General features: G+C 41.2%; 1 protein-coding gene across 1 annotated transcript; it reads right to left on the bottom strand.

Moving 5' to 3' along the window:
- Positions 1-16087: 16087 nt before the first annotated feature.
- Positions 16088-20014, bottom strand: LOC135489379 (uncharacterized). Its single transcript, XM_064774718.1, has 5 exons — positions 18415-20014; positions 17980-18205; positions 17367-17562; positions 16455-16923; positions 16088-16098 (listed from the first exon to the last, which is right to left on the bottom strand). Exons 1-5 carry the CDS (start codon positions 18431-18433, stop codon positions 16088-16090), a joined length of 921 nt encoding a protein of 306 aa, XP_064630788.1. The 5' UTR covers positions 18434-20014.
- Between the last annotated feature and the right edge of the window lie 52075 nt (positions 20015-72089).

The following is a 72089-nucleotide window of genomic DNA, read 5'->3' as shown; positions in this document are numbered from 1 at the left end:
GGAATTTGAAGCAGTTGAAAACTTGTCAACCTCAAATGACGTGTACATGAAGGAAAATTCATCTGTATTTGAAAAAGGTCTGTATCTCTCTATTTTAGGCCTATTAGACTTAAGTTCAATGCGCCAGCCTACAATGTATTCAATTGCCTGAAAGCTGACATGCATGCATAAAAACCGCAAGTGGCAAATTTTGAAAACACTTTCACAAGGTAGTCTTCAAATTTTGTTTGTAGACCCCTACATGAAATATTAGGCGGCTCTTCAGTAGTTGTTGAAAAAAAAGAAGTCAATTTGGCTGTGGCGTACTTTTCATGGTCACAGACTGACAGAGTTCACCGCAAGTTACAGGTTTTGTCATTATTTGTCCTATAGTCCCTAAAATCTGTATGTAGACATCTTATTAATATTAGGTATCTGTACATGTTGATTTAATAAGGTCAGTGTGGCCTGCTTTTCATTGTCAGAGCGGTCAAATGACATAAATGGCCTTTTAGTGTTGGGCATGTTAAATGATAATAATATTAATAATAATAATGTGAGGGCTTATAGTGCCTTTTTGCATTTAAGCGTCAAGTCACTTCACATGTAATGTGAGGGCCATTTCATTTCATTTTTTCTAAAGAACTTCACGTTACATTTAAAATTTTACAGCAAAACAGGACCTTGAAGATCTTTTGGCTGAAATTGGTGTGGATGAGGAAGAAAGTCCTGCTCCATCTAAGCATTTTCTCTCTCATTCCGAGAGGAAAAAGAGGACCGAGGAAGATTGGACGGAAATGCGGCCACTGTTACTGTCTGAGATCTTTTCAAGGACCGGATCTTTGCATGGTCAGCCCTGCCAGTACTGTGAAGGTGAAGAGGTTGGAAAGGCTGTGATTGGGTAACTATGTTTTTGAAGCTATTGTAGGTATTGGTATTGTGCTTTGGTACAAAGAGAGGTAATAAGCTACATGTAGGCCCTACTGTCAGTACATGTATGTATGTTAGGTTTAGTCATCAATAAGATATAAATTTCTCTTATTTCAGGTGCAATGAGTGCAATACATCTTTCTGTCAGAACTGTGACATCAAGCTTCATGAGCAGATGAGGTTCTCCTGGCACAATCGTAGGCGGTATGACCAGGGATATCCTCAGCCGATAGAACCCTGTTCTATTTTGGAGTTAATGCCATCTGGTGAATACAGTCTGGTAGAAATTCAAGGTAAATGTTGTTTAACGCCTATGACATGACATTAATTTTGTTTAGCATATGTCATGAATTGACTGTCCCTATGACATGAAAGCTTTCGTCATCATGGTGTGTTAGCTTGTGTCATCACGTTTAATACAGTAGGCCTACATGTCTTAATTTATAATCCATAGCAAAAGCCATTTGAGTGTGGCGAAGATTAATAATAAACAGTGATTGAGCAAGTTCTGATATTGGATGTTGTATGATCTTTGAGGAGTATTATACTTCAGATATACAGCAGAAAGTTCATGAAAATGAGTTTTTCTTCTTCTCAATCAAAGTAGGGGAACAGAGCCTTAAAATCTTGCCAAATAATGGTAATTTTTTATTGATTTAATAACTTAATATCCGTCCCTCATAATTTCAGAGCGTTATATTGAAATGGAAATTCCTAGACAATGTGACCGCTGCCAAAGTGATACCATGACGGTTATATCACTATGAAAGGTAATGCTCAGTTAATATTACTATCGTGTCAAAGATAAGTTTAATACAGGTTGCGGTAAAAGGTTTGATATCAAATTTAATATTTCATCTATATGTTTTCAACATGCTCAATACAAGTTGGTGATTTTACCCTTACTCTTTTTATTGTTTTGTTTAGGGCGAGTCAACATGTTTGTCCCAAAGTTTATGTGTAGTAGATGTCTCACCCATGAAACAGTGACTTTCCAGGATATTATTCGAAATGGCTTTATGCCTGGTTCCTGCCAGGTTTCTTCAGGTACGTGTAGGGGCCTAATGGCACAGTGGCATTGTGGACAATTTGGTTGTGGCGGTGAACGCTGTTTGCTTTTAAAGTCTGTGTTTGTATTGTGGATAGCGTAGATTGGTAGTGAGTGGTTGACTCGTGTCAATATATATACCCACAAGCATGCGAGTCTAACCTTGTGTAACCCCGACACAGAGTCTATAATTGTAAATAGAGTGATGGTATCATCTTACTTTACAAATGTTAGTTTTATTGTAAAAAATATTGTCGGCTGCAGGTTTTTCCTTTGCCTGAGCACTCATGACATTATAGGGAATCCAGTCATTGCTATTTTCTATGTCTTCCAGGAACGTATATCTTCCACCCGGAAGTTCTCCAGACCTGCTACTTCTTGAAAATGGAAAGTCCGCTGTTGTCCAGACGATCATTTGTTTCAAGTTTAGATCAGCTATCTTTACTGAACGGATGTGTCTTTCAAAAACAATTCAGCAGTTGTACTTCGTATCTATTAATGTCTATGAAATACCCCCCCCCCCTTTTTAACCGATAAAACGGCGCAGGAAATGGCTAAAACATTGTACTAGGTTGACATCAGAACCCAGAAGGATACAAGTTCCCTTCTCAAGTGAAATACAAGTATGATTTCCTTGATTATCATGGTAATCTCTCATTCAAATATTTAATTTCTTCCTAGAATGGTTCTTGGTTCTTCCACCCCTCCACCCCCTGTACGCATTTTGTACACATTTCATAGACCCCCCCTCCCCCCCCCCTCAGTCTTGCATCTAGCAAAGAAGAGATAGTAAGAGTTTCACATAAAACAATACAGGGGAGGATGGTTTCAGTACCCTGAAATACAATTAATGAATTTTGAGCCAGAAGACATGCATTTCGTATCCCCATTTCCAGAAGTTCCAGCTGGTAGGTCTCGGCCTCTGACAGCTGGTCCTGGTTTGATAATCAACTTTGTTATTTTTGTAGCATAAGTCAAAACTTTATTTTACAGAAAAGTTCTGTCTCGCCGCATTCATTCAAGGCAGCTTACAATGAATGGCTCTATTGTCAACATGCTGTTCAACAATTCACCGGCGATGACCCGATGAAATGCCCTGGATGTCATCTTCACACCCACTCGGTCCACCTTGATGGAAACAAGAAATTGTATCGATTCAGAGGTCACAATCAGTAAGTTGATCTAGACAGACACTGTCGTTACTGTTGATTGCAGCATGAATTTTCATTTGAATAAGTTAGTGAAAGGTGGAGATGCAAAAGAAAGGTGAATGTTTGGTTTTGACTGTAAACCAGGAAATTTTCGCGGCGTTAAATTTTTTGCGAATGCCAAATGATGATGGATACATTCGCGCCATTTTTTTTTCGCGAGTCAGGGCAGTTATTAAAAATATAGATAATTGCCTATTTCACTGATTTTGGATTAGTGCTGTCCTATCAGCTTTGGAGTGCACATGGGTCTCCCACAAGCTAATGGCAAAAACAATTCAAGAGTTGTTAAATTTGTGTTTGTATGCAGTTATGATGTGCTAATTGATTAGTGCATGTACATGTATATATATATATATATATATATATATATGTATCTAAAGAGCAAGAGATATCCGCAACAGAAGATTATCGCCAATGCGAATGCGAATGTCGCAAAACTATCCTGCACGTGAAATTTTCCTCCTTTACAGTACCTACATTGTAATATCAATACAATTCTATCATGTTTTAGGACCTTAAATGAAAATCATTTTGGAGATGTCTTCATCGCCAATGATGATGATGTGGATGTATTTGTGAAGAAAGTACAGAGCACAACAGCGCAGGTACTGTTGGCTTGTTAAGCAGCATCCAAATTGACTCCCTCGGCAATCCATGGCGATCCTTTTACTACTCTCTTCATGTACTGCCACACTTCCTTTTGCCGATTTGCCAATCAGAGCCCTAGCATCTGATAGTGAATGGTCCTTAGTACTATGAAAAAAGGTCCAGGTCAAATTTTCATTTCATCTTAAATATATATATTTTTCTTACAGTCGGTGGTGGCATCATGTGGGGAAACCCACTGGAAAGCTGCTCGATCATCGAGCAAGCGACAAAAATCGCTGCTCGAAACAGGTCTTGAAGTTGGATGCTGCCGCCATGGTGTCCTCCTGAAAGCACTCAACATGTTCCGCGGCGAGATATTTGCATATCCCCTGTATCTTCACTTGAAGTTACACTCAAGTACAGAACTTGAGTTTTTGTGCCAAGACGTGATATGCAAATACTGGCCGTGGATGAAAAACATCATTGCCAACTTTCCGGAGGAGTCTGCCCTGCAGAGTTTGTTGGCGACGAAACCCTTCCTGAGTGTTTTTCATGCGAAGGCTCATGATTGGACCTGCCAGGTATTATAATCTCAAATGTATCTACGTTTATATAAAATGTTGACAAGTTATATTGTGCTTTTTTTGGCTATGCTGGGTGCAATCTCAACGTTGTCGTCATTCTAATTCTAAAAGTGATCACTGATGAGGGCAGTTGTTCGTATAATGTTACCATTATTACTTTAAAAAATGATATACTATGATTGCAGGTTTTAGCCGGTTGCGGGTCGCCTCTACAAAAGACCTGTTTACCTGTAATATTAATAAGCCTATGTATGTGCAGTTACATGCCTACATGTGGCACCAGCTAAAACCCAATGCTCAATGCATGTACTGTGCCCAAAAAAACATCTTATAATCTACATCTGCTATTTAAGGTTGTTTGGGGAGGAAGATGGCAAGATGGCTCTGCATCTCAGGCTGGGGAGGAAATGGAGCAAGCCAACAGCTACTTGTCTCGTGCAGCCCTTACTACAAAAACAATGGACAAGGCAGGTGAGTATTAGATAAGATCCCATTCCTATTCCTATAAATATTTAGTTAAGAGCTTGTTTTGAGGTGAACCTAAATAATTTTTTATCTGCTTCAGGTAGGGAGGAGCAGCTTACAGCTCATGCTCTCTATTGGAATCGAAAGAAGATCGCATCATTCCACAGGTTTCTCTGCCTCCGTTATAAGAAGGTATGTACAAGCAAATTGCCAACTTGACTGTTGCTTATTATAATATGATTTTGAAGTTCCGAATACCAGTCAGTGAGTGCTCTGGGTGGCCAAAGTGTAACTGATATCCAAAGTGACCCAGTTGCTGGCAGATTATAGCCTCGGTTTGGTATACCTGGTTAGCATAAACTTGGCTGCCCACTGACATAGATTCATGCATAATATGTCCTAGTTTACCTATATTGGGAATGTAAACAATAATAGTGCCATGCATGGAAAGTGGAGTTTGTCCATCTGAAATGTGCATTGAATTCACTATTGCAGTACAATAAATAAAATCACCCTCCCAACATCCCTAATCCATTGAATCAAGAATATCCAAATATCCAAACAATTATTTCATTCCATATTCCTTTTTTGGTCGAAAAATATAAATCAAAGTAAGGGTCACTGAATGAATATAGGCCTACACATGTGAAACATTAATAATCCAAAAGAAGTAAGAATATAATCCACCAAAGGAACAACAAAATAAGTTTAACCTGTTCAGAAGAACTGGAACCAGGAAAGATGTAACAAAATTGACAAGGCAGGAAGCACTTGATCTTCACCACCACGTGTTTCATCATGGTTACTAGGCCAATATGCTAATGAGCGGCTGATAATGAGCTGGACAAGCAACATCAAAAATGTGATAGCCACTTCGTTGATGACCAGAAAGGGTGTAAATTGTACTCATTCACTACAGTAAGACATGGTCAACACCATGGAATTGACCTTCTGCACTTGAAGTATCAGAAACAAAATCTATCCCTATTACAAGATCAAAGGAATATGCCGCCTTGCAAACAAGCAGCCTGCTGAGTTTGAGAGATTATAGCAGACAAGTGTATAAACAAATTAACCCAAATGTGTGTAATTAATCAAGCAGAAAGGTCCCTGTACCAGGCTGTATCATGATACCATACACAAGTTGACCACCAAGAATGTTATTGACAGTTTAGTTGAGGGGGAGGGGGCTGTGCTGGGTGGACTCCAGCCATTCATAAGCCTCATACATCAAGGGGTGTGCATATTCATTGAGAAAAGTGGTTGAATTCCACAGCCAAGATGTCAATCAAAGGTCTCCCATCAATGGTCTCTTGTTTTAGACATAGAAACTTTTTCTATCCCAATTAGAAGTTGGGGGTGGGGTGTGTGTTGGACAGTACTCACAATGAAATGCATTTTATGCTCTCAAAAGTGCTTAAATGGAATACATGTTGCATTAGGATTGTAGTGTGGTATGTATCTAACAATATTAAGCATGTTTATTGAGGTAAAAAAAGATTTGGGCTGTGTCAGAGTCATTTCAAATAATGACACCAGCTATCAAAGCACTATCTGAGATCATAGTGCATTGAAACTGGAATGCACTAGATAGTACACAAACTAGGTCAATCCAGAACGAGGCTGACTTTGGCCTATTTTGTATAAGTTTTGACCCAGGTTGTACACTGAGTGTTAATGTGATTGCTAATATGACTGTATCCAAAATACTCACAGGCAGCGTAAATTTGGTTGGACAAAATTCTTGGATCTTCTCCCCAAGGATGGGCATTCATATTTATATTGCATTTCTAGCTAGGTGTTCCTTTCGTCCTATAGTATATGTATGGGCAGTGAAGCAAAACTTGTAGAATTACGCTCATTTTATTTCCGACATGTATTTTCAGAGCCATAAGAAAATTCAAGAGTTCGAGGAGGCATTAGTTAAGACCCTTGCTAAGGAGGGTGTTGAGGGTGATGTGAATTTCAAAAGTTGGAAGTTGGAAGTCCAGGAGTTTGCTGAAGGTTCGTCCATATTTACTGTATTTTACACCTATTACTTAAGGTGATAGCTGATATTATCTTTACCTTCCCCTTCTCCTTCCATTACTTGGACGCAGTCATTTTTGACCATTATGCCAAAGGAGGGCAGAATCCACTCAAGCTCCTCCCTGGAATCGAACCCGTGCCATGTTGCGCATGCTAGCCAGCAGTGTTAACCATTCGGCTATGAAACTCCTACCATGGCGAATCGGTGTCTTCATATTTACACCCTTGTTTGATTGATATTCAAAACCTATTCAACTTAGTTTTTATCAATTCATTCATTGTTTTTGATTGCAGAAGTCAAAAAGAAGAAGAGGAAGAAGCCTATCGATTCAAGTGTTGAGTAAGTTTCGCATAGCCCTCTTCGGCCGACAAAGGTCGCCTGAGGCTAAATGTGACCGCACAAGTCGAATATGGTATCAAGTCGTATTGGAAAGCATTGAGAAAAAGCAATATAATTAATAATAAAGAAATGTGTTAAAATGCCGTTAACTTTGTAACCAAATACGATACTAAGGAATGTGAAGAGGCGTCTAACTGAAGTTGGCAAAAACAAATTAACACCCGATTCGACGTGCAGGGTTATGAAAAGTACCGAAAAAATATATAGGGAATCCAGTTGAGCGCAAACTTGAATGCAAAAAAACATCATTTTTTGGCGCTAAAACAATCCAATCATCATGATTTTACCGAACTAGTACAAAAAAACCACTTTTTTTAGATTAAGTAAAAGGCAAAAAAATATTGGGACGGAGACAAATACCAGGGCTAAAAAAATTAATTTGTAATGGCCTTCCTTATGCCTATCACATTTTCCCTCAAATTGGTATTTCAGCGAAACCATATTGGAGTCACTTCAGCATGAGCTTGAAGTTCTCTGCAGCAGTGTCAGAGATTTGAAAAATGATATCCGAAAAAGTGGTGGTAAGTCAATTGTTGATGTTTAAGCAATCAGGCATGTAGCCTCTAGAATGGCAATTTTAAGTTTGACCCTTTCCAGCAGTTCAGCGTAACAGGGTATATCCATTCTCAGATAATTCCTGAAGGCGTCCTCATCTTCTTCCTTGAGTTCCTGCACAAGACTGTGGTATTCTCCTAATGAATACCTCCTCGACATCCAGGGCTTCGCCCAGTAAACCCTGGTGTCCCATCTACGTCTGTCTCTCCTCTTTTTCTGTATCATTGCAATGAGTAACAAGGCAAGAGCCTTCTTCTTCCTTTGACTGTCAGCCATGTTTGTTTTCATCTGAAAATTCCCTCCAAAATGTTTCCCTCCAGTGACGTCACAGACAGGTACAGGTAGCTAAAACTGTCTGGGCCTGACATTGGTGTGAACGCACAGTTGTTGAGGCCAGCAAGAGTGACTTCCCAGGTGACCCTATATCCGTTTTTGATCTTGGTGAGCAATAGACGGTAGTCTGTCCTCGGCTTAAGAAACCAAAAGTCTCAGGTCCTCTGACCTGTATTCCAACTTTCTCTTTTTTTAAATGCTGGCTGCGGTTTGTGAAAATAATTGTTCAATATACCGGTCATTGACTTTTATTTCAGTTTTTTTCAAAGTGAACGAATCCAGTATCACTAACGCAATGTACTCTAGTGTACACTCTGTATTATACTGTGGGATGTTTTACATATTGTTATGTCAATTTTCTATGAGTAATTTTTTGTCAAGGTTGTTGTCTTCATATTGGAAAATTTTAAAGGTCAGCTCTAAATTAATTCCTTGGTCAAGTTATTAAAATCAATGACGTAATTGGAGAGTTGAACTAGGCAGCTCAGCGGCCGTTGAAAAACTTGTATTGTGCTATCTTGATGTCGTGTCGTGCTGGTTTTGATGGTGTTAACACCCAATTATTTGTATCGCTTTACGCCACGGGGCATCGTGTGAATAACTTACTTAGCGATCGTCACTTCGCCGTACAAAAGTGTTTTATTGATTGATTTATCAAATAGTTAAGATCGCACGAAAAATAGTTATGCGTGAGTCTTAAGATTACTATGTCTTAAGATTACTATTACTATGTAATGTATAAATGTATACATTTGTCGCGTGTTGAAGTCTATGGACTGGACAAGTTGGAAATTTGGAAAGTCAGGGCAGGATCTGGGGAATTGGCAACACCTGTAATCGTCCCACTTTCGTCTAGCAAAGAAAAGATGGCAGCACTGGACAGATGATAAAACTAACAGTATCGTATTCATCGTAAGTAAATCTACAGTCTTTATGATCTGGCAGAATCGAACGCCACTATATGTTCCACTGTTCCGACTTCATGATCACGACATCGAACAATGGAATAGGGGTTTGAATCAGCGTTTCGGGGAATCCGGAACTCCTTATTGAATGCACGCCCCTCCCCCCCCCCCCCCCCACTTAAAAAGTTGCCCTACTCGCCCACAGGACAACTGCCCCCATCAATTGCCCCTACAAGGACTAATGACTCCCCCCTCCCTCGACAATTGCTCCGGAGGACAAACTGCCAACTAGGAAAGGAAGTTGAATCTATTGGGGCTCCATAGACCAAGGCACCTTGTTTACAACTATGTTGGTGACTAACGTTACATTGGCCCTACTGATTCCTACACGTAGTACTAGAACAACCAGTAAATAGGGAAAGGGTTATATAGTTTCAGACCCGTAAGTTTATGTTAGGGTCAGGTTTGGTCTAAGTTTGGGTTAGGGTTTGGGGAAGTCATGTTAGGGTAATGTCAGTGTAAGATCAGGGTTAGGGCTAGGGGTGGGATCAGGGCAAGGATTGCTTTTTTCGCTGTCAACAACTCAAACAGATGTTCCTCATTCCAGATGAAACAATACCGAAAGAAATGTCAGATGTGTGCATTTAAGCAAATGTTTTGCACATAGCAGCAAATTTTCATATACTGATTGGCACGATCACTAAACCATGACAATGATGTTCCTCATTCCAGATGAAACAATACCGAAAGAAATGTCAGATGTGTGCATTTAAGCAAATGTTTTGCACATAGCAGCAAATTTTCATATACTGATTGGCACGATCACTAAACCATGACAATGATGTTCCTCATTCCAGATGAAACAACACCAAAAGAAATGTCAGATGTGTGCATTTAAGCAAATGTTTTGCACATAGCAGCAAATTTTTATATCCTGATTGGCACGATCACTAAACCATGACAATGACGCAGCAATTGATCAATTCGATATTCCAAGCCACATTCCAATTGAGACAGCACTATCTTTCTATACAGGATGTATTTAAAAAACTACATTTTGAAAAAAACAACCAGTTCCATCCATCCATCTAAAAATGAAAATCTATGTGCAGTGTCTCGAATCGTTTGGATACAACAAGCCAATGCATAGCTTACTTCATGTCTATAGTCACTGAGTATGGAAATTCTGAAGAAATCCGATCATAAGCAACAATGGTCCGCAGTATGATTCATATGCGTCTGGCAGGTTTCGCAAACAGGATGGTACAAAATAACAGCCCATGTAGCCTTACAAAATTATTGCTCAACCCCTTGTCAAGCTCAATACCCTCACCCGCACAGTTGCTTCTGAACAGGAATATCAGAACCCGGTTGTCAAATGTGACAAAGTTCCTCAAGAGTCAATCCACTGACAATGATATAGCCAAAGACAAATTCTTGCTCAGGCGAAATAATCAGAAGAAATTTTTTTTTCGATAACAGGGCTCAGCCCGAATTACTGCCACTCCAACCAGGTCAGAATATACAACTGTGCAACGGCAAACAGAAACGCTGGAATCCAGGTACCGTAGTTAAAAACGCCAAATTTCCAAGGTTGTATATTGTCTGTAATGTATATGTAATGTAATGTATGCATTTATATAGCGCACGTTCCAGGTCGTAATGATCTGCTCACATGCGCTTTACATCATTGACCCATATGCCCGGGTGAAAAGCACAGTCTTCAGTTGTCTCCTAAAAATGGGAAGAGATTTCGCCTCCCTTACCTCGAGGGACCGAGCATTCCACAAACTGGATCCTCTGACGGTGAAAGTCCTGCCACCATAGGTGCCCAGCCGGAAACTGGGAGTTTGCAGGAGACCAAGGCACCCTGATCTCAGACTCCGACCAGGGACATATGCCGGCAGGAGATCCACCAGGTAGCTTGGTGCTGTACCATGTCTACATTTGTACGCCAGTACCAGGACCTTAAAATCAGTACGGTACTTGACTGGAAGCCAATGAAGACATTTGAGGACTGGTGTGATGTGCTCCCGGCGAGGGGTTCTGGTAATCAACCTGGCTGCTCGGTTCTGGACCATCTGCAGCTTGTCGATGGGTTTAGCATCTACGCCAGCAAGCAGACTATTGCAGTAGTCCAGTCGCGAAACAACCAGGGACTGAACCAGTGACCTAGTCGCATGTTGGGTGAGCCGCTTTCGCACCAAACCAATGTTTCTCAAATGAAATGATGTCGACCTCACAAGACTATATACCTGAGGAGCCATGGAAAAAGTGTGGTCAAAAAGGACCCCAAGATTTCTAACAGGACCCCTCGAGATATTGACATCAACCCCAGACACTGACATACACTTGACATCAAGCTATTGTCAAAACAGAGGGTGACTCAGATGTCATACAGACCATGTGGGATATACAGAATCCAGTTGTAGGGACAAATCCAGGGTTTCTGCCAGGATAAAATTTGAGGGGGAGCAAAATATTTTTTTTTTCTAAACTTTTTTTTTTCTTAAAAAGGGTATATGACCCCTCCTGAGACGTTTTTTGGCCCTAAAACCGCTACAACTGGCTCCCAAATGCTCTTATTTTACATACCAAATCATGAAAATTACTCATTTGACAGTAAAACAAACTTTAGAGCTCAAAATTAAGGAGGGGATATCCCCCTTCGAAATATTTTAGGGGGGATGAATCCTCCACCCCCCCCCCCCTGGCGGAAACCCTGAAATCAGAATAATACTAGTACACGGTCTTACACTAGATCTGGCAGAGCTGCAAAAACGCCCAGGAGACTTATTTAGGAGATGTAGTGAGAAATTAGTGTGTCATTGTCATGCAGCGATCAATGTGAACTATGTACCCCTCTGTTCAGGTGATCGACCCTTTATCACCATGGTTTTCTTCTTAAACAACATAGTTTTCTTCAAGAAAACCTAGTTTTTTTCAATGAAGCTAAGTTTTTTAAGAAGAAAACATGGTTTTCTTGAAGAAAACTATGTTTTATTGAAGAAAACCAGGTTTTTTTCCATGAAACTAGGTTTTTTAAAAAATAACTTATTCTTTTTGCATAAAGTGTAGGTTCCATGATTTCTCTTCAAAACCAAGTTTCGAAAAAAGAAAAAACTATGTTTTTATCCAGCCATTTGACTCATAATTAAAACAACCATGTTTTTATCATAAAAACCTGGTTTTCTTCCAAAAGAACCTAGTTTCGTTGAAGAAAACAAAGAAAACCATGTTTTTTAACAAGAAAACGTAGTTTCGAAAGAAGAAAACCTGGTTTCGAAACAACCCAGTCTTTTTACCCCGTCCCCTCAGCACGCGCGTGACCTTTGGGGCGAGATTGGCGATCCACCGTAGTTTACCCGGGTTGTGCGGCCTTTGGTACGTCTGTTCCTTTCCTTCATCGACGAGCTCACTGCGCATGCAGAGTAAGCGTAAATCCGTAGCCCGGGTTGCTAACCCGGGTAAGCAAAATCCAACCTCTCCCCTGCCATGCTCAGGCCAAACAGGGACGAGGTAAAAAGACTAGGTTATGAAAAATAACCTGGTCTTTTTCATTAAAAACTTGGTTTTGAAAAAGAATTGCATATAACGTAGTTTTCTTCAAGAAAACCATGTTTTCTTCCATGAAACTAGGTTTTCTTCGAAGAAGCATAGGTTGATTTAAAAAACCAAGTTATCTTGTTAAAAAACCAGGTTTTTTAAAAGAAAACTATGTGTTTTTAAATCAACCTATGCTTCTTCAAAGAAAACCTAGTTTCGTGAAAGAAAACATGGTTTTCTTGAAGAAAACTATGTTTTTTAAGAAGAAAACCAGGTTTTCTTTAATAAAACTAGGTTTTCTTAATTATTGGACGAACGGCTTGCCATAAGCTCCAACTGTGTGGTACAGGGTTTGGTTCCAGATCACTCCAGCAATTATGATAAAAGACCGTAAATTTCCAAGTCAACACATGCCAATTCCTTTTTCCTATTTGGAACTTATGAAGAAATGGTGCCTTTAGTACCAAGGCACCAGCCTTCAAAAGGGCTGCTTATACAGTGGCTGAAAATCAGAAGTATTTTCCTCCCAATTGATGGGCCAATTTTTCCCAACTTATGAGTATTTCTTCCAAACTGTATTAACCCTTTGCCTACGTAATGCGCACCCCGTATGCACTAATTTGCTATCCCAGGACAAGTCACGCGTACTGGATACGCCTTTAAAAAAATTTCGTTTTAAATGAACGCATCGTACTGCCATCTGCTAACAACTTTCGTATTTACTCTAATGATTCATGCTACCAGTACAAACATTCGGCGGCCATTAGAACTACACAATGGCGAGTACTCACAACGTTTCTCACAGGTAAATACAATCAGTGCTCTCGTGTCCCGGGTGGGTAGTGGCTCAGTAGGCAAAGGGTTAAAGTAATCTGTACTTTTCTCCTTAATGATTTTTAAGAATGACTGTTCTCAGACATTGAAATAGCAATGTTTATCAGCTTTTATGAGTAGGTCTTAGGGGTGTGTGTGAGGGGGTGTTCCAATTCCCTTACATGTAAGGTGCTATTTAAGGAATATTCTTAAATGACAACGAAGAGCTGAAAACCTGCCTCTATATGACTATGGTTCCCGAGGGAAAACAGAGCAATATCCACAAACATTCAAATGTCAAGTTTTTGACTTCAAGAAGTCAAACCTCTAGGCAACCTGCAGGTAGTCTGGGGCGCCCGTCCTGGCCTGGCCTAAACCTGACCTTGAGAGGTGCACTGGTTCAGAGGCTACCAGTAGAAACCTGTCTGACCTGTTGGCAACCTGAAGGTAGCATGACCGAACCTGCACGTTACTAAGATCTGGGGTGTTTCAAGATCAGTGGCGCTTTTTTTAAAAAAAAACGTAACGGGGGTCTAGCTCAGATATTTGTGCATGCAGAGATGATCTTTTCAGCTTTTCACCTTTCCTAGGGGTTATATTTGATGCCCCCGCACTGAAAATTGTGCTAAGATCGGCCAATTTTTTTCTACAGCTCAATTTGTGTCCCGTACATAACCCATTTTGACCATTTTTGTGTCATCCTGGAGAAAATGTTAAAGTTTGAGAGCTTTGGTATAAAACATGTGACCAGATAGAGAGTTAGGATTGGCGTTTTCTCATCCAGACTTGACTGAATTTGATACCCAGGAATTTCTGTGATAACTTGTGTACTATTTTTCAACTTATGATTTTTTTATTGAAGGGGTATCTTCGTAACACCCTTACCTGTTTTTAACTGACTTCAAAAACACCTCAGGATACACCTTCCCAAGTGTTTCTATGACAGAGATTTCCTTTATTGTAATAAGAAATGACCATGACTATGTGCTGCAACTGCTCTGATTTTCAAGAGATGAGTAAAATTTTTATATCATGACTTTTAACAAGAGGCCCAAGGGCCTGGCGCTCAGCTGAAATACATGGGTTAATGCAGGGGTACATGTTTATTGATATTTCATTCAACCATGAGAATGCGGCCTCTTGAGGTCTACAGCCAATGGCTTAAAATGGCAATTGGCAAAGTTGGTGTTAGTGTTAATTTTGGGAAAGTGTTGTAGTTCTTGAGCAGCCCTGAGAATGCATCATTTCCACAAACAAGGCTGTCTACCCTAAGATTACGCCTAATGTTCGTGTTGATCATAGCGTCATTCTGAAATATTGTCTTGTTGCTACATATAAGCCCCAAAATTTTTACAAAATTAACACCAAGACCAACTTTGAAGTCACGCAATGTGTCATAAATGGCTCCAGACTGATTTCACTGTCACAAGCCACACTCGCCAGACACTTTCCTTTATAGACACCTTTGCAAACACCATCATATCCAGCAAATACATTGTTTGGGGTTCTAACATTACCATGTACTAGTAATGTGACTAACATTACTACGTACTAGTAATGTGAACTGATTGGGGGTTGCAGAGAGGGCTTGTTTTGGTTTTTGTTACAATATTGAAACTGTTGATAGGTTCTTAAGCGCTGTTAAGAGGTTTGAATGAGTGGGAAGTCAGTCATTGAGACAAGATTTTATAAAAGAACTAGTTTTATTCAATATTGTGAAAAAGTTAAAAATGGTGATATCCTGGCCAGCAGGCAATTACAGTATGTACATAAATGATTGCAGTCAAAAGAAAAATAAACGGATTTAAGAACACAGGGCTCTTGGCATGTGAGTTGGACTAGAAATTGTTGAATTTGCATACTGTAACCCGGAAAATATTTGCGGCTGGTTATTTTCGCGGATTTGTAAAAAATCAATGAAAAACTTATATTTTGCGCTGATAAATTTTGCGAACACGAGATTGCTCTTCAGTTAACAAGAAAGAAAGATTATATTTCGCGCTGGTTATTTTTGCAGATTACTACCATGCGCAAAATCAGCAAAATTAAACAGCTCGCGAAAATTTCCAGGGTTACAGTAATTACATGTAGCAGAAAATTTTGTTAAAACTGTGGTTGCTTAAATTTTGAGATGATCTATTTATACATGAACACAATATAGGATACGTAAAATAAACTTAGAACATAATGAAACAATATACATATGTAGGTACATTATGACCAAAATTACAAACAATTACAAATATCTAGATTTTGCATCTGGTTATGCATGCGTATGAATTCATAATCATGTACATGTATGTGTTCATACGCATGTGTAACTTAATGGATCATAAGGACGTATTTGCGTCACAGTCCTTAGGAAAACATTAACATAACTTTGTATGTGATGAAATTAGTACAAGAATTAACAGAAATTACAATGTTTATATGCAAGATCATGTTATCTCTCCTGGGATAAAACTTCTGAAATGATCCCTATATCTATGAACATAAAGGATGCATAAAATAAACTTAGAACATAGAAAATAATACCTTCTTAAGAAGTATAAACAAACAATTACAAATGTCTACATTTTGTATCTGGTTAATATGCATGAGTATTAATGCATTCATAATCATACACGTATTTGTCTTATTTATTTGCATTTGTAAGAGTATACATAATGTGGATGTTTTTGCGGCACGGTCTTTAGACAATGTTAGAAGGGTACTGAAAATGAACATTTATGTAACTTAGTATGCAATCAAATCAGTATAAGATTTGTAAGAAATTACAATGTTTCATGATAATAAAAGGCTAAACACAATAGACTTTCAATTAGGAACATTCTGCTTGTATTCAAATTATAACTAAATAAATGCTTTTCGTTTCCAAAACTGAATGAAATTACTGCACAACCCGAAGGGCGCTTTTAGTGCTGGTTTACATATCATGTCAAACTGTGGTGCACCATTTTCTGGGAGGCTTTACCATAGGCCTGGATCATGTGCATTTGAAAATGAATTATGCAGTTTGACGAATTGGGTTCAAAATTTTAGAACAAGTCTGTCCACATTGTATGTTACTGATGGGATAGTTTCTAATTTTGGTTAACTGGCGCATGTCACAATTTCCACACTTTGTGGTGTGGTGGTCGGTTGTTGGCACAACATGTTTACAAGACAAGCATGCCTTTCTCATTGTTACAGAAACTTGCTGAACTGTGGCATTCTTCACTGTTGTGTTGGTGTCATCGAGATGTTGTTCCTCAATTATATCTTGTGATATATCAATCACCGTTATGTCAGTATGAACTTTGATAGCAGTTTCCGGGGTGGTTGTTAATGAGTTTTGGTCGAAATAGTATACGGACAATTCACTGAACTGGTAGGTTTTTTCATTTTCAACCATAGGTATCAACTTTTCCCATAATGTTAACTTGGCACATCCGGTGTCATCTGCAACAAGTATGACTTTTGCATTTAGGCTTTGTCCTCGAACATCTTTGAGGCAGGTGTCTTCAAGTACTTTCACCACCTTCGCTGTGATGTTGAGCTGAAATATAATGACAATTAGTTGTTAGACATGAATGATGCCAAAGTGTCACAGGGTCATTTTGTTGGTAAGAGAAATGTTGTTCTTTATAGTTGTTGTGAGTGGAATGCTTTATTGCCTATCTGATTATAGTACATGTATGTGTGATGCATGATGGCATCTGAATTTATTTCAAGAATACACATACACTGAACATTGTGCAATGTATTCTATAGTGGGAATTAGGAGTCTGAAAGGTTGGTGTTTCATGTTGAAACTGTTGCTCGAAGTGGGAAATGGTTCTTGTCATGTTTAGCACTTCTAGTTTTCCAGTACGTAGATTATGCAGGAGGTGCTCTTCATCTTGATCAAGTACTTCACTATAAGTAGTACTAGCCTACATGTGGTATTGAGAAGTTATTAATTCATATATTGATTGGGTAATACATTAACTCAGCACCTACCCTTTGAGAAATCCTTTGGTTGTTCAGGGAGTTGAGCTTGATAGTGGGTGTGACTTTAACTTTCGGGGCTTTTGGTTTAAAGTTTAGAGGTTGCGTTTCAATAGACATTCTTGTTTGGTAGGTCACTTTTAAGTCATTTACTGAATCGTCTTTAAAACCTTTTGTAAGGGCAGCATCCCTCAGTTTGACTGGGCTTCTGCAAATGAAAGGAAAATGATGTAGACTTTATGTTATTGACATTAGAATGAGATTTGTAAGCACAAGTTAAAGCTATTGAATACTTGCTAACTTCCAAGTATTTGGGAGGTAAGCAATGGAGAATAATTTTTGGAGTTTGCCTGGAGAAATGTCCATAGTCAGGTTGCAAATCTAAAACAGTGGAGATAACATGGTGAATAATCAAATTGTTCCATGTCTATATATTAAGGACACCCTTGGGACTGGCAAATGGTGTCCTTAATTGAGAGGTGTCCTGATCACGGAGGTCAAATTCAATGGAAATGACCAATTTGGGACCAAAAGCAGTGTCCTTTATAGAGAGGTGTCCGCTAAGGGAGGTTCCACTGTATATGCATGCATGAAGAGAAGAATTAGCAAGGCAGTATAGACTTACTTTTGTTGTTCTGCTCTTCGAAATTGGCTGTGCAATTTGGGCTGGAAGCACACAAGGTCCATGTAAGTGTTTTTATTTGTTTGTGCAATGGCTTTGAAATAATCCTTGTTAGCCTTACTTGTCTTCATTGGACTGGTGTTGAATACATAAAGATCTTGGGTAATTTTTGGTTCATCCTCAAATTTTCTTTTGTTCGAATTCGATGCCATGTTGTCGATGAAGATGTCTGAAATCAGAGAAGATAATGTTGCAAGAAAAGGAAAAATCTCATTGTGCTTTAAAGCTTCTTTGTTGTGGTAAGAGTGGTAACCAAGCAGTCACAGGGGCATGAGGTCTATAAAGTAAAAGATAGTTGATTAAAGCTTTAACGTGAAAGAAGAACTGATAAATTCTGATGCCTGAAAAGAAAAGGTCTTGAACATTTTCAATAATTACATGATTTCTGCACTTCCATGTTATCTTGTTCCAGTGAACTGTCGTTTCAACTTTCCTCTGCCACAGACGGCAATGTCTGCTACCAAAATCTTGCGTCCATAAATCCATGAGATTGATAATGTTAATGTCTGTGTATACACCGTTTTGAATCCTGATATCACATGTTTGAATTGATGTCCATCCACCACTCACAAGAATTAAATACTAATGTTTTTGTAGTAGATCGCTTTGAATCCTGATATCGCCATATTGTGAATTGACGTCCATTAGTCTTGTATTCATAAGAATTAAATGTCCAAGTGTTTAACTGAATTTTCTGACACCCTATCCCCCCCCCTTCTATTTTGCCCTTCTGTCCAAGTTGCAGCCCCAGTAGTAATCTTTTTAAGCTGCAGGTGGTGGAAAGCTTTAGTACTGGATAATTTTTCATTTAAAATGTTTATCATGAAAGGTTGGATTTTGTATATTTAAATGAACTTTGTACACTTGGTGGATGGAGGATAAGGAGTATTGTTTCAGTAATTTGATTCTGGTCCACACTGTTTCTTTTTCGGTTCTGCCCCCCTTATTATGGATCTGTTATAATATTTATACATTTTTCTGTTAACATAGAGAGTCAATAATTAGGTCTAAGAATTACATGTACAGTACTCTGTTCTGTTGGAACATGAGTGATCCTGACTGCAGTGACTTTATTTTGAGGCACTCAGTTGAGTTTGTCCACCCATTAAGTGCCTAAAATCAATTGAGGTGGGAAAAAAATTGTCTACCTGACATCAACAACTGAGCACCTAAAACATGTAATACCAGGTGAGCTACAAGCCCCTGGGAGAAATGAGTCCACCTAAACAATTTCAGGTGAGCAAAAAAACACTCGCCTGATTTTTTTAAATGCAGTCACTGTTGACCTATCCCAGTTTGGTCCACCTCCCCTCATCCTCCCAGTCCACCTTCCTCTTCTGAATTATTTTTTTCTTGTAATGATTATATTACTATTGACTATTTGGAAGGCCTATTAGTACTATTTTATGGTCTGACCATGTTGATTCTATTGTTGATGTAATAAGATTGGTTCGATTGTAAAAGACCATGTCAATCTGTGAATCATAATCAGTTGTAATTTCGTTGATGAATTGTTCACATTCTAATATTTTAGATACTTTTTGTAAATGTGATTTATTTTTGCCATTCCAAATGTCGAAGTTGAAATCACCAACCACAAGTAAAGGTTTTGTAAGATCTATTTCTGATGCAATTGTTTGAAGCTTTGCACACAATTCTGTAAGTGAACACGAAGGCGACTTGTACAAGCAGATGATTTGGAGGAAGAGCATGGATTTTGACAAAGAAATGCAGGTGGCTTCGAAGTTTGGAGTTGATACATGTTGAACTGTACAGAACTGAGAAAGAGGAGCCGATATATATATAGCCAAACCATGTGGTGGTCTTCTTGCAGTAGTTGTATTAAGTTGATCATTTCGAAACAGATGAAAGTTTGGGATGTCAAAGGAATCATTGGTGTCTGTGGCAACAAGACGAGATTCTGCTATAAGTAGTATGTCTGCCGCCATCATATGGTGATCAGCAGATATATCATTCATATGAAGATTTAAGGATCTTGTATTGTGGAATATTAATTTCAGATAGTCTTGTTCAAGTACTGTTGGTATGGTGTAATTGAAGTTCAAGTGAGATTTGTTTCTAAGTCTATCCATTTCTTCAGTAACAACCGAGTCAGTACCTATTTTGTCTTCTTGTAAATTCAAAATGAATAAGCCATTGATATTTGTAACTCTGCTCAATGCAACATAGTGTACGTGGTTGATTTTTCTATGTGAAGTCATGTCGACAACGACTTCTTTTAGGGAATAACCTTGTGCTTTCCAGATAGTTTTTGAGGCTCCAATTGTTAATGGAAACTGAGTCCTTGTAACCGGTGTGAAACTCTTGCCACGGTAAAATGTGCGTTTTACTGCGAAAATGGGAGTCCAGTCTTTAGGGGTATCAGTTGAAAAGAATGATTTGTAAGTAGATCGTATAGTTTTTCCAACTTCTGGATCTTGAAACAATACCCAAAGAATTGCAGGTCGCTCAAAATTATTCATATATTGGATTCTTTTCATTTCACACATGGTTCCATTAGTCAACCCATCACTTATATTTACATTACATGTGATCATGTAAGGCAGGCCAACTGCTACAGAGAGTTCATTCACTAGGCCAGCTGTTACAGAAGGGTCATCAGGAATACGTTCAATAATGGTTTGTTTGACTTGATCACTAAAATCACTTATTACTGTGTCAACGGGTTTGACAATGATTTTTTCAGACGATATGTGATCAAAGACAAATTGGTTGTGTGTTGATACATTAGCTCTTGTACAGTACAAGTGTAATGCATTTTTAGGATAATTAGGATCATCTTTGGAAATTACTCTCGAGTTTAATGTTTCAATGTCATCTTTTGTGTGTTTGCCTTCTCTTAAACGATTGAGCAGTTGTGCAAAATCCATGTCATCTTTTTGGCGCATAATTTCGGTTAGTTCAAACATCTCGAAATGGCATTCATTTTCATTTTCAGCCTTATTAGAATAGGTCTGGTTTGATTCATTATCATTATTAGTATCGAATTGTTCACCAGTCCACAAATTGGTTGCTAAATTTCTATAATCAACCTTTTCTCTTTTGGCTGGATCTGAGAAAATCCACTTGTCCATAACTGGTTGTAGTTGGTACAGATCTCCGAAAGTAATGACATGAATGCCACCAAATGGCTCTTTATTACCTTTTAGTTCTTGTAATCGAAGAGATAGAAATTGGAACATATTGCGTCCGACCATACTAATTTCATCAATGATGAGAACAGAGAGATTTCTGTAGTATGTTATGTATAAGATGTCCTAAATATGCAGGTGTGCTTGATCAGAAGGTACCTAGCCTATCAGGTTATTTCAGAGCACTTGACAATAATGACAGAGAGCGTGTTCTAAATTTAAGGTGGACTTTACAACCACAAGTAAAGGTTTTGTAAGATCTATTTCTGATGCAATTGTTTGAAGCTTTGCACACAATTCTGTAAGTGAACACGAAGGCGACTTGTACAAGCAGATGATTTGGAGGAAGAGCATGGATTTTGACAAAGAAATGCAGGTGGCTTCGAAGTTTGGAGTTGATACATGTTGAACTGTACAGAACTGAGAAAGAGGAGCCGATATATATATAGCCAAACCATGTGGTGGTCTTCTTGCAGTAGTTGTATTAAGTTGATCATTTCGAAACAGATGAAAGTTTGGGATGTCAAAGGAATCATTGGTGTCTGTGGCAACAAGACGAGATTCTGCTATAAGTAGTATGTCTGCCGCCATCATATGGTGATCAGCAGATATATCATTCATATGAAGATTTAAGGATCTTGTATTGTGGAATATTAATTTCAGATAGTCTTGTTCAAGTACTGTTGGTATGGTGTAATTGAAGTTCAAGTGAGATTTGTTTCTAAGTCTATCCATTTCTTCAGTAACAACCGAGTCAGTACCTATTTTGTCTTCTTGTAAATTCAAAATGAATAAGCCATTGATATTTGTAACTCTGCTCAATGCAACATAGTGTACGTGGTTGATTTTTCTATGTGAAGTCATGTCGACAACGACTTCTTTTAGGGAATAACCTTGTGCTTTCCAGATAGTTTTTGAGGCTCCAATTGTTAATGGAAACTGAGTCCTTGTAACCGGTGTGAAACTCTTGCCACGGTAAAATGTGCGTTTTACTGCGAAAATGGGAGTCCAGTCTTTAGGGGTATCAGTTGAAAAGAATGATTTGTAAGTAGATCGTATAGTTTTTCCAACTTCTGGATCTTGAAACAATACCCAAAGAATTGCAGGTCGCTCAAAATTATTCATATATTGGATTCTTTTCATTTCACACATGGTTCCATTAGTCAACCCATCACTTATATTTACATTACATGTGATCATGTAAGGCAGGCCAACTGCTACAGAGAGTTCATTCACTAGGCCAGCTGTTACAGAAGGGTCATCAGGAATACGTTCAATAATGGTTTGTTTGACTTGATCACTAAAATCACTTATTACTGTGTCAACGGGTTTGACAATGATTTTTTCAGACGATATGTGATCAAAGACAAATTGGTTGTGTGTTGATACATTAGCTCTTGTACAGTACAAGTGTAATGCATTTTTAGGATAATTAGGATCATCTTTGGAAATTACTCTCGAGTTTAATGTTTCAATGTCATCTTTTGTGTGTTTGCCTTCTCTTAAACGATTGAGCAGTTGTGCAAAATCCATGTCATCTTTTTGGCGCATAATTTCGGTTAGTTCAAACATCTCGAAATGGCATTCATTTTCATTTTCAGCCTTATTAGAATAGGTCTGGTTTGATTCATTATCATTATTAGTATCGAATTGTTCACCAGTCCACAAATTGGTTGCTAAATTTCTATAATCAACCTTTTCTCTTTTGGCTGGATCTGAGAAAATCCACTTGTCCATAACTGGTTGTAGTTGGTACAGATCTCCGAAAGTAATGACATGAATGCCACCAAATGGCTCTTTATTACCTTTTAGTTCTTGTAATCGAAGAGATAGAAATTGGAACATATTGCGTCCGACCATACTAATTTCATCAATGATGAGAACAGAGAGATTTCTGTAGTATGTTATGTATAAGATGTCCTAAATATGCAGGTGTGCTTGATCAGAAGGTACCTAGCCTATCAGGTTATTTCAGAGCACTTGACAATAATGACAGAGAGCGTGTTCTAAATTTAAGGTGGACTTTACAATGAGGTACATGTACCATTAAAGAAGGTACCATACTATCGCTGGGTGTCCTGAGTAAGTAGGTGTACATGATCACAAGGTACCTAAGCAGGTTATCTCAATGGATTTGACATCAATGACAGAGAAAGCAGCCTGTACTAATCTAAACAATTACGTGGACTTTACAATGAGGTATCCTAATTTGGCAGGTGTACTTGATCACAAAGTAACATAAAGCAGTGCGACCTCAATACCCAGGTGTAATACGTGCCCTAAATACACAAGGGTACTTGACCACAAGGTTACAAAAGAGGGTGACCTAATACGCAACAACACTTGATCACAAGGTACCATACAACAGAGTGGCCGAAATATGCTGGTGTACTTGGTTACAAGTCTATAAAGTTGGATGTCTTAAGGGTTGACCATAGGCACCACCATTTTGGCTAGAGCGCGAAATCTTAGAGCAATTAGAACTCCTTCAAAATGAAGTGAATACCACTTTAGGGGTGGGATGCAGTTCCCTGGAAAACAAAGAACTGCATCCCATTTTTTAAATTAGCATTCACTTCATTTTGAAGGAGTTTTAATTGCTCTAAGATTTCAAGTTCTAGCCAAAATGCTAGTGCCTATAGCCAACCCTTAAATATGCAGGTGTACTTGGTAACAAGGTACCATATAGCACTTTATATCTATAGACTTCACAATGATGACACAGACATCAGCGTGTTCTTGTATGTCGTCTAAACATAGGTAGGTGGACTTCACACAATACTAAATGACAATGAGGTAGCCTACCATAAAGCAGGATGTCCTAGATATGCAGGTGTACTTGATTATAAGGTACCATGGAGCAGGTTATCTCAATGGACTTGACAATGATGACAGAGAGTTCGTGCAATTATCGCCAAATATTTTAATGGACAGGAGATGCAAAATAACGTTACAACGTAAATGGCGATAATATGCACCTTCAGCAGCAGGGTGTCCTCAATATCCAGGTGTAGGCCTAGGCCTATTCACAATGAATTCCACCAATACTACGCCACTAGTCACCCATTACACAGCTACTACCACATCAGAACCGTATGTACGTATAGCTACATACACGGCATGCACACCGCCAGCAGCCAGCCACACTGAGAAATCATTCATGCATTGGCCATCCGATGCGTTATTTCACGACCACTTCTCTGTCAAAATTCTCAAAAACAGGAGTACATTGCAATGACAATAACACTGCCACTTAGTCATGTACACTACAGTTACAATCAGTGCAACAATTTCGAGAAATCTTTGTTTACACTGTGTCCCTAACCATGAAAGCATAATGTCGTTTTGGCCGAAGTGCACCCGGCCCGCCATCTTCTCGGATTGCAACGACCTCATTCTAACGATGAAATTTCCACTTTAGCCGAGAAAATCTTACGGGATCGCAAGCCAAAAATTACAGCATATTGCTACGTAACGAATCTATGAGATTCATACTACAATATTACATTTCAAATAACAGTTCTCATGGCCAATGACAGTAAGAACATCAAGGGAAATATAGCGATATAAAACCCTCTTACCTTCACACAGCTGACCATGCTGCCAGATAACGGCGTGAGCTGGCGTCGTGCCAATGCGGCACTACTTTCCTTCAATGTGCGCTCCCAAGCTGTTATTTCGTGCAGAAAATGACAATAGAAACACACCAAATAGCTTTAGATCATTTATCGTTTATTACTAACACAATAACACGCATCTTACTCGAACGTACTGAAAGACCTATATCTTCTACCTGGGCTCACCTACCACATATCAATCCGCTTCCTCTGCACAATCCGGGAAAAGTTCAGAATTTAGACAGGTTTCCAAATTCGAACAGTTCAACGTTAAATTATAGAAACTACATCGCATTTCCGAACGTGTCCAATTTCTGACATTTCCCGACGTTTACGTCACTGGAATTTCTGAGGGAATGCCTCGAACCGCGAAATTCAAAACAGCTGGCAATGTGCCAACTTACACTTTTGCCCAATTACTGCCAACTGGTCACATAAATCAAAATTAATCTATTTTATATCAAAACCTGATTGTTATGCAGACCTCTTCAACTTTTTTTCAAGCTTCGAACTCCTGGCATAAAGCGACAAAAAATATTTTTGTAATTTACGCTTTTTGCCCCCTGGTGGGCTGAATTAGAGTCAAACCGGGCTAAATTTTTCTGTCAGCAGCATTTCAAAGGCTATTCTTCCCACTTGTTAAATTTGAAGTGCCTAGGCCTTACGGTTACAAAATGCCCAAAATGTCCACAGATGGATGGATGGATGGATGGCAGGAAGGACAGACGCCACTCGAATAGCTATTTGACTAGCTCTGCTGACTTTCGTCAGCTGAGCTAAAAATGGGATGTGGCGTGTCCCGTACATAACCAAAATTTTCTCCCTTTTTCACCAGTGTATTTTCATGATTGATTGTTGAGCAAATTCATTATAATAATTCCTGAGTATGCCTTTATGACTGTTCTTAGATTTGAAGAAAGAAATGAGTTAAAAACTGTTTATATGTTACCCTGAAAAATCTGTGAAGTTCAAAAAGCATGGATGTCCCGTACATAACCAGATTTCAGAAATATCAACCATCTTAAAGTGAAAATATATAATGTTAAAATTGGGATTAGCACTGTTGTTTTTTGGTCACTTACTGGGTATACCACTAACTTGTAGGTTTGGTAGTATTTTGTTGATATCTGTGAAGCATGGTTGTTTAAAGGCCATATATCAAGGTTTGAAAACATGCTTGATACTCATGAAATATGTTGAGGGTTAAAAAAACAAGATCCCAGACATTAAAAAAATTCTAATAATAAAGTCATTATTTAGTTATTTCAATTTTCAATTTTAAACTATTCGAATTTCCCACCACACACAAATTTAGATTAGTTCCACATGTGGCCGCTAGGGATTTTTTGATGACGTAGATCAGGTCAGTCAGAACAAAGCAAGATGGCTTCCGCATACAGTTCAGAGAGTGAGAGCAGTGAATTTGAGGATGTTTTGGTCGATACAGAAGGATATTTAAACGTTGAGCCGTACATGTTCGAGCCATTTATATCACTAGATCATAATGAGAGTGATCATTCGGACGAAAGTGATTAGAATTTGTGGTTAATCAATTTGCATGGCAGACCTGCCGATATAGCAAAGAAGACATTGATAGACGGTTGCAGATGCATAACATGTATGATTTGTGAACAGACTAATGTTGCACAATATTGTTTCGCCTCGTCAGTGTTGTATCGCCAGTTATGTCATGACGCTGAACTACTACTATTGAAAAGTGACGGTATTATGCACAATCATCTTGACGTGACGATATAATGCCGTGCAACAATGTCAGATGACAATAATCTGTCATTGACAGTGGCTGTCACTGACACTGACCTGTGTCGCTGTCACCTTGCTATGGCTGGAACACAAGAAGACACTATGCGGTATCACAGGCCCCAATAGGGCCTACACATTATGTATAACAACCGACCTCAGCAGCCTCGGGCATTAAATGCAATTGACATGGTTGGAACAGCTGTTTTTAACAAGTGGCATTTAATATTCAGTTGAATGCAGATATCCGGCTTCATGTGATAATCCGTATCGATAAAGTGATCACTGCAAAGTTTGGCCGAAGGCCCAGGCTTCCAACACTCCAAACGTTTGCACTTCCGAATCCACAGCTTCCTCCTCTCTCGTTCAACTGGCTTTGGAAATTCATGAAAATGGGTCCCATCCGTCATTCGATTGTTCTTTGTGCTATCCTTGACACAATTCGGAGCCACACAATACACCATAGTGAATGAAACACATTACTTCCAGGTGTGCATAATTAATTAAGGCCCTCCTGCTTTTATGATTGCATGACATGTACAGATAACCTGATCTACATCACAACTTTTGCTGAACCCGCCGCCTGGCTCTAACAAGCCAGTTGCTAGCCTGATTAGGTAATCAAGTCGTCAAACACATAATTGGCTATATCTTCAAAATGGATGGAGCTAATTGCATTTGGTTTTCTGTATTGTATAAAGTGTTAGGTACACTTTTGAAATCATCTTACAGCAGAAAATGGCAAAAAACCTTGATATATGGCCTTTAAACTCAGAGACAAGTTAAAAACAAGTACTTTTTACTGGTATTTTGCCATGTCCCGTACATAACCAGGGTTCTCCACTAATACATCAGTCCGGGCGCTAAACGCAAGTGAGACCATCACCGCCCGGCCTAAAATCCAGTGCCCGGTCACAAAAAATTGCCGCCCGGTTAAAACATTCCCAACATACAACACCGAAAAGATCGTCGATTACTCTCTTCACTCAGTACTTGTGACCCATAACCCATAAATCACATAACCCAACAGCCAATTATCACGTTCTGTGCCGCGATCATGCGATATGAGCCTTTGAGGAATGCCGACGGACCGATGGTGCCTACTTAGTATGTGGGAAATAAAACCAAGCGCCGCCATTAGATCTGTCAGTCATATGATTCGTGCCTTCCATTGGTTGTTTCTACTGACGTCACCGATCCCAGCCAGACCGCGCGCGTCATTTGCATTCACAGATTACGCTGGCTGAATGAAAGTGATGCCGTGCGCCTTCCTGCGCTCTAAACAAATTTGTTTATTTAAAGCAGACGGGCTGAGTCCCCGGCTCTAAACAAATTTGTTTATTTAAAGCAGACGGTACTACTGCGGATTGACGATAACTGATGGCTTCAAAAATAAGCAACTTCGAAGTGCCATAAAATGTAGACATTAGTAATATATTAAGTCTTTTGAAAATAAATAATTCAAACATCAAACAAGTCGTGTTGTTCTTGAAGTTTCATTTCCTTTTGTTTATTCTTTGGTGGTATGAAGGATTAATGGGATGCATGGTGACTGCACTGAGTAACCCATCCTTCCCGCCATATATAAGTTGATAAAAACAAGTAAAGGATTATTGTTTTGTACTTAGATTTTCACCAATCAGAATATGCATTTGGCGACCAGATGCCGCAGTAAAGGGCCTGGTCTGTATATAAGAAGCCAAGCTGTGTGATCTTCATCCACTCGTAGTTTGGTAATTGTGCAGCATCAATCGATATTTACTCCGTTTTCTTCAATCATGCCCAAAGAGAAGGATATTCGAGGTTTTTTTTCTCAAAAACGAAAAGCCCCCGATTCGCCACCACTAGCTCGGTCTAGTAGTAGCCCTCGATTGACCCAGGTGGACGTGGAAGCTGTGACTGAGCCGGATTCAGAGGATCTGACTTTGGTGGATGATGATCCTGATAGTGATGTAATTGTTGAGCCTAGAGTATGCGTGCCAAGAGTACCCAAAGCAGCTAGGCCAAGTTCTAGTACGCAAGTGACTGCTAATGAGGGTCGGAAAACGGGCAGTCGACATCGGACCACTGGATTTGATTCGAGCTGGCTACGTAAATACAAGTGGCTTGAATATAAAGAAGATAAAGGTAAGCGACAATATTTAGTTTTCCCAAAAAATACAATTTTAAAGATTATTCCGACTCCCGATTGATTGACAAGCACAATTTCTACGCCCTCAACTCGCCCGCTCGAAGCAGCACCACGTGACTGACCCGTCAATATAACAAGGCTATAAATAACCACCAACGATGTGGCGGGAAAAGATCGTCGATAGTTCTAAATCAGGCCTAGTAGTCGCTGTCAGATATTTGAGTGAATCTAATAGGCCTAGTAGACCTACTATATATATTTAGTTAATTCATTTGAAAGATAATTTTCGGGAGAAGACTGCGCATGACATAAAGAAATAGGCTAGGCCTTATAGCCGAAGTTTGCAGGTTTTAAAATAGCGTCCCCCGTCTCTGTTTAATGAAATGTCAATTCGCCAAACACCTGTCCTATTGAAATCAAATTAGCAACCGGCATTAGATTTGGGCCTTTTGTTTGAATATTTCGTTAAAAGTTATAGACAGAACATGTTTTTTTGCAGGAATGTTTTGCAAAATATGCATCCGGCATGGGCAGAATTCGAAGTCTGGGGTGCGCTATTGGACGTCAGTTGCATCCACAGCATACCGGGAGGATAGGTTGAACGACCATGCCAAAGCCGTTCACCACCTGGTAGCTGTTGGACTTGAAGCCCAGCGAGAGGCCAACGCGAAGAGCGGATGGGGTTAAGGCGTCCCTTGCAAAGAGAGTCACGGTAGAGGAGACGGCATTCCTTGGAGCCATGAAGTCAATGTACTGGCTCGTAAAGCAAGACACGGCCTACACAACAAAATACAAGAGTTTGCTGTCGTTGGTTAAGGACCTGGGGTGTAGTTATTTTGAAACGCTAAACGTTGATAAAGTAACTAATTACACCTCAGAGAGCACCATGCATGAAATGGTTATTTTATTGGTAAGTTGAGGAAACGATCAGCTCAGCCTAATTCATATATAATTATACTGAATCACTGGCAGCTCCGAGCATTCGATGACATATGCGTTTTGTTGTTTATTTAAGGCCTACTTCATTCATTGTCTTAATTATGTTAAATTAATATTTCAGGACAAGCAATTAAAGAAGAAAAAATAGAAGCCATCAAAAAGTCAGTTGTGTTTGCCGTCCTGATTGATGAGTCCACCGACATCACCACCATTGAGCAGATGTTGATTTATGCCAAGTATCTGGACCACGCGACCGGAGAGACGAAGATAACTTTACTTGGGACAGAGGAGGTAGGCCTGTCACTCAAAAATAGCTTCCCCGCCGGCAATAATCAATAAACAAAAAAATTGTTTTCTTCAATTGGTGATCTTATATATTTCAGATGAGATCAGTGAACGCAGATAACATCACCAGGAAGTTAGTGGCGTTCCTTGAGGATAATGTCGGCCTCGATGTCAAGAAATTGGCGGGCTTTGGAAGTGACGGGGCCAGTGTTATGGAAGGGAGGAACAATGGTGTCGCAACTCAACTACAGCGTGTAAGTTGTCTCTCAGAATAGATGGGTTAACGTTGTCTCTTAAATTCGTTACTGTCCGTCAAAATTAATAGTGTCTTATCGATGTTTAACGAAGATCCGTTTCTGTTACAGCTTTCACCAATGCTAGCCATGTCCGATATCGGGAAGAAGGTGCCATACATAAAAAAGTTCAATGAACTCCTGCAGATGCTGTTTCAGTTCTATGATGCATCGACGGTACGCTATGCAGGTTTGAGGACAATTCAAGTAAGTCACCACTTTTAGAATTTATTAGGCACTCGTACATTACATTATTATTATGATAAATAATAATCCCAATTTGCCGGTTACTGACGTTGGTATTTTAATGTAGGCTGGCCCTCTACAGAATTAATGATCGTTTTCTTTATTTTCCTCCAGGAGGCAATCGAGGACACAGTGCTCAAACCGAAACGAGCGCTAACAACCAGGTGGAGCTCGCACAAAGATGCCTGCCACACAATGCGCCAGATCCTGGCATCGGTCCTCATCAGTCTGGACAGGGAGGCATCTGAGAGATCTGACCCCAAGGCTATTGGGCTGCTGAAGCTGGCATCTGCCTGGAGATTCGTTGCCACGTTGCAGACGATGTGCGACATTCTCCCAAAGATTTGGGACCTGTCGTTACGTTTTCAGGTGAGCAGACATGACTGTAATCTGTAACGTTTAGGCCCCCGGGCAGCAGTAGATCACTAATTATATATACTGCACTGAAGTGGATGCGTCAATCTACCCTTCTGTTTTTCAGAAAAGAGACATCTCCTTCACCGACATTGGTGAAAAGATAGAGGAGACTGTCGGCCAGCTCGAGACGGCCCTTGCTGTACCGGGGAAGTACACCAAGGAGATCATGGAGATGACACAGCGTTTGCAGGAGGCAACGGATGTCAACCTTACGCATCCCATGTCGATGGAGGACTATATGAAGCAGGTAAGTTCAGGAACTAAATGAAATGCTTTGCAAGAAGGGTTTTTGATTCTATAAACCGGCTCCGTCCTACCACTAAATTGGGATGTTCAAAGCAGATCCTTTTCTATAAAATATTAATAAATATTCTTTCAGATTCATGATCCATTCATAAAGGCAATAATCGAAAACATCAAGGAAAGCTTCCCCCAGGCGGATTTGATAGATAAACTCCGAATATTCGACTGTGACCCTAAACGACATCCAAGGTTACATCCCGTCACCATCCTTAAGGCTGAACAAACAAACTTCGGGGAATACGAACTACAGGTAAGTGACTCAAATTTGATCCTATCTATCTCAGAATAATAGTTTTCTTAAGGCCGTTACCTTAGTCAGAGTTACGTTTTTATTTCAGGAGTTAATCAACCAGTATGAGGAGTGCCTTCATTTATCAGCAGAAGACACACAAAGCGAATGGCTCAACCTCCGAACTCAAATGGTTTTGAGACCCGACCTATACGGAGCCCTACCAGAAACACTGAAGATTCTGGCTAAATCAGAAGTGTACCCCAACTTGGCTAAAGTAGCGGCTGCTGCTCTCATCATTCCAGCTTCTACAGCAGGTATAATACCTATGATTACATGCATTTTGAATGACCGCTCTAATTATATTCTAATTCCTTAATAATTGCAAAGGCCTACGACTAGATTAAATCTTAGATTTAACGCATTTTAATTAGTGATCTACTGTTGCCTATGACTAGAAGCATTTTACTTTATTCTTCAGACTGCGAAAGAGGGTTCAGCAAACTTAAGCTAATTAAGAACAGATTGCGGAACCGAATGCACCAGGACACACTCAATGCTTTGCTGATGGCAAGCATTGAAGGGCCAGCAGTGGATAAGTTCCATTACGCCAAGGCCTGTCAACTTTGGGGTAATCTTCGCAACAGGAAGATCAACATCAACTTTGACAAGCTATTGGCAGCACCGCCGTTAGAAGATGATGATGAGGAACTTGATGACAGCCTCGCCTTCGCAACCAGCTAGAAGCACAATGACATAGCACTGCCAATCGCTTGCTCACTGTGTGTTTACCCAGGCCTCTCCACTTCTTTCTAATACAAATTGTATGTACCGTATTTTCCGGTGTATGACCCGCGGCTTTTTGCCCTCAAAAAGCCCCAAAAAGGGGGGGTGCGGGTGATACAAAGGTGCGGGTCTTACTTGGAATATGAGAGGTATAAGCACCATCCCCGAAGAAAAAAAAGAGAGACCAAAATGATGCTTTGAGAAGGATTTTGGGCAGAGGTTTTCATCAAGACCCATGTCAACATTCGCCATGATCGCATAGTTCCCGATGTCTCTGTTAGGGGAAAATCACCTTTTCGGGGGGGTCGTCTCATACGTGATGGAATAGTGATGGTAGGTATCTACGTCATAAAATTTTGTTATACATCTACATGTACTGGTATATTTTTCAGACTCTACATGGTGAAGGCGTGGTCGGTGAACATCACAATCATTAAAACGCCAATTCCTTTTCTATTTCCATGTACTTATTATGAAAATGAAATAAACCATGCATTTGATGTCTTGCGACTTATTCTTTAGGAGCTCCCAGAACGTACAGTTTGGTGGCCCTGATCCTTCTGAGGGGGAGAAAAATCTCTGCAATTTGGGAGAACAAATAATCCAATCAAAACTAATGTAACATGGGTCAACTCAAATTCCAATTAGCATCAACAAATTTTAGTGGATAAGCACTAATTAAGCCAAGCTACATTTATGCAAATTTTTGTCCTCACAAAAATCGACATCAGGATCCAATTAACGGGTATAAATACCTGGGCCTTTTTCACAATTCATCATAATTAGTCACAGCACTCAACGAACGTATCATCACTCATCAAGAACGAATCATCAGTACCGGTATGCCTCCAGTGAAGAAAAGACTCAAGAGCTACGATGCTGCCTTCAAGCTTAAAGCCATACAGTTTGCCAAGGAACACGGGAACCGCGCAGCTGGAAGAGAACACGGCATTGACGAATCATTGGTACGGGCTTGGCGAAAGCAAGAAGATCGACTCAAGCAGACGAAGAAGACAAGAAAAGCGTTCAGGGGAAATCAAGCAAGGTGGCCCAATCTTGAAGAAAGAGTTGAAGCCTGGGTCAACGAGCAGCGGGCAGCAGGCAGGGGCATATCAACAGTCAGCATCCGTCTTAAGGCCAAGACATACGCAAAAGAAATGAAGATCAATGAGTTTCAAGGCGGCCCGTCTTGGTGCTTTAGATTTATGAGAAGAAAAGAACTGTCAATCCGAACCAGAACAACAATGTGCCAGAAGCTTCCTGATGACTGGCAAGAGAGTTAGACACCTTCCGAGACTACACCAGAGACAAGATAACGTCTTTCAAGATCAACCTTGACCAGGTCGTCAACATGGATGAGGTGCCACTCACTTTCGACATCCCGATGACCCGCACAGTTGACCGAGTTGGCGAGAAGACAATCCCCATCAAGACTACCGGCCACGAGAAGTCCAGCTTTACGGTTGTCCTGGCATGCACGGCGTCCGGAAAGAAGCTCCCCCCGATGATGATTTTCAAGAGGAAGACGATCCCAAAGGAGAAGTTCCCGACTGGTGTCATCATCCGAGCAAATCCAAAGGGCTGGATGAGCGAAGACGTTATGAATGATTGGCTGGATGCAGCATACGTCAAGCGTCCAAACGGGTTCTTCCATCGTCAACCATCGATACTTGTACTGGATTCGATGACGGCCCACAAGACCGAATCCGTTAAAGCTCATCTGACAAAAATAAACTCTAAAATCGGCATCATTCCCGGCGGCCTGACCAAACTTCTGCAGCCTCTCGACATTTCTGTAAACAAGGCGTTCAAAGACCGGCTTCGTATGGAATGGGAAACGTGGATGGTTGACGGGGAGCACACGTTTACCAAGACAGGACGGCAGCGTCGGGCCACGTACGCACTTGTAGCAGAGTGGGTAAAGAAATCGTGGCTGAGCATCAGTGTTGCAACCATCAAGAACGGCTTTCGAAAGTCTGGAATGTGCCCTACCGACAGTCCGCTCTACGACGTACAGCCTAGTGAAGACTCTGGAGACGATACAGATTCAGAGGATACGTTGATGGAGACAGATACGATGTCAAAGGCAGAATTCGACGAACTGTTTCAGGACCTCTTTCACGATGACACAGAAGATGAGGACTTTGATGGGTTTGAAAGTGAGGACTATGAATAAATCTGACTAGTGCCCAGTATAGATAGGACGATGACTGTGCTTTCCATGTGCTGGTATTTAGGACATTGTACTCGCTAGGTTAATATTACTACAGAACACTCCACAATTGGACTTGTATTGTAATTTAGTAACGTACATATCATTCTCTGGCTTGCTAATTGGTGATTATTATCATGGGAATACCATTGTGATTCGTATGCAGCCGTTTTACATCTGCATATGCCTCATACAGGTGTTGTTATAGGGATCCACTTGTTCAGTTTTTAGGTGACACTTGACAATTGTTCTTTTTGTTTGCTAATTACCCGTAGTGTGAATTGATCATTAATTACGGTATTACGGTATTTGAAGAAGTTGTCAATGCATTGTCAATGTACCGGTACCATGTTTCAGCATGGGAGTGACCGACTTAATACTGAATAAAATAAGTTTATGTGGATAATTTGAATCTTTTTCCTTTCCTCCCAGCGATGTAACGAGGTCAAATCCAGCCTTGGAAATAACAAGTGAGACACTTGGGGTGGAACTAACTTTATTGACAAAACACCCCTCCCGATCCCCACACCGATTGACTGCATATCAAATAGCAGGCCTTTGAACTTGTAGGTACTTGTACCTAACCAGCTAAATGGCCTGATATTTTCAGGATGTCTCTGTAAATAGCAAGCATAAGTCCCCTTCAAGCCCAAATCTGCACGTAACATGCAGGAACTTCCCTGAAAGTAAAGGAAAACACATTAGAATGAGTATTGAGGCAGCCCCTCAAAATAAGCCTCGGCCATGGCGGAATTGATCCACTATGGTCTACTATGAACAACGAACATGGCGGCACTTGGCTGTCAACATCGATTCATGGCTTATCATTTTTGGAATATGCGGTGCTTAGAGCGGTGCGGGTCATAATCAGGTGCGGGTCTTGCGTGGTTTTAGATCGTGGTCGAAGGGGGTGCGGGTCATAGGGCAGTGCGGGGGTTAATGCGGAAAATACGGTATCTGAAATAAACTAAAATAAATATTAGAAAGAGATAAATTAAACATAGTAATAGTCTTCGCTTTTTTCAATTTTCTTCGTTACTTACGATAACCACATGGCCGTGCTAAAAATAGGCCCGCAACTACTAGTTGTCAAGGCCAGAAAAGTTCACACGACCCGTAATTCCTTTTTTAATGTTCGGTAAACTGTAAGAAAACCATTTATTTGTTAATCATTAACAGGTATAATGTACAGGTATTGGCTAAGAAAAAACTGAACAGAATATAATTTGAGAAAAACAAGTTTAAATAACTCACCAATTCGTGGCTAGTTTACTGGGTAAAAAATACACCGCTCCAAGGGCATGGCAGAAGACTAACTAAAACAGGTTCCCTCATGTGCACCCACAGCTCAGGCCCGGGTTAATTATATAAGCTATCTCATTAGGCCTACTATTATTACAGCAAGTCAGAAACTCCACAAGGGCCTGAGCCATAACTGCAACAAAAGGGGACCAAATGTAAAATAAAAAGTAACTTGAATAAAAATTGAATGAAAACCTTCACAGCCACCCCCCTGACAGCGTTGTCTGACAACGGTGTCTGAACAACTCCAAACGTTAAGTACTTCAAACTTATATACATACCGGTATTAAACTATATACAACACGTGTTTATCATATGATTACTGTTTGACATTCTATAATTCAAACAATATTATCCTGTTCTACCAATCAAACTATCATTTAGAACAGTGTTACATGTAACACCAACATTTGATGAAACTTTCTAAATCTTTGTCTTCGCTTGTTCAAGGAGACATAGCCTTGCTACAGGTCGCATCAAAATTCCATCTTTTGTTTTCACTTTCACAACTCTAACTCGTCCATCTGCGCTAGGACAGATTTCAACAACTCTGGCAAGGGGCCAATTTCCACGAGGTTCATTATTGTCATTTAGCATAACTACATCGTCAACACTGAGGTTGGGAACATCATCAGTCCACTTTGGAGTAATAGTCAATGTAGGCAGGTATTCTTTTTTCCAACGACGCCAAAAATGGTCTAAGAGAACTTGTGTTTGGCGCCATCTTTTTCTACTACACATATCTGAATCTGAGGACTCCACAATTTGTGAAGTGTTGTTTGGAATGCCAAGTAAGAAGTGGGCAGGAGTTAAGGGTTCCAAATCATCAGGACTAGAACTAACATGAGTCAAGGGACGGCTATTCAAAATAGCCTCAACTTCACAAAGAAACGTGTGGAGGGTATCTTCAAAGACACAGTGATTTGTCAGGACAGCATCAAGCGAACGCTTGACTGAGCGTACTAATCGCTCCCATACGCCACCCATATGTGGCGCCTTTGGTGGAATGAAATGCCACTCAATACTTCTTTCTGCGAGACTCTTGTGGACTTTGTCCGAATCAATACTAGCTATTGCCTCCTTAAGCTCCCTGTTTGCTCCTACGAAGTTTGTACCGTTGTCGCTATAGATATGCCTCGGTGAGCCACGACGAGCGATGAACCTTCTAAGTGCTAAAATGAATGCATCAGCATTCAGTGAGGATGCTAATTCTAGGTGGACAGCACGAACTGACAAACTAGTGAGGAGACAAACCCAACGTTTCTCTCGACCACGGCTCCGCTTCACCATGATTGGTCCAAAGTAATCACAACCTGTATTATACCAGACAGAATTCATTTCAAAGCGAGCCAACGGAAGCTGAGCCATCTTTGGAACCCTAGATATTATGCAACGCCTATGACAGATGCGACAAGCCTGAATTACACTTTTCAAACGTGCACGAGCGCGCGTGATCCAGTATGTTTCGCGTAACCTAGCAATAGTGTGCTCAGCGCCTGCGTGATTTACGCCAATGTGTATTTTCAGAATCAACAAAGTGGCTATTGGATGCTTGCCAGGGACAATGATTTGATGCTTACTTTCATATGGAAAGGGAGCATTGGTCAAGCGACCACCGATCCTCAGAACACCATCAACCATTATCGGAGTCAGTGATTTCAACGAACTGTCACGTGGTAATTCTTTACCCGTGGAGAGTGCCGAAATTTCATTTTCATAGTATTCGGACTGTGCACATTTGATCCAATAAGTTGTCGCTGCCTCTAGTTCAGAAACTACCAAATTACCACTGCGACGAACTTGGTTTCTCAAATTATGACAAAAGCGCATGCACCAAGCAGTCACACGCAACAATCGAGGCAAGTTTGAGAAGCTGGATACATCAGCAAGAGGAGTCTCGTGAACAACCAGAGAGACAGAGACTTGCTTCAATTCACTGTCATTCGATTCCAACACGGGAACATACAGCTGTTCCGGCCACTCATTTAACCAAAGAAACTCTGGACCACGAAACCAACGGTGATCAACACTCAAGTGATGCAACTGAAGACCTCTTGAACAATCATCAGCTGGGTTCAAGACACCCGGTACAAACCGCCATTGAGTTTTTTCTGATTTGGATCTTATCTCAGACACGCGGTTTGCAACAAATGTCCTGAGCCTTTTGGATTCACTGTAAATGTATTGAAGCACAATTAATGAATCTGTCCAAAGGAACGAACTTCTGATATCAAGATCCAGCTCTCTCAGAACGGTTTCATGCAACCTCACAGCCAACACAGCACCTTGGAGTTCAAGACGTGGCAACGTAAGACATCGGTCCTTCAGAGGAGCAACCTTAGTTTTTGACATGACAAGAGATCCGTACAATTCACCACTTTCTGATGATACAAACAAGTATGAGCAGGCCGCGAACGCAGACTCAGACGCATCACAGAAGGTATGCAACACGAACGTTTCCGGTACAAACTCACATGGCCAGTAACATCGAGGGATATGAAGACCCGGGAGCTCACTTAGCTCTTCACACCATCGGGTCCAATCACTGGAGTCCGCATCACTTACAATGTCATCCCAACCGTAACCTTTCTCCCAGAGACTCTTCATTATCAACTTTGCCCTGAGAACGAACGGTGACAACAAGCCCAAAGGGTCAAATACGGAACTGATTTTGCTCATGATTCCTCGTTTGGTGCAGACATTTTGAATCACAATTGACTCGAAGCAAAACACATCCGATTTCATATCACAATTGATACCAAGTGTTCTGCGAGAGTGCGTACCATCCAGGTTCAAATCTACAACCGTTGAGATTCCCAGGCTATCATCCAGATCTTTCAAAGCGCTCAAAATTTCTGGACAATTTGAAGCCCAAGCTGTCAATTTGAAACCACCTGAAGCAGTGATCTTAATTAGCTCCACAACAAGATCAATAGCTTCTTCAATTGTACACTTGTACAAAGCTTTCAGCATGTCATCAACATAGAAGTTGTGCAACACAGTATCAATCACCAAGGGACTAAACTTATCGATGTGGTCCAACGCACAGCGGCGCAAGCAGTAATTGGCGCAGCATGGAGATGATTTTGCACCGAATATGTGCACGACCATTTGGTATACATCAGGAGGATCATCACTTTCTAAGTCATCTTTCCAAAGAAACCTGAGAGCATCCCTGTCATCTTTGGGAACCAAGACCATGTGAAACATACTTTCTACATCGGCGGAGATTGCTATGGGACCACATCTAAATCTCATCAAAATTCCGATCAAATTATTTAGCAGATCAGGACCCACTAACAAGTGATCGTTCAAACTAGAACCTGCATACACAGCAGCAGCATCGAACACTACTCTCAATTTGTCAGGCTTTTTTGGATTGACAACTCCATGGTGTGGCAAGTAATGTGTACGGTCACTCGATTGACTAACCTCTTCCGGGGATAGTTTACGTGCAAAGCCCTTAGAAATATACTTATTGATCACATCTCTATACTTGTCGCGAAAAGTAGGGTTGTTGTTCAGTTTACGTTGCAATTGTTCAAAGCAGCGCTCTGCTTGTGGCTTATTATCTACAAGATCCGGAGGTTTCGACCATAACATGCTGACTTCATAATGACCGTTCTCTGTAATACGTGTTGTTGTGTCAAGCGTGTCCTGTGCTCTTTTATCTTCCATTGAATAGGGGACATCTGTTGCATCGAGAGTACCAAAGCTTTCGGTTTTCCAGAACCGTTCAACACTCTGTTCCAAGTCGGTGATCTTGTTGATCAGAAAGTTGTTGACACTCACATCATGTTCATTACCAGAACTATCAGGTTGAGTACGATCCACACCCATTACAGTCCATCCCAAGGGGGTATGTACGGCGATTGGCAGATCTACAGGGCCTTCCCGAACTTCTAGTTGTGTGTGGGCCTTGGTAACATTAACCCCTATCAAAACCTTTATGTCTAGCGAGTCAGGCGCATGTTCCAAGTTCAAATGTTGTACATGTGGCCAGGATGAGAAATCTGCATTGTTACCAGCATGAACCGAAAGACTAAAAGGCTCACTGAAAGTCCACGCTTCTTTTACTCTAATTAGTGGTTTGGAATCATTTTTGGGATCACTCAACCAAAACGATAGACACTTGGACTGTTGTTCTGATAGCTTGCCACCAACGCCACACACGCGTAACTTTGATGAGGGACCTTTCAAACCAATACTTTTTGCAAAATCTTCTTGTATGAGTGTAGCCTGACTACCACTATCAAGTAACCCGTATGTATCAACGACCTGTCCACTGGGAGTGTGAATTCGCACCGGCAATGTCTGTAGATATACCACTGATTTTCCTTTCTTCATGAAACCAACACCAACGGAATGGACGTCTGGCTTGCTTCCCTCCTTTGGCACGCCTGCTATAGTGTGATCTGATGAGAAACTACTTTGAGCCAGCTTAGGAGCCAAAAAAGCTTCATGAAGGATGGTAGCATGCGATTTGCCGCAATCTTTCACTTTGCATCTTATCTTGAGGAAACATCCACTAGACCTGTGGGTAGTTTTGGTACACAGAAAACATCTGCCCTTTTCCTTAAACCAGGCTAGACGCTCACTTGGCGTTTTACGGGAAAATTTAGCGCATGAGTCCAGCCAATGTTCACCATTGCAAAAGACACAGTATTTCTTAACCTGGGTATAGGGTGTAGTCAATGTGGTTACCGTTTTCTTCACCTCATGTCCCTTCTTAGACTTGTCAATACTCTGATAACACAGCGGATTTGACGACAACGATGTAAAACGCAAAGCATTCTCTTTAGACTTCAGCCATTGATAGAACAACTCAACTGTTGGGTTTCCTTCGCCCTTCTTAACTACCCAATTCCCCCACGATTCTTGCATACTGTCCGGAATTTTGGAAGTCAAATCACACAGGAGACCTTTAGCTTGTAAATCTGCTTCGTAGCCCATGGCTTTAAACATTTGAATCAACTGAGACACATTTGTGAAAAAAGTACCCAAATCGCAAATACCGCGTAACTTCGGCCACTGGCGTACCTTTCTAATGAAGCCATCAATTACCAGTGCTGGGTTACCATATCTATCCCTAAGTTCAGTCATTGCTTTGGGGTAATCCTTAGCGTCCAGTAACAGACCAAATACCTTGCTGCGTGGCTCCTGGCCTAAATACGTTTTAAGATAGCCTAACCTTTGCCCGTCAGTCAATGCGGGATTATCATGAATGAGGTTTTTGAATGACAGAAACCACTCAGGCCAGTCAGCCGGTTTACCACTAAAAACTTCTATCTTAAACTCAGGCAAACCTGGACCGTAGTGAACAAAAAACGGAGGATTCTGAACATTTGACTGAAAAGGCGCAGGTGGTTTATACACCTCCTGCTGTTCATGATTAGATCTACAATTATTTTCATGATGAGGATCCTGGATCCAAGAATCAACTTTAGTAGCAGATCTTAGTACAGGTGGTTGCACTTTCGCATCAGCTTTATAAACATTTTCATGCAACTCGAAACATTCGTCTATAGTCATCATAGACACACTATCAGATTTTGAATTCAGTTCAAGTTCCTTCAGGTCATAACTAGCACGCGCGGTTTCTAGACGTTTCTGAATATTCAATTTGCGTGTTTCAAGTTCAATCTGTTCTGTCTCCAGTTCAGCACATTTTGTCTCATAACGAAGGCGCAGCTCAGCTTTCTTTAATTCAACGGAATTACATGTAGTTCGTTCACTGGATGACGAGTGTTCACGGGGTTGACTACCATCAGGAACTGCCAGTGTGTCAGGTTCGTCAAATTCATTGTCTATTTGTATACGGACGTCCTTCTTAGGGGTTTCGAGGACCTTCCAGGCGGTATCAAGGGCCTTAGCTGTTGGGCGTATCTGACGACCATACCGAGTTTTATGAGTAGCCATGTGTACTATTTAAAACTACTCACCTGCCACGCCCTGCACTGAAGCTTGAGGAGCGGTGTCCGTATTTGGTACCAACTGGTTTCCTAATACTAGGAATTGTTTACTGTAGCCGTCAAGGCCAGAAAAGTTCACACGACCCGTAATTCCTTTTTTAATGTTCGGTAAACTGTAAGAAAACCATTTATTTGTTAATCATTAACAGGTATAATGTACAGGTATTGGCTAAGAAAAAACTGAACAGAATATAATTTGAGAAAAACAAGTTTAAATAACTCACCAATTCGTGGCTAGTTTACTGGGTAAAAAATACACCGCTCCAAGGGCATGGCAGAAGACTAACTAAAACAGGTTCCCTCATGTGCACCCACAGCTCAGGCCCGGGTTAATTATATAAGCTATCTCATTAGGCCTACTATTATTACAGCAAGTCAGAAACTCCACAAGGGCCTGAGCCATAACTGCAACAAAAGGGGACCAAATGTAAAATATAAAAAAGGTAACTTAAAGAAAAAGTAACTTGAATAAAAATTGAATGAAAACCTTCACAAGGCTGCGGGAGGTCAATGCATTTGATAGAACAGCTTGCTTCATTCATCCAATGTATGCGGAGTGGTAATTCTATTTTTAGCCATGTTAGCTGGTCTGCGCAATAGACGGAATGGACAATTGATATCTCGCTACAGAACTTGTGCATGTGTGTGAAGGCGGGAGCTTGTAATGTGGTGTCGGGGATTACTTTTTTGCTGGACTGGACTTGTAAATAGATTACGATTATAGGACCTAGGTCTATTCACGAGGTCATATGGATGCAAAAGCAAGTAATCAGGTAATCTTCTGGCCGTTATCATCCCCCTACCTCCCTTGCAAGAATAATACCATATTAAAGCAGTTTTTGCGGAATTTCGCCGGCCACGCGGCCGGTACATTACTGGTTTGTTTTGCGCCCGGGTTTTGCGGTGTCGTCACAAATGTTCGTGTAAGAAATGGCGTTCTTGAAGCGCATTTAAAACGGCATATGAAGCACTCAGGTGCCAGGAAATCGCATCTAAGCGGTTTCAAGTAAAAAAATTTTCTGGGGGAGACTCCCCCAGACCCCCCGTTCGGTGGCGCGTCTACGGCGCGCACGTCGGGCTGTGCCCGACGGCTTACACAGTATTCCTTAAGTTTTAATGATGGGCTAGCGCCCGGTCTGTTTCAGACCTAGTGGAGAACCCTGATAACCACTATAAGATTCTCCACATTTCCTTGCTGTTTAGATGAAGATGTTTTACTTTTCTGATAAGTTATATAAGAGAAAGAAAAAATAACAAAAACATTCATGCCAGTGGTATACATTGAACATGTACCAGGCATAATAAGAATGCACTGTCCCGTACATAACTTGGATGTGAGGAAAGTTATGTACGGGACATATTAACTGTTCTTTCAAATGCTGCTAACCTTTCAAGAAATTCTCATAAGTTGTGTTTTTAAATAGTAGTATGTGTCATAGAGAACAAAACTTCATCTTAATTGGACAGTTTATGTAACTCAGTTTTTTTCAGATTTCGTGGAAAAAAAGGAACCATTCATGAAATTTCCGATATTCCGCCACATACCATAACTAAGTTTCAATAGGTATAATAGGTTAATGTGGCCTCATTTCAAAGCTTTGTTAGTAAACTATCAAATTCATTCAAATTATGCAAGATGCTGCAATTTGTATACTGACTTCTCACCTCTGACAATTTATCATAGCATTGGTGGCCCTGTCCCGTACATAACCATGATGTAAAATGATAATTAGCTGCTGTTTATACAATTTTTCTCAATTTTTTCTCTCGTATTTTGCCAGTATTTCTTTACGTGTGATAGATATAAATGTTTAGATCTTAAAATAACATTTAAGTTCTGTTTCAAAGACTTTTACATGTTTTTAAAACCCTTTCCAAGTAGGCTTAGGCAACCCTATGCATTAACACCATACATGCGTGTGACCATGTGAACCGTAACGAAATCATAGTCACACAAATACGCCAAATTCACCATATAAACCTTGCTAACATCCCTAATTATTAATACCATGTTGTTCCTCATACCTTTATTAAATAAATACATCATTTTGATGGAATGTCTTTGCATTTTTATTCCACAATCGCGACTTGAAACCATGCCAAAACCACAGAAATCAGCGGAACGGCCGCTCTTTTAGGATAAATTACAGCCAAACGGTGAGTAATCCTTACAGCTAACCCCCCCAGAATGACAAAGCAATCTATGCAGAGGACGAATATGAAATTCAATTGAAATAGACCCAATAATAAGCCGCCGCCGAGGGAAATTCCATGACACCCCGCGTAATTTTTCTATGACTCAAATGCAGTGTTGTGGCGATCTCGTCTCCAGCCATTCACAGTCGCTACGCAACACATTTTGTGATGGCGTAACGCGATTAAGGTCCTGCGGGCGAGATTGGCACTGGGCTGTTTTCTTCCCCAAATTGATAAATCGTAGTTCTTCCGTATATCGACGTATTTATGAGGAATTTTCTTGACAAAAACAAAGTGTAGATTAATGGAAGTAGACCAGATGAAAAATATTATTAATATCAATCCCAGTTAGGGCGTAAGTGCCGTTTGATATTTTTTGGTGCGGTGGGAGGGAAACAATTGATGCGAGCAGCCGTTCCTACGTAAAATAGATAAGAAAAGCTGGTCCCATTTATTGTTTGTACCCCCTCCGATTTATTTTATTGACAGTAGATTTGAATTGTGAAGTCATATTCAGTTCTTTATTGGCATTTTTTATTAACCCTCTATGTACCAGGATGTCTGAAATTTAATTCAACTGTCTTTTCAACAAATATGTCAATGAGAAGGCAACAGGAAAGTTGTTTGAGTCAAGTAATCGTACACAAAGTATTGCAATAATGTGGTGCTTGCAATGATATTGAATTTAACCCTTCCATCCATGCTAGTAGACCACTCACTCATCCGCTGCTAATTTATTTATTCTGACTTCTGCTCTCTCTGTTTCAGCAAAATGTACCGTTAGATTTCTTCACAAGGAAGGATGGGTTCAAGTATTCTACGGAAACACCAATGTCCTCTGGTCGTTTAAATACCCCGTTTTTCCAGTTCGTCGAATTTATTTTGGAGTTCGGTGAGCCAATCGCGGGAATACTGAGGAAGTCTGCCTTTGCGCTGGGGAGGTTGGACAGGACCCATGTTTACCTTGGCTTCGAATGGGCCAGAGGCGCCGTTATAGCCAGTAAACATGGGGTTGAAAACATCGTCATACTCGTCTAAGGCGGCGCGGAATTTTGACCTGATGTCTGAGGAGAGTATGTTGTCTGGGTCAAGCTGTACACTAGCACTGTGTTTTTCAGTTTGTACAGGTTGTGGTTGGTTAGTCTTGAGATTGTGATATTTTGGGTCGACTTCCGGGACAATTACGGGGCGGATTTGACAAAAGTGTTCGTTACGCTTGACCACTTGTGGTTCTGCGGTTAGGTTTGGAATGCGAATCTTTCCGGCGACGCTAGTTATGATGCGAGGGGGCGGCCAAATCTCCCCTTGTAAATCGGTTGCCTGTCCGTGGGGTTCAAGTGCGTATTCAGAATCTTTAGGAATGCTTTCTGGGATGTCAACTTCCATGAATTCACCAGGCCAAACGGTGGTTGTTGTGGGTGGCGCGCGGATAATTTGGGCTAGGCGTACTGCGTGTCGACTAGATGACCTACTTAGAGAGCCATAAACGAACGTGGTACCGTCACTGAGTATGACTTCATGTTTTGCGGGAAGGATTGTTATATAATTGTATTCCATGAAAGGAGTTCCCGCGAGCACTTCTACATCAAGGTTCTCAACAACTAGTCCTTCAAAATATAGTTCGTGTTTATCACGCACAAAAGTCAGCGTTGTCTCACCTGCAATTGTTAAAGGTGAGGAACCATCGGCTTGATGAGCCGACTGAGAACTTTTACGAATGTCCGCGCCAAGGCGTTTGGCTGTTGAGAGTCTAATCATGTTGCCTGTAGCTCCACTGTCGACGACGATGCGTGTCGCATGATGAAAGACAAACGTGTCAATGTATGGAGATTGACGAACTTGAACACGGCTTACTGCTGGGATTCGACTTTCAGCGGCAGTGTGATTGATTTCGATATTGTCACTGTCACTGTCACTTTCTGAACCATTGTCATGTATACCGGTTATTTGGCGAGATTTGAGCATGAATTTGCGATCAGAGTCGGGCAGGTACACACATTCACTGAGAAAATGACTCTGACCTGGGCGGTTCGCTTCCTTGCACAAAGGACACTGCTTTTCACGTCGTGTTGTTTTGAATCCTGATCGCTTGGAAACGGGTTTCGTTCTTGAGTGTTGGTAGGCTGCGGCGCGCATGACCTTGGCTCCTTCATTGGTGTGAATTTCATCAAGCAGAGATGCGAGAGCTTGCGATATCTCCGGCTTGATGGATGCTAGTGTTCGTGTACGGAGCTCGGTTCCGTACCGTTGCTTTACCAGTTTAGGAAGGTCAACGTGAATGAGACGGAGCCACGTGAGAGTGATGACGTTTTCCAGAGATGGCGACAGTTCTTCGTCGTCTCCGAGTTGTTCATCGTGATGTGAAAGGCCGTTTGCCTTCAGCAGGTTATCCTCCGTGAATGCCATGAGGCGTTGGTACAAATCCTCTGGGCGTTCGTCTGGTTCAAGGTGAATGTCCGAGAAGTCAATAAAATGTGCTCCGGTTGTTTGAAAACCGAAGTGAAGCCTGATGGTTTGCCAAATACTGTCTATTGATACAGAGTTCTTAACTATCGTATTACGTGATATGATGGGGCAATAATTGGCAATTTGTCCTAGCATCAGTTCGAGATAATTTACTTTTTGTTGCCCTGTGAGGCGTTTGGCTTCGGGTACGGTGTTCGGATCATCCTCGAATCCTCGCAGGGGCGCGGCTCGAGTTTTCTTTCCCCAGGTGACTCCATCGGCCAGAAATGGAGCAAAGTTTCTGTCTAGGGAAAGGGTGTATAGGAGGTTTTGACGCCAGTTCTCAAAGGAGTTTATTGTCTCAGTCTTTGAGAGGCACCATTGTTTCGGTGCACGTTGCATTGTTCAAAAGTTTATACGTACTGTTTTTTCCTTCCTTGGGTTTGTGTAGGACGTTTTCCTTTTCCGCTCCTTTATTAACGTTAGAGGCGATATTCCGGTTCGAATGAAAGCTGCCACCACGCCAGTATGGGTAAGAGACGAAACACAAACTCCGGAGATAAACACACGTATAATATTATTGTCAACACACAGCTCTCACACGGCTAGTACACAGTTGAACTCCTGGTCATATAAAAAACATATATACATACAACAAAGGAGCATAACAATACTATGGCAATACAATAGTATGGCGCTGGCATTTCGTGGAGGAACTCTTGGAACGTATGTTCCCATTGATTGGATTTGGTTGTGTTAAATTTCGGAGTAGTTTTGACAGATGTATACGTGAAATTAGTCGACTGGATCTTGATGTCGAGGATTTGAATGAAATTCTAAGTAGGCCTGCAATCAACGATACCCCATTAGAACACTTGGGAATTGGTTTGAAGTACAGTGACCTACTAGGTGACCCGAGTGAACTAGAGAAAAGTATTGCTGAACTTGGTTTGTTTAGTACTGGTTTTGGTGTCACCAATGAACTTGTTGTGAAACTTGAAAGATTTCGAGTTGCTGAAGGCATCTGTAGGAATAAGACTATTGAATGGCTGGGTTGTTTCAGGGTGCAGGGCACTTGTTCTCTAAAAAAGGCCTACAAAACCATTGACAGTGTGCTCGCTCAATACTCTCGGCTCATAAAATCGAGGAATAAATCGGAGGCATGTCGAGACAAATTCTTGCAGTGTTGTGAACAGATTTTTGGTTTACCATCGGCTGGCAATGGTAATGGCAGTATCCCTGGTACAGATGATCTCCCCGCCGAAGATGAACAAGCACCTGAAAAAGAAGAAGACATCAGTGTTACTGTTAACCTTGATGATGTTTATCCAAATGCAGTGATAGGAGATGAACCATGTGAAGCAGGGAGTGGGATCACAAGTCCGAAGACATCATTGGGGTCAGCACTAAGGAAAGCCGAAGGACAATTGGAGGAAAAGCAGAAGGAAACTGATGAACTCAAATTTAGATTGCATGTGTTGAGGGATGAGATGGTGAACAAAAAAGACATTGAGCTAAGGCTAGAAAGGTGTGAGGCCTAATCAGATGAGTGTAGATTAGAACTTTTGTCAACCCAAAACAGACTATCAACTTGTCGAACACAATTGACAGATGCTAAAACTGCTCCGTTATACAAGCGACTTAAAAGGAAGGAGGCCCAGTTTCTAAAATACGAAGCCTTCTATCAAAGAAGCAATGGTGATAAGGTTTCTGAGGAAATTACAGCACTAAAAAGAACTGTCAAAAATTTACAAACTCGGATATCAAATCAGAGGAAGGACATAATTGACTTGAGGCAAAAACGGCAGAAACTCAATGAGACCATTTCCAATTTAAGACATGAATGTGATCAATATGCTATTGAAGTTGAAGTTTGAGGGAAGGTTTCCAGTTGAAAACCAAGCAGGAAGGATCCTCGCGATATAGTGATGACATGGTGAAATGTGTTATACGGTTGATTGGAGAAGTAGGAGTGCCAGCCAATAGGTGTTCTGAAACCATTAAGTGCGTCTCAGAGAGTTTATTTGGAGTCAAGTTGATGGATAAGCAGTTACCAAGCACGAGATCAAACCTCCGATATGCAGACCAGGGGAATGTTGTTTGCAACATTCACTTGGCAGACTCTATACTTGAGTCAGATGGTTTTGACTTGCACTCAGACGGCACTACTAGGGACCATCGGAGCTACCTTGGCAATGAGGCAACCCTATCAACAGGAAATGTCATGAGTTTTGGGTATAACATGGTCGCTACAGAGAACACAGATACTTTGGTAGATGTTGCGACTAACATTTCACAGGAGCTCGCTGATATTTACTCAGAGTCAGATTCTGCCAAGGAAAAGGATGTTGTGTTCAAAGATATTCTTAAGAAGCTTGTTGGCCTTATGTCCGACCGTGCAAGTGTGATGAAAAGTTTCAATAAAGCTTTTGATGCAAAGCGCACTGAAGTACTTGGGGATGATTCACCCAAACTTCAGTTTATCTACTGCAGCGCACACTTCCTGTTGGGCCTCAGTTCAGAAGCAGAAAAGACACTGAAGGTGCAGGAGAAATCTCTTGGTCAATTAGGTCGTGATAAGGAAGCAGCATTCAAGTCGTTTGCCAGCGCTGGAGAGACATCTGTTTCTCGTTTAATACGAACTGGTTGTGATGTACTGGGTCCCAGAGGGGATGCCAAGAATGGCTGTAGGGATGCTTGGGAGGCATATTGTGGAATGAAGGAGATTGAATCTACGATCGGTAGCTATCGAAGCAATAGGTTCAACAATTTCTTTGAAGGTGCAAGTGCACTACACCATCACAGAGGCAGTATCGCAGATTTTTTTACAAATTACCGTCAGAACCCAAATCTCAAACTGCGTAGTGTCCTCGCTGACTGTAACTGTGACACACTTGATTGCCTACTCACTGCTGTTGGAAAACTATACTATGCTGTGACGGGACCCTACTGGAAATTAATCACAAGCAAAGTGGAATATTTGGACCTCCACAAATACTTCGTGCCCATGCGTGAGAAGTTTGTCGAGTATTCAGAAGATGCGTCACCTCTGGTAGGTAATGGTACTGTGAGTCGGCTCTAGGAAAATTTGTCCCCGGAAAATTCGTCCCCGAGGATAATTCGTCCCTGGAAAATTTGTCCCCGGATAATTCGTCCCTGGAAAATTCGTCCCTGAGGAAAATTTCGTCCCCAGAATATTTGTCCCCGGAAAATATGTCCCCTAGGATAATTCATTCCTGGGAAATTCTTGCCCGAGGATAAAACGTACCCGGAAAATTTAACAAAAGTTGAAAGTTTTTGACATTACTTTCTAGTAGTAACTACTTCTCACTACTTTCGACTTTTCACATTCAGTGTTATATCTCTAGTTACTACCCTACTAGCTAGTTACCTACTCTACTCTTTTCATAGTAGGTAGAGGTAGGCAGGCAAAATAATTTATTTTTTTACAAATAAGTATTTTTACTGGTCAGAATGAAAGAAAAACTCTAAATTCTTCAATAAAATATTTCGCCTGCCTACCTCTACCTATGAAAATAGTGGGGTAGGTAACTAGCTAGTAGGGTAGTAAAGAGAGATGTTACACCGAATGAGAAAAATCGAAAGTAGTAGCTATTACTACAGTCCATTCGACAAGACTTAAGAGTCTTGGAAAGTAAAGTCAGAAACTTTCAACTTTGTAAAATTTTCTGGGGACGAATTATCCTCGGGGACAAATTTTCCGGGGACGAACTATCCTCGGGGACGAATTATCCTCGGGGACGAATTTTCCAGGGACGAATTTTCCTTGGGGACGAATTATCCGGGGACGAATTTTCCTGTAACCTGTGCAGTCGGTGATTCCAGGTTTTTCCATGGGTGAGTGTGACCAGATGAGAAGTCTGCATGATGTGACACTGAAAGACAAGCAGTTGGTCAAGGAAACACTTGAGAAACTATTTGCAGGTTTTGTCAAAGTTACTGACCGTCAGCTAGCTGACTTTCTCCCCGGAGGAGTACATCATGATGTTCAGGACGAAGAATTGAGACGCAAAATGAGACATTGTCAACTTACCAATTTGACAGGAGAGGCAAATTTAGCGGACCTAGATTTCACCATGTTCACAAAGAGACATGCTTCACTCCACCATCGCAGCTTCATTAATATGATGAAGAGGAACAAACCTGTTACCACATGGTTGGACAAAAAGTCAAAAGCAGAACAGAGTCAGAGTCTTAGCCTGTCAGCAAAGAAAGCACAAGGTTTGAGGGACAGCCATAGGAGCAATGAAAAGGAAGTAAGGAGGCAGAAACGTGAACGAGTGGAGGAGGCCAACCGAAAGCTGGAGGAAAACCGCATCAAAGCCATGCAGCGAAAGGCAAAACTTGCAGCTACTGTTAAGTCAAACGGAGGGCCATGTCTTACTGCTAGAGACGTTGACAAACTCTTAGAGCGGCATCATCGTTCAGCAACATTGAAGAAGAAAGTGTTAAATGATGAGATTCAGTACCAGAAAGGTGTGCTGAGTTCCAAAGACAAGCTGCTGAAGTCATCGAAACTACCATGGGAAGCAGTGGCCACCAACCTGAAGTCCTTCCTTTCTCAACTGAACGTGCAAACAGGTAAATACATGTACTATTGGTAATGGTATGAATGAGATACTAATAAGTAAATATGTCAATTTCAGATTACCTGCTGTATACCTTCATAGTGATATTTTTAATAGTAAAGAACAATGACTACTATGTGATTCTACGTCCGACATGTCCAAGTGTAATTCACGTTGAAGTGCCATTTACCAAAAAAAAGGCAAGACATTTTCATGAATTTTAATATGTAAATATTATCTCACCTATTTTAAATGTAAATTGTTCCCTCCATTCATCTTCCAGAACATGGTGACACTGTCCGCCCTACTGATGTGCCAGTGGTTGAAATGCCTGTCCGCCCTACTGATGTGCCAATGGTTGAAATGCCTGTCCACCCTACTGATGTGCCAAAGGTTGAAATGCCTGATGATGACATGGATGGTGAGACTGGGAGGGTAGAGCCAATGGATGTCTTGGTTGAACTTGAAGACACTTGGATTTCTGGCGGATCCGATTCTGAAAGTGAAAGTGAAGGTAATTTCAAATCCTGAAGTGATTGTATGTTACTGTAAATGCTTACCTTTGATCCATATCAGATACTCAATACATGTTATCTTTTATTGTAATTGAGAAACTTACTTTTTATCACTTAGCTATCTTTTTTCATAGTACTTCTCGGATCAGACTGACAATATGAATAAGGTTGCAGAGCTGTTTCGAAATATGATATTTTTGCATTTTCAGAGTTCCAAGAATCGGAATCCGTGTCCGATTCTGAAGGAGAGTCAAGATGCGAAGGTGATGCGATACATGAATTAGGTTGCAGAGCTGTTTCGAAATATGATGTTAGCATAATTACATTTTCAGATGAGTCCTCTGAGTTCCAAGAATCGGAATCCGGGTCTGATCCTGAAGGAGAGTCCGTTGATGCGAAGGTGATGCGATACGACTTCGAGAGTAAATTCACGAACCAGGGAGAATGGGTTGCGGTCTATTATGATGACGGGCAGAAAGGACATAACTATTATGTGGGACAGGTTGTGGAAATAAAGGATCAGAACTTGGCAACTGTTAACTTCATGGAAAAATGTGGACTCAAGGACAATTCCTACAAATTTCCATCATCACCTGACATAGACGATGTTGAGGCAAAATATGTGTTTTTTTCAAACTTTGCAGCGGGAACATCTAGTGGACGATTGTGGAGCTTGAGTCTGGACGACAACACTAAATTGAAATCATGTTTCAAACAATACATTGATCTGTATTGCTGAACATTGTTCATAATCATACTGAATGAATACAACACTGGAAATCAGTTTCTAGGCCACCTGTTTCAGTTTTGAATCGTCAAATAATGTTCAATTTCAGTTGAAGACCTTACCTGACAGAGCTACTTTTGCCTAATGATCACATGCATCCATGTCAAGTGAGGTCTCTGAGACTGAATAATTTGGCGAGTTAAAATTGAAACCTGTATTTGTGACCTGACTTTAGTCACCTTACCCATTACAAAGAGAAGGTGTAACAGTAGCTGGGACGAGGAAAATTCATTTTGTAAACCCAATTGAGCCATACGTTTTGGAACACAGACGTTTGTCATGCTACTGTGATCGTTGCCTACAGGGGTCATACAAAAACTGCCAGAACACTGAGATATGTGGTCCATTGGAGAAAATCGAAATGAAGAACAGGAAATGGAAATCTTCTACGCGTATCCTTTGTTAAAAACAATTTGACATAATGGCAAGAATAAAACATTCAATTTCAGGATCAGGCTAATTTTTAAAATTATTGATTGACTGAAGTGAATAATCCTGTTTCTTGCAACATATTTCTTTAACTCTTTAATCAGTTGTTGTACGAGCTGGGCGTCAAAAGCGAGTGGCTAAAAATAAAGAGCCAGCACATACAGTCGAGACATCCATACCAACCGAGGAAAGACCAGACAACCCAGTGCCGACAGACCAGCCAGGCCCATCTGTGCCAACCCAGCAGAAATCAGAGGAACCAGCTTACAATGAAATGGCCAGGGCCATTGTGCTCACCTCATGTGGAGGAAAGATGGATAAAGAGCATGGTATTGTGTCATGTAGTGTTAGGTTTGATGTAGGTCCAAGCAATTACAATTTCCCCAAAATGGCCAATTTACAGTACATTCGACCTCTGTGACCTTGAAAAGTAGGTCAAATCAAAGAAGACCCGGGTGACACATTGAATGGGTGTTAGAATTAGATGTACCTATGATATAAAATTGGTGCCAATCGGGCAAGTCATTACTGGGAATAATGGCATTTTGAAGAATTTATAGATTTGGCCCCCTCCCTGGAGGCCAAACGGCAAATCAGATCGCACCAAACTTCGGTACCTGAGATCACCAAGACCAAGACCAAGGGGTACATGTGTCCTTAATTTGTGATCAATAGTCATTGCAGTTAAGAAACGCGCCATAGTTACGGCCTGACGGCGAATTTACGCCATTTGACCTCTGTGACCTTGACAAGAAGGTCAAATTAAAAACCTGTGTGACATATACTGTATGGTGGTTAGATGTACCCATGATATCAAATTGGTGGCAATCGGGCAAGAAGTTAAGGAACAATCACATTTTTAAGGTTTTTGGATTTTGCCCCCTGGTGGTCAAGTGGTGAATCATATTGGACCAAACTTCGGTCCCTGAGATCACCTGACTAAGGGGTAAATGTGTACCAAATTTGGTATCAATAGTCATTGCAGTTTAGAAACGTGCCATCGTTACATCCTAACGGCCAATTTACACCATTTGACCTCTGTGACCTTGAAAAGGAGGTCAAATCAAAAACCCGGAGGATATATGGTGCACCTTTGCTAGAAGTACCTACCATATTTTTTTCAAAATTTCCCGACTACTATTAAGGGAGATATTGCATATTTTCACTTTTAACGTTTGGCCCCCTGGTGGCCAAACCATGAAACGAATCTGACCGAAACTTGGTCTCCAAGGTGTCATTACATAAGGGTACATGTGTACCAAGTTTCAACTCAATAGCTCCAACAGTTACGAAACGTGCCCTGCTAACGGACGACGGACGACGACGACGACGGACGACGACGACGACGGACGACGACGACGGACGACGGACGCCACGGTATGGGATAAGCTCACCTCTGCTAAGAGGTGAGCTAAAAAGGTGAGACTGTCTTTAAGCAATAAGTAAAAGTTACCAATTGCTTTGCAAGAATTAAAAACATTCCTTCTATTATTTTCAGTTTTTATACGCATCTTGGTATCTTTTTCAGGAAATTGCGCTTGACTCGGTCAACGTTGGGCAATACTATGCAGTAGACTACGGCAAGCGATACTATATCGGCCAAGTGCAAGCTATAGGAGATGATGGAATGTTAACTATGGAGTTCATGCATCAGGTTAGTACAGGTTGATTAAAATTTTCCAAGATTTGCAATAGTGTCAAGCATAAACAACTTTAATGATAAGGACTTTTTAGAATCCCCATTGAGCTTAAATCCATGTTTCTCTTTCAGTGCACAATTGATGGACAAGTCGTTTTTAAATGGCCAAGAAAAAAAGACTCGGATAATATCCACCCACATGCTGTATTTCATGGACCAATTCATAATCCACTTTACAAAGGAGCCGACACATTCCAGTTTCCTCAAACGCTGTTGACTGTTGTGAACAACATCTTCAAAGTTCGTAGGATCGAAAAACTTCCAATGGTTTAATACTGCAAGGGTTCCACTAGAGACATTTAATACTGACATGAGCATGTGATTAATAGCTAAGTTTCAGTGGATAATGAATAGATAGTTCAGCAGGAGTAACTAAGAGAAACTGTTGGTGACTAGACTGAGGTGGTAACATATAGCTGATTGTAAATGTCCACCAAAATGGTTATGTACGGGACATGATAGATCTGTCCTTTAAAATGACCTCTAAAACTTCTAATTGTTATGTGCACTCATAAATGTACCATTGTTTTGTTGTCACATTGGCCAAGATTCAATTCCATGAATGTACGATAACGTCTCTGACATAATCACAGAAAAAAAGTCCTGTTTTGCCAAAGAAATTATATTTCCTCTTAACAAGACTAATTAAAAGCTGGCAAATTGAGAAATTAATTGTAGTTACTGTCATACTATCTACTGTGAATCACAGTGTAAAAGAATCATGTATCAGAACTTTTGACAGGAATGATTTACTTGAAGAAAAATCAGTGAAAGCATGCTTTCCTGTACATAACCATCAGTGTCCCGTACATAACCAAAGCCTGAATTTTGAATTTGAAACAGATCAGGGCTTCAGACCAAGATAAATTCTGATAGATGTGTGTTATTTTTTAGAGGTCGTTATACTGCTTAGGTTGATGGGGTTTTTTTAACTAATACTCTCTTAGTTTTTTAAGTGGGACAAACGACAGCCGGATAAAAATTGAAAATGAGAGAGCAACTCCTTTAAATTAGCTAATTTTTGTCGAAAAATCTGGTGAAACAAGAAACTTGATATTTTATTTCAAACAGTAAACAAATAGGTCATCAGCAATAAAGTTTTAGACAAATCTGATTAATTTTATATCATTTCATATGCTGTCATGGGTTTAATGTCCCATACATAACCTTGAAGAAACCATGTGGTTCAATCTGATTTTAATTTTCAATAAAAAATAGTATTCAGATTCCGTCTTCAGTTCCTTTTTCCTATGATGTGTACCATTTGATTAATATTGGAATTTATCATATTTGGAATGGCGAAATTTTTGACTCCCTGGTTGACACAGAGCGCCACTGATCTTGAAACACCCCATAGATTGGGCGAAGAAGTTGGCAAATTGCTCGGCAAGTGTCATGAACAATAGTACAAATTGTGGAACGACCTAGCCCAAACTTTTGCCCGAGTGTCCGATACTCAATTACCGTGGCCAATTTCCACAGAGTCACAGCCAAGCGTTCATGGTGAGAAACAGGTCTTCTCAGCCTCGTATCCTGCTTTTCAATGGCAGGCTGTAGGTGTTCACAAATCAATTCTATGGTGGCACGTGACATCCGGAGGTTTTCCTTCCAGTCGGACGCCTCCCACAGATCTCCAAAATATATATCGTACCAGTAATTCCGAAGGCGACGTTTCATCCACATTCGGCGAGGGTTGGGTTCCACATGACGTATTTCTTGGGCAGCAGCCATCAACATAATAACGAAAAAGAACACTCGTCTTTGCTCGGCTTGTTGTCTGCAAAGCGTCTGCGGCGTACCTCACCCAAATGATGCAACCTCAGCATCCTCCGACGTTGCTGTAGTCCCCTCAACCAAAAATACATAAATATTATTGTCATTATCTGTTGATAAAATCGATTTTCTTCATCATTTCCATTCTCGCGGTTTGCTCTCATGGGCGCATCCATCTTGGATATACAGCGGGAGTGAGTTCAACCATGTAATTATAGATGGCGCATCGTTAATGCGTATTCAGTGTGACCCGTTTTAAACCGATTTGAATGCGCTTTAAAGACCCAAGTGTGACGCGACCGGATTTTACAAACCGCTTTCCGGAGAGCGCTCTCCGGAAGACGGTTTCAATTCGCCTTCAGTGTGAACGTAGTATAATTCACCTGGGAGCTTTTCTTTGTGATTTTTCAACCTATGTGTTTTTCATCAGGCTGAATACAGAAGGCGAATTGACCTGCCCGTCTATCTGCATCGCCTGAACCCGCTTGGGCGGAATGAACGAGTGCGGTATTTGTACGACATTTACTGGGATATTATTTCAGTGAGTAAAAAATATCACCGACCTATTCTGAATATTTCCATTGTTATTTTTCTGCATCATTAGATATTATCTTTACAAATTATCTATCTAACTGACTTTCATTTTATTTTCAGTGTAGTGGTGAGGACGCTGATGAATTCAGCATCTCCATTACATTTTCGCAAGACGAGCTTCACGCTGAGATCTTGGCTAGTCAGGCAGCTGAGGTAGGCTTTAAACTGTCGTCGTTGCTCAAACATGTTTAATTCCGCGCATTTCAATTTATATCATGTTGTGAAATTTGAATATAGCGCCACCATAACAAAAAATGTTCAACTCATACTCCAGGCTAAGAAGAAGGAGAAGGTTGCCCCTGCCCAACCTGAAAAACAGAGGCGGAAGAGTCAGCAGGCTAAGAAGAAGAAGGAGAAGGTCGCCGCTACCCAGCCTGAAAAAAAGAGGCAGCGGGGCAGCATCCTCACTGGGCTCCAGCACCGGAGTCCGAAATACCGACTTGCGACAACGGGGTAGTTGAATCTCCACCGTATGGGCTGCCTATGCCTGAGGTAAGTTGATGATATTATTACAGCTTATTTAAGTGGTCATAATTTTTGTTACAACTCAATGATTACTCAGGTCCATTATTGCTCCCTTTTTTCCCTTACAGAATGAGTGGCGGGGTGTGCTTCTCACCTTACACAGTGACTGGGACGGCGCCTCGGTTGGCCTCACCGCAGAGCTACATCGGGCCATTCTCGAATTCAATACAAAGGTATTTATCATTCATCGTGCCGTACTTTTGTCTCACTTTAGCCAATTAAAGTAATCTCTTCAAAAAATAAACACGCAACTGTTCTTTCATTCTAGGCGGCAATCCCCATAAATGTCGATGTGAGTATAGCTACCCAGAGTACGCTCCCTCCGGATACAAGGCAGGAATTGATACTACATTTGGCGAGAGCTCGAGCAAGGCAAGAAAAAGTTGCAACTGGAAAACCTCAAGCCCCTGGTCAGTCAAGTGAACCATCTGCCATGGTAAGTACCCTTTGACAGTGTACTAGATTACATACTCGCTGATTTTGGTCATAAACGTGTTATGTTAAACACCAACTTTGCTATAACGGCGGTCTTGTTTTCCAGAACGGCGGTAATGCCCCCCCCCCCCCCTGTAGGCCACTCTCAGGCAGGGCCTTCAACTCGGCAACAGCAGTCTGATGCGGCACCTGTCAACTTACCTCTATTTCCAATTGTTAGTGAAAGGTGCCGTCGTATTCCTAAATTCGCTCTGGAGGGCGTAGATCTGACCGTGAGGGTCCACCCGCCTCTCATTCAAGAAGAACTCCAGTTGACTCTGAGGCACCTGAGAGCGATCTTTAGCCAACTGTTGGAATCGCAAACCAGTCACATGGCACCGCATTGTGACATCGTGTCAGGCTGACCCAGAAGCACCCAACTTTGGGTAATGAAATATGGCTCCCTTTTATGAGAGTAGATAAATTGACGGTTGACGTCATTATGGACGAAGTGGAGAAAGTTCTCCAAGCCCATCAGGGGTTCACCTTCGACCATAATATAGTCATACATTTGATACAAGTTAACGCCAGATTACATTCTTCTGAATTTTCTTCATAATGTAAGATTGTAAAACCTAGGGGTCCTATTTTTCCAGCATGGCGGTGGTGACCCCCAACCCGTGGACCAGCCAGGAGCTTCTTCAACGCCTCCTAGGCAGCCTGATGGGACGGTATCACCTCTATTTACCATTGTCAGCGAGAGGCGGCGCTGTGTGCCTAAATTTTTTATGCAAGGCGTGGACATCACTGTGAGGGTTAACCCACTGCCGATTCAAGAAGATTTTCGGCAAACTCTTAGTCATCTAAGAACCATGTTCGCGCAACTGCTTGAATCCCAAACCAGGCATATGGAGCCGCATCATCGAATTCGGTTAACCCTTAATCACCCTACTTTGGGTAACGAAATTTGGATACCTTTTATGAGGGTGGTCGAATTGACGGTTGATGTAATCATGGACGAGGTGGAGAAAGTTCTCCAATCCCATCTGGAATTTACCTTCGACCATAATATTGTCATACATTTGATACATGTGGCCGTCCCCCATGGCGCTGGCTGGTCTGACAGACTTATAATGAATTTCAATGGAATGTTGAAATATCTAGGATGTGTCATACGCATCGAAAATAAGGATTCGTTATGTTTTGCCAGGGCACTCGCCACCGCCATGGGGCATGTAGATGATCTAAAAGAAACAGATCCGGTGAAGTGGAATAATAGGCAGGGTCACGGGTGCCAATTGTTAGGGGCCCAATACCTTCACCGCCTGGCCAAAGTGCCTGAGGGTGTTGTGACCGCCGAACACTGGCCAAATTTCAAGCTGTTTTGCCAGATCATCAGCTGCTTATTATTATTCCAAAATATTACTTTTATGGCGTCGTATACAAAGGCCCCCCTGCTGAAAAATGTGTGTATCTATTACACCATGACACTCATTATTCAGTTGTCACAAAGATGAGTGCATTCCTTAATCGGAGTTATTACTGCACAAAGTGTGACCGGGGGTATAGCAATAGAGTCCGTCATTGTTGTATTGAGAACTGTCCCTCCTGTCTTAGAGAGGATTGTAAATTTGAAGATTGGGTTAGCTGCGCTGCATGTAACCGTACCTTCCCTAGTCAAGGGTGTTTTGACTTCCATAAGATGCCGACCCCTGTGCAAGAAGTTGTTAGGGCCGGTAAAAAAATCAAGATAGGTGGTGTATCGCCTTGCAATGACTTAAAGAAATGCAAGTGCGGTAAGGTTATTAAACGGTTTAACATTGACAATCCCCACATTTGCAGGGAAAAATAGTACAAGCTCTGCGAGCGCATGACGTAGCCGGGGCACAGGTGTTACATGCAGCCAGCGAATGGCGCTGATCTGTCGATTGATCAAAGGCTTATTATTTTGCTTGAAAAGCGGCTTAGGGATGGTACAGCCGGTGATGATGCTGAAGATATTCATAAGCAACTTGAAGAATTATATCTTGCTGTAGAGCGAGAGGCAGAAGAAGAAGAGAAGGCTGAGAAGAAGAAAAAAAAGTCATGTTATGTATTGTTTGATTACGAAGCTATGTTCAACGATAGCGGTAAGCATGTTCCTAATCTGATTGTGGCTCACAGCGTTTGCAAGAAATGTTTTTCAAAAAAAGTCATTTTTAAAAAGGGTGAGTGCGAACAACATTTGTTCAGAGGAGAGAAGTGTAATGACGATTTTGATGAATGGTTGTTAAATAAATCGGGGATAGCGATTTGTCATAACTTTAAAGGTTACGACAGTTATTTCATTCTCGATTATCTGCACCAAAATGCCTATGCACCCACTGTCATCACTGCGGGTATGAAATTTATGATGATGTCGATAGCAAAAAATGAAAATCATAGATTCCATCAATTTTTTGCCAATGGCCCTCAGGAAGGTTCCCAATGCCTTTGGCATTGTTGAGGCCCGCAAGGGTTATTTTCCAGTTCTATTCAATACGCCAGCGAACCAGGACTACACCAGTACTACGACCCTGATGGAATGCAGCCGAAGGATCGTGAAGCTTTCCTGCACTGGTATGAAGACCATAAAGACGGCCATTTCGATCTTCAGGAGGAGCTTCTTTCCTACTGCATATCCGATGTGGAAGTGATAAGAAGGGCTTGCGGTAAATTTAGGAATCTATTTCTCACAGTTACAGGCAATGGTAAGCCGGAGGCCGGGATCGACCTTTTCAAAACTTGTCTGACGATTGCCTCCGCCTGCAACCTGGTGTACAGGTCGAATTTCCTGCAAGAGGAAGCAATCGCCATAATCTCACCACAAGGATATGCGCCGAAGGATAAGTGCTCAGTTAAGGCCATTAAATGGCTGAAATGGGTAAGTCACTCGTGCGGTGTTGCTATCCAGCATGCACGGAACGGCGGTGAGAAAGCCATTGGTCGGTTCAAAGTTGACGGCTTTGCCGGTAACACGGTGTTCGAATTTTATGGATGTCTATTCCACGGGTGTGAACGGTGTTTTCGGTTCCGGCAGATGTGTTCCCCTTTTGTGGATATGACGATGCACGAGTTGAAGATGCGTAACGTCGAGCGTCAGGAGGAGTGGGCAAAACGCGATTTCCAGCTGGAAACAATTTTGGAGTGTGATTACGAGCGCCAGCTAAAAACAAATCCTGAAATGGCCTAGTACATTTCAAAGTTGGATATTGTCGACCCGCAGGAGCCCCGCGACGCGTTTTACAGAGGTCAGACAAATGCGGGGCGTCTCTATTATGAGGCAGGTATTGGTGAAAGTGTTAAGTATGTGGACGTGTGCTCACTTTATCCGTGGGTAAACAAATACTGTAAGTATCCCACTGGTCATCCCGAAATACTCACGGATAATTTGAGTACAGATGTGTCAAAATATCAAGGTTTGATAAAGTGCATTGTGTTACCACCGCGTAACTTATTTAACCCTGTCTTACCCTACAGGAGCAATGGTAAATTACTGTTCCCTCTGTGTAGTACCTCCGCTGACACCCTTCAGCAGGCCGAGTGCAACCACTCGGCTGAGGAGCATGTGCCCTTCACGATACGTGGGTGTCAGTGGAGTTGCACAAGGCTATTGAAATGGTTTATGTGGCGGTGGCTGTGCACGAAGTCTAACACTTCAAAATAACCTCCACAGCCCTTTTTAAGGAGTACATCAATACGTTTTGCAGCTGAAGCAGCAGGCCTCGGACTGGCCCTGCGGCTGCGATTCTGAGGAGGCCCGCAAGGAATATTTGCGAGATTATGAGGAGCATGAAGGGATCGCCCTTGATCCTAAGGCCATTGAACACAACCCAGGGATGCGGTCATTAGCGAAGACAATGCTCAACGGATTCTTGGGAAAACTTGGCCAGCGCTCTAACCTTGGGCAGACAATCTACGTGAAAGACCCAGATGTACTCATAAATTTGCTTCTGGACTCCGCATCCCAAATAAGCGATGTGTACTTTGTGAATGATGAAATGGTCAGGGTTCAGTAAACCACCGTGGATGCCTTCGTTGAGCCGCTGAAAACTGCCAACATAGCTATAGCCTGCTACACCACTGCGCATGCGCGGCTGAAATTGTTTAGCATCCTAGAGCCGCTAGGTGATAGGGTACTCTAATATGATACGGATAGCTGCATATATATTCACCGAGAGGATCAGTGGAACCCTGAATGTGGTCGTTATCTAGGCGATCTCACCGATGAATTGGATGGGGATAGCATTAATATATTTGTTTCTGGGGGCCCCAACAACTATCCATATAAAACGGTTCAAGGTAAGTTATCCTGCAAGGTGAAAGGTTTACACTGAGCCATGCCGCGTCTCAAAAAGTCAATTTCCGCAGCATGGCTGACATGGTCAAAACAGCATCGACAGAGAGGGTGGGGATCACATACCCCAATAAAATTAATAGGAACAAAGATGGCACAATATGTCCAGTCTTTTGAAAGCTTTAGAGAGTTTGCTTGTGTCAAAATGAGGACTACAAAATCGACAAAATCGATGTAGACTATCGATGTAGACTATCGTAATTACATTGTAAATCATCGCTGTATAGATACCATGCATTAATGTACACAAACTCAGTGTCAGCAGATAGACCGCATACACTGTATACACCGTAAGCATGTGTACCTACTTTTTAGGTACCGTGGTACCGGTTGAAATAGAGGTTTGTTCTAAGTCTTTCCTCTATGTACTCCTCTGTGTATTGCCATAGCACTTTCACACTGCCACTGGCAATGGAGCCCAGATTTCCTCGATCATAATACGGACAAGCCTGCTTTATTGATGTTTTCCCATGCATTGCTGTCTTTACCTACATACACAACTTCCACCTGTAGACGAGTGTGCTGGAATAATTTTCTTGGTGAGAATAATGCCCTAGTTCAAAAGTCTCACCCTACAGCGACTAAAAACGGTAGCAACTCCAAATTATGGAATTCCACTATGTTGTATTTTGACAACAGATTTGAACAGGCCTAAGTGTACAGATCACAGTACTTTTTGCATTTTCAAATTTGGTCAAGCGGTTTTGATTTGATGGCATGGTCAATATAAGGAAAGTTGTCCATTTTGGGAACAATGTACATTGTATATTCATGTACTAAATTAGTGTATCTAATTATCAATTTCTTCTGACGATTTCAAAACAAAAAGTATCATCCTCTAAAGTTTAAACAGCTGCAATTCAGTTATTTCAAGGATTGGAACCACTAAATTTGGCATGTTGGCTATTTTGGGTATGCCAAGTTCAAATATGTCGTCAATTTTTTTAAAAAGATGTATTAATTAGTTATCAATTAGCATATTTAATTACCTAATTAGCATATTTATTGGTCAATTTCACTGAAATGCAAAGATTTAGTGAATATAACACAATCAAATGAAATGAAAATACCTGTTTCAGTAACTTTTTTTCAGTTCATGTCTTGGCTTATTGATTCTTGGGGTTGTAGGTCTTATCTTAGATACATAGGGGGCGCTACCAGTCAGTACAAGTCAAATGGGGGGGCGCCACCAGTCAAAATCGGGTAATAATACACTTTCAGCCTATCAGTGGTTGCAGTATTAAGTTCCGATCCTCAAACGTCAGGATTTTGCTTATTATTGTTTCCAGGACTCATTTCAGCCACATAGTGGAACAACCAGTCTATTCAAGTCAAATAGGGGGCGCCACCAGTCCATTTAAGTTGAAAAGGGGGCGCTGCCAGTGTAAATCCACATTCCACAAACACCAGGGGTTGATCGGGTACTGTGATTATATGGCTTATCATATATCAAAACCCAGCAAATAGCATAAGGCTCCTTTCATTTCAAGGAGGGACTTCTGTAAGAAACCAGAGGGTTAAGATGTATAACACTACAATGTATAAAAATAACACAATTGAATTACCATCATTCCAGGCGTTTTTGCATCTTATTCTGACATTAACCCAAGAAATTCCTGTCTGGAAGTTCGTTACCTGGCATGAAACTGATGTTATATCATATATGCGGCTCAAAAAGTTAACTAAAACCGCATAGAATTCATCTAAAATGATTTGTTTTGAAAAACTTCCTGGAAAAAACAAAAGTCAGCTGGGACAACCTGCTACCCCTCCATGGACGATCCAGTAATATATTAACCAATCAGATCGCGAGGTCGCGAACAAAAGAGCAACGCGCAGGGCTACTTCCGCTAACATCAATTATGAATTCGCCCTAACGTCATCGATAATGTATTCACGCAGTTCAAAACAGAGTAGGAAAATGGGATAGGTGGTGTTCAAATGCTTCGTGTGAGTAAGTTTACGATCAAAATTTCTTACGGGGTCGATGATTTGAGGCAGAAAGACTTACTTTTCATGGTGATTCCGTCCAATCTGGAAAATATTGCGCGGTTTGATGATATTTTGCGGCCGATTTTGGCGAATTTCAGCGGCTTACAACTTTGTTGTTTTTCCTCGAAATGACTCCGTGTTTCGTCACACATATATTGTAACAAGCCTGCTGATTGATCAGAAACTTGCATGGGATTCCCATGCCGCGATGACCCGCGGAATTTGAGTTGAAGAGGGGGGTTTCCCGGCGCTGTGCGGGCCCGATCGGGAAAAATTGCTTCGCACACGTTCTACGTTTTTGACGCGCTGTACATGCGGTGCTTTGGAGTTGCTAATAACGGAGATATTGGCACTTTTTTATGTTTTTTTGTTTTGGCCTCCTTGTGGCGGAGTCGAGAATCAAATCAGACCGAAATTTGGTGTCCGCGGTTATATGACGTAGGGAGTTATGTGTACCAAATTTCAGGTTCATAGCTTTAGCGGTTAAGAAACGTGCCGTTATAGTGTTACACTCAAACGGCCAATTTACGCAGATCCCGGTGACCTTGAAAATAAAGTCAAATCAAAAACCCGTATTATATGAGATGTATCCTTGCTTGGAGAACCTACCATAAAAATTTTATTGAAAGCGAGTCACTCATAAGAGAGATATCACACATTTCTGGACCCTGGTTGCCAAGTCAAGAATCAGATCAGACCGAAACTCATTGTCAGAGGTCATCTCATAGGGGGTCATTTGTACTAAGTTTAAATGTCATAGCTTTGGCGGTTAATAAACATACCCGGTACCACTGTTTTTGAAATAGGATACAGTGACGACGGACACTGCGGTGTTGTAGAGCCAAAAAGGTGCTAAAATTTGGCAGTTATATTTTCTACTTCTAGGACAACCTGTAATTTAGTGACATGGTGCATGCATAAAATGGTAAACTACTTACCATTGTGGGCAAAACATGGGTTACTGGAACACACTGTCAAATTGATGCACCATCATATGGCACTCACATCATCTGCACGGTTACTATGAGAAATTTAAAATGTCTCAATCTTTTTCTACTTAGGTAACCTTGGTATCAGCCAGCCCATCTGACGCAGGTAGTCCATTATTTCCGGTATGCTGATCAGCGGTAGATAGTTTCCAATATGTTTCCGTTTCCACTGACGCCCTTTTTTAGCATCCTTGCTCCCTCACTTGGTGTAGGTACAACGATAATGCTCCACCCAAATATACCTGGAAAGAGAAGCTTAAGTTTTGGGTTTTTGGGACTTGATGAAATTATTGAAGACGTTTTTATCAGAACTCACAATTTAACCCTGGCATATTGGAAAAACATTTGATTTAGAAGAACATGATTAGTTGCATGATCAACAGGCAGCTAGCTCTAGCACTTGAATACTCAATTCCCCTGGGTGGAGCACGGCAAGTTAGACAAAGAGACTGGCCTAAGGTCTTGCCTAGGGTTTGAACCAGGGACCTCTTGGCTGCTTGGCAAGACACCAAGCCACTTGACTTCAGCAGCTTGATGAATGATTGCAGAAAATAGCATGACCTCGGTTTTTGAAAGTTCTACCGTAGAATAGAACAGAAAAGAATTGTGTGCACTAATTTCGCGTTAAGGTCTTGCATGCGAAAATATTCTTCCACCAAAATCTATAAAGGACACCCTCTCCACCACTAGTTTTGGACCCAAATTGGTTGCTGACATTCAAATTGACCTCTCTAATCTGTACACCTCTCTATCAAGGACAGCACCTGTCAGTGCCGAGGGACTCCTAATAGAGAGGTTCTACTGCACATGTACAGACTCAAAACAAACCATATCATGAAGGACAATAACCTTGTCAACCAATGCAATTTCCTTCAAATGATGACCTACTTGGGGTGTTTTTTCGCCTTCAAAAGGATTTTTCTCTCACAGAGATATTGCACCGGGATCATTGCTAAATCGACCAGCCAGTTGTTATAGGTGATTCTAAAAAGAACAATTCATTAGAACCTCTCTTAGCGGACAGCTCTCTTATAAGGACAACATGTCTATCAAAGACACTAGTTTTGGTCTTAAATTGGTTATTTCCATTCAATTTGACCTCTCTAATCAGTACACCTCTCTATTAAGGACAGCACTTGTCAGTCCCGAGGGTGTCCTTAATAAAGAGGTTCTAGTGGTGATTCATGACCCTCTCAGATTTGTTCCTAAATTTTTTTATTGGTAGATATATGTTAATAACGGACGGAAATCACATTTTCTATCCTCAATAGGGTCCGCTTTTTTTTTAGGGGCCCCTGGAATATTGGGGTCAAAATGGGCCTAAATGGCAAAATAACCAAAATGTGGTTTTCAAATGCTGGTATTTCTGTGCGCCCTTAGTGAGCCACAGAGATTTTCTTGCGTGTAAGTCTATTGGGTATTGACTTTCAGAAAATGTGAAAATTTTGGCGGCTGACTTAGGGCGCAGCCCATAGGTGGCACTGCAAAACGCGACATTTCGAAATTACACACACCTTCAGAGAGGTTGTGTGGTTTGCGCCCTAAGTCAGCCAGGGTGTTTCATGCGTATTATGATACATTAGCACCTACTGCTTTGATTTAAAGGAAATTTACGGCGGCTGACTTTGGGCGCACAAGTATAGGGGGCGCTTTTTGCCGCCGAATGGTGAAATTACCACCTTTTCGCACAGCAAGTTCTCCATGAGCCCTAAGTCAAAACTGATCAAACATAGCTCAACTAGTCACCCAGCATCTCTAGTACCAGTGGTTAGGAGGGTTTCATGGCTGGTTTGCGTATTAACCCTTTTTGCACCGTTTTTTGTCGGGTCACTACGCGAAAAGGCTGAAAATGGAATTTTGTAAACTTTCTCCGATATTCATAAAACTTACAGGATTAGCTCCTTTTGCACTGAGAAAGGTGTTATTAAAGTTTCTGTGGAATGCAGCAAGCCACTTTTGTTGTAGGCTGCCATTTGGTGGCAATATTGGAACTATAAAGCAAAAGTACCAGTTTTAGTGGAATTGTATCTTTCAAACCAATTATTTGATTTCGATCAAATTTGGAGTACATTTTCACTGAATCAAAGCTAAAACTTATTTCAGTTCTAATCAGCAATCTATTCAATTTAATGAAATGGCCAGGGCCATTGTGCTCACCTCATGTGGAGGAAAGATGGATAAAGAGCATGGTATTGTGTCATGTAGTGTTAGGTTTGATGTAGGTCCAAGCAATTACAATTTCCCCAAAATGGCCAATTTACAGTACATTCGACCTCTGTGACCTTGAAAAGTAGGTCAAATCAAAGAAGACCCGGGTGACACATTGAATGGTTGTTAGAATTAGATGTACCTATGATATAAAATTGGTGCCAATCGGGCAAGTCATTACTAGGAATAATGGCATTTTGAAGAATTTAGGATTTGGCCCCCTCCCTGGAGGCCAAACGGCAAATCAGATCGCACCAAACTTCGGTACCTGAGATCACCTGACCAAGGGGTACATGTGTACTTAATTTGTGATCAATAGTCATTGCAGTTAAGAAATGTGCCATCGTTACGGCCTGACGGCGAATTTACGCCATTTGACCTCTGTGACCTTGACAAGAAGGTCAAATTAAAAACCTGTGTGACATATACTGTATGGTGGTTAGATGTACCCATGATATCAAATTGGTGGCAATCGGGCAAGAAGTTAAGGAATAATCACATTTTTAAGGTTTTTGGATTTTGCCCCCTGGTGGTCAAGTGGTGAATCATATTGGACCAAACTTCGGTCCCTGAGATCACCTGACTAAGGGGTAAATGTGTACCAAATTTGGTATCAATAGTCATTGCAGTTTAGAAACGTGCCCTCGTTACATCCTAACGGCCAATTTACACCATTTGACCTCTGTGACCTTGAAAAGGAGGTCAAATCAAAAACCCGGAGGATATATGATGCACCTTTGCTAGAAGTACCTACCATATTTTTTTCAAAATTTCCCGACTACTATTAAGGGAGATATTGCATATTTTCACTTTTAACGTTTGGCCCCCTGCCAAACCATGAAACGAATCGGACCGAAACTTGGTCTCCAAGGTGTCATTACATAAGGGTACATGTGTACCAAGTTTCAACTCAATAGCTCTAACAGTTACGAAACGTGCCCTGCTAACGGACGACGGACGACGACGACGACGACGACGGACGACGGACGCCACGGTATGGGATAAGCTCACCTCTGCTAAGAGGTGAGCTAAAAAGTGTGCCAGACAGTGTGAATTCAATGTTGGTTTAGCCATAAGACATCAATCAAGCATGACAAGACATTGCCATGTGGCATGACATTTAAAAAAATCTGTTTTAATCAAACACATCCTGCATTTTGTAAGTTTGATGATGGCAATATGTAATAGATAAGACTGATATAATTTTGTAAGACATGCAATTTTTTAATCTCGGGGCTTAAAAAAACTATAAAAGATCATAAAATGTGAGATGGGTGTGGCAAATGTTGAACACACAGTGCATGCACGCATGCATCAAACAAACTGCATGCTAAAGTGGACAAGCCCACACCCTGTTCACCAAATGATCTTGCCTTGAGAACTGACCCGCCTACACAATACTTTTGCAGTTCTTCCCTTTCCTTTAGTTTGCTGCTTTGAAGATGGCCTCATCAGTCTCAGAGACAGAGTATGAGAACTGCTGTTTTTTCTCGGATCTTCAATTCAAAACTGTGGGGCTCACAAAAAGAGGAGTCGCAAGACTGGTATTTGTCAGGTGGCGGACTTGAATGCTGAGGTGAACAATCACATCAGGAATCTTGGACTGACAGTAACAGACAACATCGAGTTAAATGAAAAAACACTTATTGAAAACCGTGCAGGCAGAGATCTCTTCGCTGACACGTTCATTTGTGCCCATCACAGATTTGCGTTTGGTATCTATTGGAAAAGTCCAGCAATTTGCCAACATCCAGAACATTCAAGAGTTGATTTTCGATCTAAAAAAGCCTGTCTTGCCACCAGACCTGCTACTCTAAAGCTTGCACAGGAAATATCTGAAAAATACCAAGTAAAGTTTCCAATCGGTGGACCGATATGTTCAAAGCATCGCGCGCCAGTGACCTACGTTCAAGTTGCCCATGACAACCGGGGTGAAGATGGGCCTGTTGACGATGATGCAGATGATGAAAACCAAGGAGGTGTACCTGATGATGTTGATGATGATACAATGTTTGCAGGTGGGTCGCAGGAGGAACTTCATGAATATGTTGACAACTTGATTCACAAGGAAAGCGTCAGTCCAAAGATGACCAGAACATGAAACTATATAAACTGTAGTTCACTGTTTAGATGTGATGATCCAGTTGGACAGTTTGGCCCTAATGGCATACTAACTATTTTGATAGTAATTTGCTAAATTTCTGCTGACATTTAAATATTGGTGAAGTTTTACACCATATTCATTGTAAAAGTGTTTAAGTTTCTGAGGTACCGGTGATTTCATGGTAATTTTTGAATACTTTTGATTTTGAATAAACGGTTCATGATATAAAGGTCAAATTGCTCCTTTTTCTGTCAAATTTCAATTTTGCCACCAAGTAGCTTGCCACCTTGACCTATAAAACTCACAAAAAATACTTTCTTTAACGTAAGGAAGTTATCCTGTAAGTTTCATGAATATCGGAGAAAGTTCACAGTTTACCATTTTTGGCCTTTTTGTCTAGTGTCCCGACAAAAAACGGTGCAAAAAGGGTTAATACGCAAACCAGCCATGAAACCCTCCTAACCACTGGTACTAGAGATGCTGGGGGACCATTTGAGCTATATTTGATCAATTTTGACTTAGGGCGCATGGAGAACTTGTTGTGCGAAAAGGTGGTAATTTCACCTTTTGGCGGCAAAAAGCGCCCCCTATACTTGTGCGCCCAAAGTCAGCCGCCGTAAATTTCCTTTAAATCAAAGCAGTAGGTGCTAATGTATCATAATACGCATGAAACACCCTGGCTGACTTAGGGCGCAAACCACACAACCTCTCTGAAGGTGTGTGTAATTTCGAAATGTCGCGTTTTGCAGCGCCACCTATGGGCTGCGCCCTAAGTCAGCCGCCAAAATTTTCACATTTTCTGAAAGTCAATACTCAATAGACTTACACGCAAGAAAATCTCTGTGGCTCACTAAGGGCGCACAGAAATACCAGCATTTGAAAACCACATTTTGGTTATTTTGCCATTTAGGCCCATTTTGACCCCAATATTCCAGGGGCCCCTAAAAAAAAAGCGGACCCTATTGAGGATAGAAAATGTGATTTCCGTCCGTTATTAACATATATCTACCAATATAAAAATTTTGGAAGAAATCTGAGAGGGTCATGAATCACCCTCTAATAGGATCTTGCCTGATTCTTATAAAAACTGGCTCATAAATAAATTTACTAGGGCACAGGGTGCATAATACACATAAACTAATGACCATTGCCATCAAGGTGTTAGTTGAAGATTCACATGAATGATGGTGATCACGTTAAATTGCCAGAACATATTATTTGCATCAGACAAAGTACTCCATTCAACTAAGTTTAGGAGGAAGACCAAGGAAACACTTTTCGGTACGACAAAAAAACTACTTTTTTATTTAATTTTGAAGCCAGAGCATAATTTTTTTTTAAAAGGGCGACAGGGTGTGCGCTCTGTTATTCTGCTTGAGCTGAAACACTATATGGAAAGACAACTTCCACCTGTAGACGAGTGTGCTGGAATAATTTTCTTGGTGAGAATAAATGCCCTAGTAGTAGTACAAAAGTCTCACCCTACGGCGGAGATTAATAACCGAGATATTGCACTTTTTTACCTTTTTAGTTTTGGCTTCCTGGTGGCCAAGTCGAGAATCAAATCAGACCGAAATTTGGTGTGACGTAGGGAGTCATGTGTACCAAAATTCAGGTTCATAGCTTTATGGGTTAAGAAACGTGCTATAGTTACACTGAGTGCGTTCGATTACTTGTCTAGGACATGTCCGACCTCGATCTGGGGCTCCCAAGACATGAGTCACTAAACGAACGCATGTGAGGTTTCTGAAGGGCAAAGTGTCATGGCCTAGCCGGGCGCTTCATGGTCGCCGTCTATGGTCTTCTTTTGTAACTAAACGTCTGTCCTGGTCTCCTGCATTATCCTGGTTGTCCTAAATGGACATGATGGAGGCGAACCCTAAAAGGGCGATGGTGGCCATGTCTATAGCCCTTTTCCGGGGAAATACCCAAATAATACAGAACAGGTTTGTCAGTGAGAGCCTTGAGACAGCAGGCCTATCGTTAGAGAGACACCTCCCTGAAGAAAGACGTGCCAAAGTCCCAAGGACTGAGAACTATGCTGAGGTGACGGTCCCACTTCAGTCTCTAGATGATTTCCGATCGCATTTTCGGCTCTCCAGGACGACATTTGAGGTCTTATTGGGGGAACTACAACCGTGTCCAGAGATGGCCCTGGGACAACATGGGTTTGGTCGTCCTCCAGTTGAACTCGGCAAGCAAGCCTTGGTGTTCCTCTGGTACCTTGGGTCACCCGACTCGTTTAGATCAATTTCTGATCGCTTCGGGATTTCGAGGTCAACAACACACTGCATCTGTCGCAGAGTTTGCAAAGCCGTTGTGAACAACCTCATTAAGAAACTAATATCCTGGCCAAGTCACGAGAACAGAGTGAACATTTCTGAAGGATTCGAAAAGTACAGTCACTTTCCAGGGGCCATTGGGGCAATAGATGGGTGTCACATAAAAATCAAAGCCCCCACGAAGAATCCCAATTCATACCGTAAGAAATTCCACTCGGTTGTGCTACAGGGTGTCTGTGACGATGCCCTGGCCTTCACCCACGTCTATACTGGCTGGCCAGGGTGCACACATGATGCCCGTGTTTTCAATAACTCCTCAGTGTTCCAAGAGGCTGCAGCCAAGTTTGAAACGGATGAATTCCTCCTGGGAGACTCGGCGTACCCAATACAACCATGGCTTATGACCCCATATAAGGATTATGGGATATCACAAGGGATCAAAAGAGGTACAACAAGAGACATAACTCTGCTAGGGTCGTCATTGAGAGAGCT

Source organism: Lineus longissimus, chromosome 6 (assembly GCF_910592395.1).
Source record: "Lineus longissimus chromosome 6, tnLinLong1.2, whole genome shotgun sequence".
NCBI classification, from domain to species: Eukaryota; Metazoa; Nemertea; class Pilidiophora; order Heteronemertea; family Lineidae; genus Lineus; species Lineus longissimus.
The sequence above is the reverse complement of the archived record's forward strand: the minus strand, read 5'-3'. Positions and strand labels throughout refer to the sequence as shown.

Bases quoted from the DNA above. Each gene is read 5' to 3' on its own strand.
- LOC135489379 (XM_064774718.1), bottom strand. The intron at 17,563-17,979 runs GTAAGTCTATAC...TTTCATTTGCAG, and splicing joins CGAAGAGCAGAACAACAAAA to AAGCCCAGTCAAACTGAGGG. The intron at 16,924-17,366 runs GTAGGTGCTGAG...ATTATATTTCAG, and splicing joins ACCAAAGGATTTCTCAAAGG to CTCAACATCACAGCGAAGGT.